Raw genomic sequence first — 72,089 nt, 5'->3', positions numbered from 1 at the left:
ATTGTATTCCATGAAACTGGCCCCTGATTCCAAAAAGGTTGGGGACTATTTATGTAGTCAATTCCCCCATCAAATAAGAGGGGGATCCTAAGCTCTCAAGGGGAAAGTAACTCCCCTTTCCCCTGCGAGATGATAAAGTCTGATGTGGTTTGGCAGTGTCCCCACCCAAATCTCATTCTTGAACTGTAGTTCCCATCATCCCCAAGTGTTATGGGAGGGACCTGGTGGGAGGTAATTGAATCATGGAGGTGGTTACCTCCATGCTGTTCTCATGATAATGAGTGAGTTCTCATGAGATCTGATGGCTTTATAAGGAGTTTTTCCACCACTTCACTCGGCACTTCTTCCTGCTGCCTTGTGAAGAAGGATGTGTTTGCTTCCCCTTCCACCATGATTGAAAGTTTCCCGAGGCCTTCCCAGCTTTGCTAAACTGTGAGTCAATTCAACCTCTTTCTTTTATAAATTATACAGTCTAGGGTATGTCCTTATACCAGTGTGAGAATGGACTAATACAAAGTCAGACAGGACTATAGTCAGAACATAATGCCTTCCCTCTAATTCCTGTAGTTAGTCAATAATTTCATGATATTGAGGAGAAAACCCAGATCTTGCTTTATTGGATATTTAAAACATAATTTTTAAATACCTCAATAGAGTAATTCTAGAGTTTACTTCTCAACACAGCAGAAAAAACAGGACTCCTTTTCAAGGCCTATCTATGTACATGAAGATTTTATGATAACTTAAAAAACAATTACTCAGATTTATTAAAAAATTAAATGTTCCTTTGTTTATTATATTATGAATTTGTGTTTCTATTAGTCACACTTTTTCATCTCTTTTTATCTAGCTTTCTATTTCGTTATCTCTTTCAGTTTCTCATTAATTATTCATTTAGTCGGTTTTATTCCATGTTTAACTGAAAAGAACCTAAGACATCTGACAAGTGTACATACTCACGTGATGACGTACAACACCAAGATGCAATGGTTCACTAATTATAGCTTATGTTGGAATCATATCAACAGCATGATTAATCATTTTTTGCTAAACAACATAATTTCCCTGTTTATGGTAATAGCACTGAATATCGTTTTCTATCATAGTCTTCTTCACATGTTTTTTTCATTGGCTTCTAGTACCATACACTCTTGTTTCTCTTTCCTTACTGGTAGAGTCTTCTCACTCTCCCTTGTTGATGCATGTTTATTTCTAGACTTCTGCAGAGTGGAATACCTTGTAACCCATTCTAGGCCCTTCTCATTGTCCTCAATCTATGATACGTTGCAAGTGATATCTAGTCCCACAGCTTTAAAAATATTATTTTTATACCTGTGACTCCAAATTGTGTATCTATGATTCTAATCTTTCCAGACTTGTATTAGACTGCCAACTACTTTGGTATTTAGTAGCAGCTCATTATCTCTAAACTTATTCCTTACCAATTATTTCCTTCTTAATTATATTCCTTCCATACATTAAAAAAAATTGTTAATTTCTTCAGAGCGATTAAAAATAGTGCCATTGAAAAAATAACAACAGAAAGGGTAAACTTTATGAGCAGTCTATTTTAGCTGTCACTTTTCTACTACTATAATCATTTGCATTATTGCCTGTGTGCATTTGTAGTAGTTTTTACATTTTTATATAGTTATTTGTCATTTGGGATATATATCTGTAATGATTACCAAGGGGAAGGTTTATTTATTTATTTAACAAATGTAAATATTACATTGAATGTTCATACATTTGGATAAATAGTGAATTTTGTCCTTTTTCTCATAAATTACTCTGTAATCACATGGGCAGTAAGCTCAAAAAAACAAACTTTAGATACAATCTTTATGCCTCACTAATACCTGTTTGAATAGAAAAATGGGGATTGACATTTTTTTCTTCCCACATACCTTCTATTTTTACACAGTTAAGTTGGTTGGATATCTAGGTACCATGGTGACGGATACCACACAAATATATAGCCATATACAAGTTTAGTGGTGGAGGACATCTTAAGTAAAAGTAATTATATGAACTTAGAGAGCAAAGCCAATGAATGGTACTTTAACAAGCAATACATTAAATAATTAAATCAAAAGACTTTCAGTTTAAAAATGATTTTAAGTAAACTTTAATTTAAAACTGTGTTTACCTACAAAAAACCTGAAACCTTGGAAGATCATTTGATTTGGCTAAGGTTATGCTGCTAGATAGCAACATAGTTGGAAATGGAATTTGCTCTTCTTAACCCACTAAATAAAAACTGGAAACACATTAGCTTTGGCGTATCTTTACTATATTTCAGAGGCACAAACCTAAGCACCAGAATTTGGTTTCAGAATGTATGACTAATAGAAAAGTCAGATGCAAATTTTGATTCAGTGGGTAATATACATTAAATTGTTTCTAACAAATATATTCAAAATCATGCAAGAGATTATGATGAATGACATTAGTGTTATCGCCATATTCATGTGGATGATCCATTCCAGGAGGAAGAGCCATGGCATCTTAGTCCCCAATCTCTTCACTTTGTTGTCCATTTTCTTGCCTCCATCTCAGCATTCTATTCCCAAGATGCACTGAAGATATCATAATGAGAGATACAAAATTGTTTCTAAGCTTTCTATCTTAAACCATTTATTAATAATACATCATGACCTTCTTGATCATTTTCTGTACAAATCTCTTTGCAAGAATGCTTTCATCCTATTAAAAACTTTAACCCATTGAATCCACTAGTTTATATCCATTTATTGGCCTCAATCTGTTTCTAATTGCTACCTATCTAGAGCACGTTTAATGGTTCAAATACAAACCATTCCCTTACATACAGTCTTAACACCTTCAATCTTTGATTCTATCTCATCCATACTTGCCTTGCAAAAGACTGGAGTAAACCCCAGAATTTGCCTTCTCATTCTTTGCATATAAAAACCAAAATGTTGCTGTAGAAAATCACAATACTCTGCTGACTGACCTTTCTTTGAATTACAATCATTAATGTCAAGTTAACACTTGTCTTTGTTTGGTATCTGTACTGTCATTTCCTAGAATATTCCCTTCACCATTTTCTGAGATAATGTGATTCATGTTTGTTTTGTATCTCCTCAAATCCATCAAATGACCACTCCTCCCAGACTTAAAGTCCCTCAGATTCTTACCACCAAATCTAAAAACATTCTTTTCAGTATAGTCATCATCTTCTTTGCTCCTCTTACATAGGAAACAGCACGATCATTCAATTTATGTTACAGAAGCCCAAAGACAGTGCAACAATATTTTCCAAGTGTCGTGTTTCTAGTAAAACTATTTTTTTGTGTGGAAAAGGGCAAAATAAAGATATTTTCAGAAAAACCAACAAACACATACAAAAAGTTTATCACCTACAGACATTCATCAAAGGAGTTCAAAAGACATCATCTCAGGTAAAGAATAACCCCAGAAAGAGAGTTGTAGATGCAAGAGTAAATTATAAAGAACTTGATGAACATATCAATAAAAATAAATAAGTGGGGCCTATGTAAAATTGTCTAATTTATGAGGTAAACTGAAAGTTATATCTAAAATGCTAGATAAAATTGTATGTATGTCAGAGGAGTTATACAGTGTTCGAGTGATCAAGGTCATTTTATGGTTTGGAGTGAAGTTAACTACTAAGAAGCAGCAAATGTTTTTATGACTCACAAAGCAGTAGTGGTAAAATCAGAGAGAAAAAAATCAAATAAGTAGTCAAAAAAATCAAACAACCCAATAAAGGTATTATATGGTTTGGGTCTGTGTCCTTGCCCAAATCTTATGTCAAATTGTAATCGTGAATTGTATTAGTCCGTTCTCACACTATTATGAAGAAATACCTGATACTAGATAATTTATAAAGAAAAGAGGTTTCATTGACTCACAGATCTGTATAGCTTGGGAGGCCTCAGGAAACTTACAATCATAGCAGAAGACACTTTTTCACAGGACAGCAGGAGAGAGAACGAGTGCTAGCGGCAGAAGCTTATAAAAGCCAGAAGCTTATAAAACCATCAGATCTTGTGAGACTCACTCATTATCATGAGATCAGCATGGGGGAAACCATCTCATGATTCAATTACCTCCACCAGGTCTGGCTCTTGACACATGGGGACTATGGGGTTTAAAATTCAAGGTGAGATTTGGATGGGGACAAAGAGCCAGGCCATATCTTTCTGCTTCTGTTCCATCCCAAATCTCATGTCAAATTGTAATTGCAAATTGTATAAGTCCATTCTCACACTACTGTAAAGAAATACCTGACACTAGATAATTTATAAAGAAAAGAGGTTTAATGGCCAGGTGCAGTGGCTCATGCCTGTAATCCCAGCATTTTGGGAGGTTGAGGTGGGCAGATCACCTGAGGTCAGGAGTTGGAGACTAGCCTGGCCAACATGGTGAAAACCCATCTCTACTAAAAATACAAACAAACAAACAAATTAGCTGGGCATAGTGGCAGGCTTCTGTAATCCCAGCTACCCAGCAGGCTGAGGCAGGAGAATAGCTTGAACCTGGGAGGCGGAGGTTGCAGTGAGCCGAGATTGCGCCATTGCACTGCAGCCTGGGCAACAAGAGTGAAACTTCATCTAAAAAAAAGAGGTTTAATTGACTCAGTTCTGCATAGCTGGGGAGACCTCAGGAAACTTACAGTCATAACAGAAGGCACCTCTTCACAGGACAGCAAGAGAGAGCATGAGTGCTAGCAGTGGAAATGCCAGAAGCTTATAAAACCATTAGATCTTGTGAGACTCACTCATGACCATGAGAACAGCATGGGGGAAACCACCAGCACGATTCAATTACCCTTACCTGTCCCACCCTTGACTTGTGAGGACTATGGGGATTACAATTCAAGGTGAGATTTGGGTGGGGACACAGAGCCAACCATATCACAAATGTTGAAGATGGGGCCTGGTGGGAGATGATTGAATCACGGGGGAGGATTTCCCCTTTGGCGCTGTTCTCATTATGGTGAGCTATCATGAGATCTCTTCTTTAAAAGCATGTAGTACTTCCTGGCTCTCTCCTATCCCTGTGCTCCAGCCATGTGAAGTGCTGCTTCCCCTGTGCCTTCCACCATGACTGCGAGATTCCTGAGGCCTCCCCAGAAGCCGTCATGCTTCTTGCACATCCTGTGCAACCATGAGCTAATAAATTTTCCTTCATAAATTATCTTTCCTTTATAAATTATCCCGTCTCAGGTATTTCTTTATAGTAGTGAAAGAATGGACTAATATTATTGCACTACTATGAGGAGAAGAAAGAAACATAAAAACAGAACAACAAGAAACAAATTAAGAATAAAAAGGAAAACACAAACAAGAAACTCAAAACAAGAGATTTCAAGCTCACATTTTCAACAAGTGGACAATATCAAACATAATAAATGTTAGATATACATCAAAATAATGTTGGCAGAAAATACTTAGATTCCACTTATAATATATATACACATCTTGATATATATACATATATGGGTATGTATAGAAAACAAAGATATAAAAAAGAGTTCTGTATATTTTTATTACGTTTAAATCTCACATTAACAAAGAAAAATGCTTTTGTAAAAGATTGTGGTAACTATATTATGAAACTAAACATATTTTTTCACTTAATGTTCTTCCTTTTTTTTGAAAAAAAAAAAAATCCTAACCTAATATTGTGAAGAAAATGGATTTGGCCATCTTTAATGTTGTGACTCTTAGAAAGTTCAGCAGCTGCTTGCTTATGACTCTATTTATTTTAAAAAATAACATTTTGTTTTATCCCATAATGACTTTCTGGTTAAGTTGACCTGTATAGAAAAAAATTGACAAATAAGAAAAGGAGAAACAGATGTTTTACCCTAAATAAAAATAAGTGTTTTATTTTTTATCTGGATAAAAATCAAGTAATATTCATGTGTGTATTTAATCTTATCAAAAATGTCTCACAGTGAGGAAAGAATGTATACAGAGGGCTATTTATTTATAGAACAGTGGAGGGCTAACTAGTCTCTCTTTTTATTCTACCTTACTGAAAGGATGATTAATAAGGATCAGGGGTACAGCTATTTTCATAGACCAAGTGTTGATTCTGTACCAATACATGTAGCAATATCTAGGACAGAAAACTGAATAAAATAGTTATTTAAAATTGTGGTTTACTTCATTATAAACATTAGCAAAAAGAGAAATACGAGGCTTGCAATAGTAATAACATTTATTAAACATTTTTAATGTTTCAGGTACTCTACTTATAAAATTATGTGATGTAGCAGTACCTTTATTCACTAATTCATGCTTGATTTTGTGAATTGTATTACTTGATTTAATTTTGCAAAAAATGTGTATTCAACATGTACCATGTGTCAAGTATTCTGGTTGATGAATTAAATGGTTAAAGTTCCTATTTTCATGGAGATTACATTCTAACCAGACCAACAGGCAATAAACAGGAAATGATATACACTCATTAACATATATACATATACATACACAAATATATATACTAAGATGCTGGCAATATTGTGCAGGATCTGGAATTTATGAAAAAAATGTTGGAAATAAATACCAAAGAGGAAAAAGTCAAGTCAAACAGAATAAAAGGATCGAAGTGGTGGGGTAGAGAGATGCTATGTTGTTATGTGGTGACCAGAATCAGTCTCTCTCAGGAGCCTCTGCAGGTCCAGATGTGAAGGAAGGGAAAGGAGTGCATTATGAGCATGTCTGGAGGAAGAGCATTTCAGGCTAGGAGGACAGCAAAGTGCAAATACCTTAATTGTTTGGAATGTTTTAGGTAAATTGTTTGAAATGCTTTAGGAAAATACAGCATGAATTAGATAAATTGGTGAAAATGGATCAGAAAGGTGGCAGGGATGAGATCATATTAAGCCTGGTAGGTCAAGAAAATGCCTCTAAGCCTAGGATAACTGAAAGATGTTTCTCAAAGTCCCATGGCTAACAGTACGGATTGGAGCCAGGATTTTAAACCAGACATTCTTTCTCCAAAGCAATTGCACCTAACTTCTACTTTATACCCTTCCCCTCAAACATATGAGTAACTTAATCTTTTATTTATCAAATGTACCAACTCGTTGGACAAATATTGATAGAGCTGTAATTATAACTTATTTTTTGTATTTTTGAAGCCCTATCTGTAGACCTATTGAGCATTTTTAGAGTTGCTTTTACATTGTATCATTTATTTTGTTTATTCTTTTCAACCCTATTTTTTAACACACACAAGGTGTTTTTGTTTTACATGTTTATAAATGTTAATTTTTAATAAGTTTCTGACATACAAAAATGTTGAAAAAAATGAATTCCCATTGATCAAGACCTCTTGGATATTTGCCTCTGCTCTCATTGGTTGAACTCTTTTTCTTTCCTCCATCTCATTGGTTGACCTCTTTTCCTTCCCTTTCAGTTACTCTAGCAAAGAAATTTCTATGTGTAACTTAATTCCTTCTATCTATAGCTCTATAAGGCTTTTCTACAGAGAAATGTAGTGTGGAAAGGTTGAAAATAAAATATAAAACATATTGTGGTTACATAACAATCTTCTCTGACCCTAGTGGCAAGTATCCTATAATGCACAGAAAATCTCCCAAAATGATATGTTACTCTATCTGACTTCTGAATTAAAGTGTTAAAAGTCAGTCTCCCGTGCACTATCATCTTCTCCTCTAGATAACAATACATGAACTCTTTGTATCGGCTCTCTACCTTGCTGCCTATTCTGATAATCTTTATATTTGACAAGCTTCAATATTACCTGAAGCTTCTCAAAGCTAGAGTTAGTAAAACCATAGAAACCTGAGGCTGAAACAAACCACTGCCTTTGTCATGCTTATCTGGAATAAAATCAAGGCTGACTTTCCTACCAAAGGCAGAGTCATGTTTAATCAGGAGTAAGACCCTGGGAGGACTCTACATTTCATTTCCCAACTCTTTCCAAGTGAATATCCACCTTATATTTGTATTCCAGGTATTTTGGGTGGCAGTAAATTTAATAAATGTTTTTAATGTAGAACATTGTATTAAAATAACGAGTTCTTTCGAATCGAGCTATTAAATGTCATGTGACAATTGGAATAAAATTATTTTTAATAAAATATCCCATAGACTTTTTCCAAGTTGATAAACCAAAACTCGGTAAAAATGTCTTTCAGACCAAAATAAAAATCAGATTAGCAAAAAGATACTGTATAGGCTTAAACTCATTCAACAAATTTGATTCAGCAAATTTTCTCTTAAGAGAAAAGTCAAGACATTTTGAAAAAAGAGAAAAGGAAAAATGAATTACCTAAAATTTGAGGAAAGTTGAAGAGAAAGTGATTTCAAAATTAGGGTAAAAATGATGCATAAACACAATACATATACACCACCTATTCAGGTAGGGAAATGCTAGAGGAATTCATGTATCTGTAGGAATGTAGGCTGCCTTGTTATTTCATCTATACATGAAATGAAGTATAAATGGCTATATGTAGGATCAAGTACACTCTCAGCTAGTATGACACAGATTCACACACATAATCACATGTGTACTACTGCCACTGGAATCATCATTTATCATTTCTCAAAGACAGTGAAAAGGAACATCAAATCACCTGGGCTCCAACATGTCATTCTTTCTTCTCAAAATGTCTTGTATTTCACACAGTCTTTTCTCAAGTGGCTTCCTTTCTCTGGGAAGAACTTACTCCTCACACAGCAGCCAAACATTAGAAATTTTTTTTCCATGATTCGCTTAAATATCAACTCCTCCTCAAAGTATTTTCAGATGTCAGTGACAGTTAACATTCTCTCTTAGAAAAAAAAAAAAACTTATAGCATTAGAATATCTCCATTATTTATTTCAACCACTCTTTTATTAATATTATGATCCATATATCTCAACTTTTACCTGATTCTGATTTCAAATTGTGATTATACTCCCTGATTTTATATCATAGTTATTGAATCATGAGCACCTGTTACCTTCTTAATAGCAGTTAATGTCTCAAGTGTCTCATGTTTTTTCTTATATTTACTAGTCAGTTAGGTTACTTTGTCACAATCTTTTCATCATCCCATACCCCTGCTTCTTCTGTGAATGCTGATCTTGGGCTGTCATCACTTGACTGGGCACGGCCATCTTTGTTGCTAAACCTGCTGTTGTCTCTCTGCAGCCTCAAGTGAAAACATTGCTCTTCTCAGTAAGTTCTGCTGGCTGTATACTTATTAGTGGATCTGAGACTCATGCACATTTTTGCTCTAAATGTAAGCCACTCCACAATGTCACCACTGCAGTTATACACATTACTAGTAAAAAACAGAATCTCTATGATATGTGCAGTCTTGCTTTGTCTCTGCTTCATAGGAGCTGCTCATACACACCAAAGCAAAGCCAAGTATTTTTGTCTCTTTAAGTCCTTCCCTTAGACCTGTAGAGAAGATAATTTTGTTTTTTTGCTCAATTTAATACACCATTAAATTCTGTTTCAGGATTAACTATTTCTGAGAGAATCGATATGAGGAAATTATTTTTCTTTAAGAGGAAACCATATTCCAATAGTCATAATAACTCAACATTTAAAATCTGCCAGTGGCACATTTCTCAGTGTTACTCATTGTCAACTTATTATATGGTTACTTAACATTTGTGTCTCTCTTGCCTGTTAAATTGTGATGCATAAGAAGATAGAATTGTGCCTTAAACAAAATTGTATATCCCACAGTAGACTGTAGAAGTCCTCCAACAATGGAAATATACAATAAATAATTTTTTTGGTTACTCTTGGGCTAGAAAAGGAAGTATTCCATCTTCATATCCCTGAAATTTTGCATGTTGTATATTTATTAGTTAATTAATGTATAGGAGTTTTCAAAATAGAATCCAGATGTCTCGACGTCAACTGAAATATCCAAGAGGAGGAAAATCATGTTTTGAAGTTCAGGTTATGACCATGTATAGGTTGTGCTCAAATGGAAAACATGTGTTTTATTTGTGAGAATATACACTCGGTGTGGCTATATATTTTTTTAATGAATACTACTATTTAAAGTTTTATATGAACCATCCCAATGTATATATTATAAATGAAATTAAATACACTGGGCCATCAAGCAAAAGAGCTATTTGGCTTGTCCCTGGTTAATAATTTATGACTTATATTCACTGGTAAGTTTCATTAGTGTTACATTTTCTTGTGTTACATGTTTTGAAATTATAGTGGTGGAATACTGCATTAAAATTTGACAAGACTTTATTCCTTCATCTCTTAAATAGTGATAGAACTCTAGGTCTCAAAGACGTAGCTAAGAATAAATAAGCACAAACATTAAAGTATCTTTTAAATGATAAAAATTATCAACAAAAATTAAGTATTCTTATTCCAACTTAGTAAGACTCTTATCTTTGATTCAGCTATAGTATGTGTGATAAAAATAAATCACAAATCTTGGGTTATGTCCTTAGAAAATTTTTATATAGCTGGATATTTAAAATATATATTAAATTATACATGAATATATAAAGCATGATAAGAAATCTTAATAAAATGTAAAGATTGCATTGGAAACCAGAACACAATTAACTATAACTACTGAAATAAAATGATGGCCCAGCACTTTGGGAGGCTGAGGCGGGCGGATCACGAGGTCAGGAGATCGAGACCATCCTGGCTAACACAGTGAAACCCCGTCTCTACTAAAAATACAAAAAATTAGCCGGGCGTGGTAGCGGGCGCCTGTAGTCCCAGCTACTCGGGAGGCTGAGGCAGGAGAATGGCGTGAACCCGGGAGGCGGAGCTTGCAGTGAGCCGAGATTGCGCCACTGCACTCCAGCCTGGGCGACAGAGCGAGACTCCGTCTCAACAACAACAACAAAAGTAAATAAATAAAAAAATAAATAAAATAAAATAAAATAAAATGATGGATACACAAGAAAACTAAACCTGCCATGACAACACTCACGTGTGATGACAAATTGCAGACATATACGCATATGTCAAAATTTAGAAAGCATAACATCCATGAACTTCCTTTAAGGAAAATACTTAACAAAATTAACTAATGAAATTAAAAGTGAGTTATAGCAGAAATATCAAGTTACAAAAGGTGAAGAGAAGGAATCGTAGTGCATAATAATTTTTCCCATAATATGCAGTAAAATGCAAGATGACACTGTGAGTAGAAATTTATAATATAAAGGGGAAGTAAGGTTTTTGAAAACTAAGAAACATACAGTCACATACTGCTTAATGACAGGGATACATTCTGAGAAATGTGTCATTGGGTGATTTCATCATTGTGTAAACATCATAAAGTGTACTTACACAAACCTAGATGGTGTAGCCTACTACACACCTAGGCTACATGGTATAGCCTATTGCTCCTGGGCTAGAGACCTTTGTAGCATGTCATCGTACTAAATGTTGTAGGCAATTATAACTCAATGGTAAATGTTAATATTTGCATTTCTAAACACACTTTAATATAGAAAAGGTACAGTAAAAATATGGTATCAAAGATTTTAAAAAACTGTATACCTTTATAGGGCACTTACCATGAATGAAACTTTCAGGACTGAAAGTTACTCTGGGTGAGTCAGTGAGTGAGTTGTGAGTGAATGTGAAGGCCTAGGACATTACGGTACATTACTGTAGACTTTATAAATGCTGTACATTTAGGCTATACTAAATTTATTTAAAACATTTTCTTCAATTATAAATTAACCTTAGTTTACTGTAACATTTTTACTGTATAAACTCTTTAAATTTTAAACTTTTGATTGTTTTGTAACAGCAGAGGTTAACACACGTTTTAAAGCACTATAAAATATTTTTCTTTATATTTTTATTCTTTAAGCTCTTTTCTATTTTAATACACTTTTTAAACTTTTTATTATAATTTTAAAAAGTAGCAGCACAGTAGGTTTGCTCACACCAGAATCACCACAAACATGTAAGTAATTCATTGTACTAGGGTGCTGTGATGGCTCTGATGTCACTAACTGATAGGAATTTTCATCTCCATTAAAATCTACGGCAACTGTCTCCAACCTTTTTAGCACCAGGGACTCGTTTTTGTGAAAGACAATTTTTCCACGAATGGGGCTGGTGTGGTGTGGTGGGGAGAATGGTTTCAGAATGAAACTCTTCCACCTCATATCATCAAGCCTTAGATGGAGCAGGCAACCTGGATCCTTTGCATGCACAGTTCACAATAGGGTTTGTGCACCTATGAGACTCTAGGCCAGGCGCGGTGGCTCACGTCTGTAATCTCAGCACTTTGGGAGGCCAAGGCAGGTGGATCACTTGAGGTCAGGAGTTCGAGACCAGCCTGGCCAGCATGGTGAAGCCCCATCTCTACTGAAAATACAAAAAACTTAGCCGGGTGTGGTGGCGCATGCTTATAGTCCCAGCTACCTGAGAGGCTGAGGTAGGAGAATGGCTTGAACCCGGGAGGCGGAGGTTGCAGTGAGCCGACATCATGCCACTGCACTCCAGCCTAGGCGACAGAGCAAGACTCTTGTCAGAAAAAAAAAAAAAAAAAAAGACCGGCAGTGGTGGTTCACGCCTGTAATCCCAGCACTTGGAAAGGCCGAGGTGGGCGGATCCCGAGGTCAGGAGATCAAGATCATCCTGGCTAACACGGTGAAACCCCGTCTCTACTAAAAATACAAAAAATTAGCCAGGTATGGTGGCGGGCCCCTGTAGTCCCAGCTACTCGGGAGGCTGAGGCAGGAGAATGGCGTGAACCCGGGAGGCGGAGCTTGCAGTGAGCCGAGATCATGCCACTGCATTCTAGCCTGGGTGACAGAGCGGGACTCCGTCTCAAAATAAATACATAAATAAATACATAAATAAGCCAGGGTTGGTGGCACGCACCTGTAGTCCCAGCTATTCAGGAAGCTAAGGCAGGAGAATCGCCTGAACCTGGGAGGCGGAGGTTGCAGTGAGCCGAGATCACGCCACTACACTCCAGCCTGGGCGACAGAGGAGACTCCGTCTCAAAAACAAAAAAAAGAATCTAATGCTGCCGCTGATTTGACAGGAGGCAGAGCTCAGGTGGTAATGCTCACTTGGCCTGCCACTCACCACCTACTATGCGGCCCAGTCCTAACAGGCCATAGACCAGCACCCATCAGTGGCCTAGGGGTTGGGAGCCCCTGTCTTATGGGACCACTGGCTGTATATGTGGTTCATCCTTAACCCAAATGTTATGCAGTACATAACGCACGTTAAGAAAACGTCCAAAATAGACTAGAACGGAAAGTTCTAAATTATTACAGTAAAAGCCAATATTTATAAAAGAAGGCCAAGAAAATAATGAGATAATAGTAATCCAAAGGTCTTGATTTATATGAGCAAATTATGCATTTCATTTGTATTAGTAAAAAGTATTGTGATTATTGTTTTATTTATATATAGATGTAACATTAAGGGCCTTGTTTTTGTAAAAAAATAAACACACATATATGTATGTATAATGTATTTATATGTATTTAATGTCTTTATGTGCCTGTGTGTATGTGTATATAAAACATGTCTATATATACACAGGAGAATGTATAGATACATTAGCCTGAGTTCATTGATAATTCTAGAGAGAACAAAGATGAAAAAAGGCAGAGAGGCTGTAGGAAAAACGCTGTATTTCTAAATACATTTCAGAGCTTGACATTCTTTTACTGGTTGTATTGAGCTTGTGTTTGTTTCTCCCAAATTCTAGAGAATTAAGAGTAGAATTTTAAAAACTGGTCCCACTACAAAATCAGTAAAAATTCTGTCTTCTTTTGAGTTAACTGTTGTTTGTAAGATATTTTTTAATTGATTATTACTCTGCTAAAATATTTTATGGTCCCTTGACTTTGGGGGGGAAATAATTTTTCTTTTCTATTACTGTCATGTACCTAATATTTTTGGAGACTTTGAGGAATAAAACTTGGACAATCATTTCTTGTATGTAGCTTGGATAATAATTTTCCATTTAATTTACAAAGGCTCTACTTTGGAGAATTATTTTGACATTTTAATGTGTGCTTCTAAAATGTTAGCACATTTTAATATTTATGTCTTTGTATGGTATGAAATATTTCTTTGTCTTTTTTTTCAGTTTGTCAAGGATGTCTGTTCTGTAAGTCAAGGGAATTTTCTGAATGAATATTCAACTGAAAATATTTAAATAGAAAAGAAGATGAGTATGCTGTGTGTGTATGTACGAGGAGATGCAGGTATGGCTATATTTTTTAAATAAGTTACAATAATTTATTGTCCATATTATTATATAAAAACCTTAACCATAGTCAACACCCCTCACTTTGAAATATGTCTATTTTGAAAGTATACATTTTTTCTTTGTATTTTTTTATATATGAATAGCATTCTATTGTTGTGATCTACCGTAATACCCTTATTTACCTAGCATCATTATTATTATTATTCACTAGTAATTTCTTTAAGGCTAATGAAAGAAACACACATAATAAAACACAAATAATAAAAAATTCAGAATGAGAATACTGTAAAGTAAGATAAGAATCGCCTATTATGATATGTTTTCTACTGGTAAATGTATAACATATTTTCTTTAATCTAATGATGAAATATTTCAAGACACTTAAACAGAAAGCACACATGAAAAGTATGGAAAGAATTAACTTATAATAAGTGTTTTATCATATCAGAAAGAATTAAAACAATATTTTAGGATGCATTTTTCTAGAGTAAATTCCAAGAGTAGGTATTTCTGAATATTTGACACAGTACTTGAGAAATATTGCAGTTAAAATATTGCGAATGCCACGTAAACATTCACTCAGGCATGCACCTGTAGTCCTAGCTACTTGGGAGGCCGAGGCAGGAGGATCACTTGAGCCCAAGAGTAGAAGGTTACAGTGAGCTCTACTCCACCCTGGATGAGGTGTTCATCAGGGTTCTCTAGAGGGACAGAACTAATAGGAGATATATAAATTAAATATATTTATTATTAACTCACACGATCACACGGTCCCACAATTGGCCATTTGCAAGCTGGGGAGCAAGGAAGCCAGTCTGAGTCCCAAAGCTGAAGAACTTGGAGTTCGATGTGTGAGGGCAGGAAGCCTCCAGCATGGGAGAAAGATGTAGGCTGGGAGGCTAGGCCTGTCTAGCTTTTTCATGTTCTGCCTCCTTTTTATTCTGGACATGCTGGCAGCTGATTAGGTTGTGCCCACCCAGAGTAAGGGTGGGTTTGCTTTTCCCAGTCCACTGACTCAAATGTTGATCTCCTTTGGCTAAACCCTCACAGACACACCCAGAATCAGTACTTTGCATCCTTCAATCCAATCAAGTTAAAACTCAATATTAACCATCACAATTAGAGAGTGAAAACCTGTCTCAAAAATAAAATAATTCACTTATGAATGGTCCAATGGTGTATTTCTTTTTTTTTTTTTAATTATACTTTAAGTTTTAGGGTACATGTGCACATTGTGCAGGTTAGTTACATATGTATACATGTGCCATGCTGGTGCGCTGCACCCACTAACTCGTCATCTAGCATTAGGTATATCTCCCAATGCTATCCCCCCCCCTCCCCCCTCCCCACCACAGTCCCCAGAGTGTGATATTCCCCTTCCTGTGTCCATGTGATCTCCCAATGGTGTATTTCTTTTCAATTAATATACATTACAGTTTAAGAAAGCAATGTGCTTCTTTACAAATCATTATTGCATTTTGATTGATGTATTATTCAGCAAAAAGATGGTTGAAATGCCTGATAATAGTATGATAGTTACTTTATGAAACTATTTCGGACTAATTCTTCAAGAAAGAATTTGTGAGGACATAAAATTAGGATAAGCTTGAGCAAGCAGCTTACAGAAATGGTTCTTTAAATGAGTTCAGTGTATAATTAAGTTCAATAGGTTACTTCATGTCTTCTTGAGTTAGTCAGCCAATGTGATAATTAAACACTTAGGGACTTGTTGTGACCACTTTTCCTTTGTTTGGTATCATTTATAGACTAATTAAGTATTTTGTTCATACTAAGGTTAGAACACAGAAGACTGTCTTTGTAGGTGGAGTGAATCAAGAGAATATTAAAAACTTTATTATTATAGAATGTGGAGTAGGTAATGCCTGTAGTCTTTGGCTTTGTTGACCCTTATGAAATTAAATTACTTGGTTGATAGTTAATAAAAATTGAGATGTTTTTATTTTCTGTTAGTTATATTTTAATCTGCATAAAGAAATTTGTGTTTAGCATTTGTTATCACCAATTTTAGATTTTACATTGAAAGATAACTCAGTGGTATCTTCTCTGTAGCCATATATACATGTGATCTCAGCAAAAACGGCAGACATTTCCATTTATCCAACGTTTTCTCATTCTGTTGCACTCTGTTGGATATCCTAAAAATATGTTACCAGGCTGATTTCCATGTCTTATCTTTGCACTATAATTTCCTTGTTCTTTAACTAACATATTAAAATAAAACTTCAGTGAGGCTTTAAAATTTTTCTTCATTTTAGTTTATTGCAGGAGGCAGTAAATAGGAAAGTTCCTTATACAGTCATTTGCAAATTGTAGGTGACATGGTCACAATAAAAATATTACTATATTCATCCTGCTGATACAAACATCAGACTAAATGTTCTTGCTGTTCTGTGTCCTGTCAGATGACACATTATCTCTCGGAATATCAATGGTCATAATGTTGCCAAACACAATGATAAAATAGCCTCAGGAAGTTTCTGTTCAGCTCTTGCATCTTTGGAGTCTAAAAACTGTCATTAGTGAATAAAGGCTGTTTATTCGTATCACATTAAAGATTACAATATTTTCAAGTTTCAAATTTTTCAAGGTTTAGTTTCAAAAGCAATCTTGTCCTTCATAAATTTATATGCAGTTTAACCTATCTTCACATTGTTGAGTATTAAATTATTCAAACCTATGAATAGTACATTTAGTTTGTGAGACTAAGCCTACACAAAAATTAATCATAAATAGTGGCAACTTGACCTAAGAAAGGACAAAATTAATAGGTCGATCAGATAAGAATGTTTTACAGATTCACTAAAGTTCATCTTTAAACTAATTATAACTTAATTACAGACAGTGCCAAGATTAAACTGTCATGCAGACCATAATATGTTAGGTGAGTCTAATCAAGAAATAGAAAAGACTTTGAGGCAAAAAAATAGATAAATAATATTAGCTTTCTTAGTAAAAGCTGAATCTCAAATCAAAATGTTATTTAAATGTAAGCAGTGTGAGAAAATCTTTCAGTTATATAATTTTTATGTAGAAATAGTCTCTGGCAGAGAGATTATCTGATGTACCCCTAGGACTATCTGTAAATAAATTTTATGATATTGCAATTAAAATCACAATTATTTGTTGATATATATCTATGAGCCAAGTTACGAAGATCCACATCTTGGTATTATTACACTTAAAGATTTATCCTTCTGGCCAGGGGTTCCCAACCTTTTTGGCACCAGGGACCAGTTTCATGGAAGAAAATTTTCCCACGAATGGGGAGCAGAGGCGGGTGAGCGTTAGCAGATGGGTGGTTTGGGGATGAAACTGTCCCACTTCACATCATCAGGCATTAGATTCTCATAAGGAGCGGGCAACCTACATGCCTTGCATGCTCAGTTCACAATAGGGTTCCCGCTCCTATGAAAATCTAATGGCTCTGCTAATCTGACAGTAGGCAGAGCTCAGCTCATTTGCCCACTGCTCATGTCCCGTTGTGTGGCCCGGTTCCTAACAGGCCACAGACTGCTACTGTTTCGCAGCCTGGGGGTTGGGGACCCCTGCTTTAGGACATAGTGAATGCACTTTTTAAAACAAATGAAAATGTATTTTGCCATTTATGATTTGTTAAAGTGACATAATATTTTATCAGAAATTAGACTTAAGAGGTGGAAGAACACTTCACATTAATCTGATTAGGCAGTTTCCAAACATGGCTGGTATAAAAACATCATCTGGTCATAATACAGATTTCTGGTGTCCATTCTAGACCTACCTGTCCAGAGGAATGGGCTGACAATTTTTTAAATATAAATAAATAATAGCATCACCTCAAAAGTCTTTTTAAAACCAATGATATATTGCCACCAAATATATCATTAGAACATTGAAAAGACAAGAAAGACTCTTACTCCAAAGGGGTAGAATCTCCACCCTTTTCTGCTAGTACCAGTTAATGTGAAATTTATATTCTTTTAACTTTTGGCCATTTCCACATCAGGCTTTGTTATTCTTTGCCTCCATAGCCTTTCTTTCTTTACCCTCCATTTCCTGCTTCATACTGCTTTAGAATGATGCACCGAAAATATGGCTTCCATCATGCAACCTGCTTGTTCATAAAATTACAACAGCATTCTGATACCTGTAATTGGCATATATAAATCCTTAGTTTGTCATACAAGACATCTACAATTTAAAAGCTCATGTCTGTATCATATTACTTCAAATCATTCCACAAGTCAATTTTTTTGGAGACAAATTCTGCATATGTCCACTCTTACGATTTTGATAATACTTTTCTGATTTTTTCAGAATAAAGCTTTTGTATCTTTTATCTAAATCCTATACATAATGTACTACTGTAATTAGAGTTTCTTCATGAACTGTATCTTGCTCACCTCCTTCCAAAAGATTGTTTTTTCATCTTTGAACTTTAACAATGTTAGCTTATTCTGTTTAACCCTGTAGCTGTATAACCTGCTAGTCTGTGAAGAGGGAACTTACTGATGGATCTACTGATGGCCTCAACACACAGTATTCTGTATCTATCAACCCCTCATGTTCATAGCTCAGCCCAAACATATGTCGTGAATCAAAATTTTAAGGAGATAGAATGCCAAGATCTAGATTGCTGATTCCCTACTAATTCCACTAGGCTGAGATGATTTTCAATATGGTTTGATTTATTTTAAATTATAAAAATAAACTATAATGAATATTCCATGAGAATTAACAAATTATTTTTATACCTTACAATCCCACAACAAAAACTCTGTATCAGTTATCTCTGTTTCCTACAATCCCTTCTCTGTCAAATTATAGCTGGAGCTTTTCTCTTTCTCTCTTTCCCAAAAGCATTAAAATGTGTTTTTAACCAATTTTTCAATAAGGAAAAACGATGTATGAGGAATGACAGAAGTTTTATATATCTAAATCATCTTGTAGCACTCCTAGAATATCAGCCTATTTTAAACTCTTAAAACATGTTTTTTATATGTAATTGTATTTATTTTAGTATTTGTTGTACACTGAATAAAATATGCTACATAATTTTCTAAGTTCTTTCAAATTATTATCATAATAATGGCATTATGAGATAGGTACTGTAAATAGTCCCATTATACAAATAAATAAACTAAGGCTTAGAAAGCTTAAATAATGTGACAAAGGTTATACAGCAAGTTAGGAGAAGAACCAGGGCTTAAACCTGCAAGTTGAATCCTTCTTCATATTATCACTAACTTCCAGAATATTTGGGTCAGTATATGACTATCTAGAATAAAATCTATAGTCTCCAAACACCCTTGCAGTTTGATTTGGCTGGTCATGAAACTACATCCTTATAATGAGATATAAGTGCAAGTGGCCTGTAGTAGCATTTAGCTGACTTTCTTAAAAGATAGCTGGTATGCGTGCTTTGCTGTTTTTTCCTTTATTTCTTCAAGCTGATGCTTGGAACAGGAATATAACAGCTGGAATTCCGCATTGGGTCATAATGATGATGAGTTCTATACCATAAGCTTGGCCTGGTACATCCAGTCTTTAACAATTGTGGGGCTGTTATATAATTCTCTCAATTGTCTACATAACCAATTTTTAATGAAAGAGAAATTAACTTCTAACTTGTTTAAGCCACTACTTTTCTGTTTGATATATATATCTCTCAATATATTTTGCCATATATATCAATATATCTATATATTGCCATCTAATTTAATGATTGAAATACATGAAGACAAAAACAGTCTCACAGAGACATGTGTTCACAAAAGAGGAAGGATTTTAATAATATTTTCAGATAATTATAGATATCTTCTCAGGTACTATTCTCAAACTCAATGCGTGGTAGTCTCTTAAACGTTATTTGCAATCAAGGAAACTCACTGAAATCATACCAATAATTGGTTTATACACCACTACCTTAATATCTATTGGTAAACCTTGAATTTTGGATACTTATTTTACCAATTTGGAAAATATCAGTTCACTGAGTAGTGCAGAACTTCCACATTTCACATATCTCGATATAACAATTTAAAAATCACATTGTTTAATTTCACAACGTTCTCATCAGAAGAGATATTGGTGTTAGAGGACATCACCCTCACAATGGTGGTTCCACATTTTGCAAAATTTTAATTTTCCCTTAAAAACTGAAATTTCATCATTAACAAAAATTGCTGTCAGTTGTTGTCCTTGAGGTTACATGTTAACTTTGTTCATTTTTTAAATAATACATCTGACAAATAATTTAGAGTATGAATAGCTGTATTTGGTTGGTCGTTCTTTCAAGTGAAACTTTTCATTCTGTGAAAAAAGTAGATAATTCAGCTTGTAATTCAATCCATTACAAATTATTTTATGTCAGATGAACATTATATTTTAGTATTCAGCAGAACTGTTTTATGCAATCTGCCCATTTTATCACACAGAATAATAAATGATGTGTATCCAAGAACAAATATTTAATAAAATTAATACATTGTATTAACTTCATCAATAACATTCTTAAATGAGACTGACATAAAAAAAATTCTGAGTGAGTCACCCCATTATGTAAAGATTCCTAACAGAGATGAAGCATAGGACATTAAGGTGAGACTATGAGTGAACTGGAAAATAAATAAGCATTATCCAGAGATACAGATAATGACAAAGGAAATATTTGATCTTTCCTTTTCAGGTAGTTGAAACTTTTGAGGAAAAAAAATGTGTTTTTACTTTTATGAAAATAATTGCATTAAATTAGTAGATGGCTTGTTGCAATTGGTTTTAATGTGGAAGTTTATGTCTGAATAGATAGATTTGTATAATTTTTAAATAGCATGGGTTTTAAGAGGCAGTTTTATTGGTAGCTGCTGTTCAATCTTCCAATTTCAGCAATTTTAACATTATTGAATTTAAGTGTTTTAACAGCACCTTCCTGGTTCCCCACTGTGCTAGTCAATTTTATGTGTCAACTTGGCTGGGCCACAGGTGCCCAGATTATTTGGTCAAACACTTTCTGGGTATGTCTATGAGGGTGTTATGGGATGAGATGAACATTTGACTTGGTAGACTGAGTAAAGCGTATAGTCCTCTCAATTATGGGTAGGCCTCAACCACTCAGTTGAAAACCTAAACAGAACAAAAAGTCTGACCCTCTGTCTATAAGAGGAAACGTCTGCCTGAGTGCCTGAGTTGAAATATTGGTCTTTTCCTGCTTTCACACTCAAACAGAAACATTAGCTCTCCTTGGATGTCAAGTGTGCTGGCTTTTGGATTGAAACTGATACTATCAACTCTCCTGATTCTACAGCTTGCTGAGTACATATGTTGTATTGGGGCTGCTCAACCTCCATAAGATTTTATAATAAATCTATCATCTATCTATCTGTCTGTCTGTCTGTCTGTCTATCTATCTACCTACCTATCCTATTGAGTCTGTTTCTCTGACATCATACTGCCACATTCATGGTTATGAAAGACAAATAACAAATAACCTTTTGGTAATTTCAGAATCAAGCCTAGATTCTGTTTTTTCAGCACTTTCTGTGAATTTTGCAATTAACTGATACCCACTAGTAAATTTTCCCTTTTAAAACAGAAAGAGAATTTATTCTTTCTCTCAACTGAAATTAGAATGATAGAAATATTAGCTATAATTGCATTGTAGATATTTCCTCTGTGATGGTTTTTAGTTAACATATTTTTTATGCTCCTCTAGCCCTAGTCAAATAATTGTTTGATTTGTTAATAGAATAATCACTTCTTTTTAAAAATTTATGAAACAAGCTTACAGAAAAATATAAAGATTTCATGTAAAACATGTATCTCCTACCACATTTCCATTAAATTTTCACATTTTACATTTCTACATGTTTTCATATTTCTAAATAAACGAAGGTTGGAGGTAGCTGAATTTCCAGAGTACCTTTCACTAACCCTTCACCTACTTCATTCCATCACACTGACCTCTGCATTTTCAGAAGTAACTAATATTAATAATTTTGTGTTGTTCTTCTTTGATATATGGGTGTATACCAAGAAGAAAAATATTGCCTTGGTTGCATATTTTCAAATTTTATATAAATGTCAAAATATCGTACAAATTATTGGCAACTTGATTTTTCACACAATGTCATTTCAGACATTTAGCCTCATTGCTACATACACCTCTGATTTATTTACTCAATTTGCTGTTTAGTAGTAAATTATATGACTATAAAAAATTTGTATTTTTCTTCCAAATTTGCCTAACATATGCACAAGGGTTTATCTAGTATATACAGAATTAGAATAGCCAGGTGATAGTAAATCTCAGCTATTAATTTTGATAGCTATTGTTAAAATAACAATACAAAATAGTTGTGCCAAATCAAACTTTTAGCAATAGCATATGTAAATTTCCTTTCTCCACATTTGTTCCCCAAACTTACAGATAATGTTCTAATAGATTGTATATCTTTCTTATTCATAAACAGGAATGCTTTTCATAGTTTCAATAATATTAATTTAATCTCTGCAAATACTTTAAATTTTATGGTGTGTCTACTTGAACACACAGAGCTAATTTAACATAGTCTAAATTTACCTTCATAGGCAATATCTTTTTAAAGAAATGCTTTCATTCTTTAATCAATCAGATATTCACTCTTTTTATTTTGAACAAGATTTTTAATTCTTTCTTTTTTTAATTTGAAATTTAAACCTTTAATTTGCCAGGAATTGATTTTATGTACAGTCTTAGGGACAATTCTATTTTTCTTTCATTTTCTTATCTATTTTTCTTTCATTTTCTTTTCTATTTTTCTTTTAGATGAACGTTTAAGTATCCCACCATCATGTATTAAATATCTTATATTTGAGTTGTTTACTGTTTTTGGCTTTAATGGATAGTACTGACATGAACAGTCATGTGCATGTCTTTTTTTGTGAATCCACATTTTCAATGGGGATGTATCTAGGATTACTAGGTCCAACTTGTGAGATACACTGTCAAATATTTTTATAGGGTGGTTATAACCATTTACCATTCTCCCAGTGTTTCTGTACAAGATTCCAGTTTCTCTCTTCATTGGTTTTTAATGTAAATAACAAGCCAATTTATGATTGTCATTAATACTGATTTATAATAAACCCTTTTTTATTTTTAAAAATATTTTCTATTCTTTAAACTTCCAACTTAGCTTTTAGAATGTGTCTGGTCTTTTAATGTAGAAATTCATATAAGCTGCACTTCATGGCAGTTTTTACATTTGCTCCTCATTTCCAGTTTTTGCTTCTTCTCAATCTATTTCATCTGTTCCTTCAAATAAGAAGTTTAATATAAATGGTGACAGAGATAATTTTTGACTTACTCAGGATTTCAATGTGAATACTTCTAAAAACTCATATTTTAAATAATATTAAATCATAAGCCACCCAAAGATATCCATTATTGAGTTAAGAATGTTTCCTTTTATTGCTGACTGGCTAAGAAATTGTTTTTGTTGTGAATAGAGCTTAAATGTTATAAAATTCTTTCTCTGCATCTACTGAAGTGAACATGTGTTTTACCTTCTTCAATCTGGTAAGATATATTTTATTAATAATTTTTTTGATATTAAGATATCCTTGCTTTTTAAAGATGAACCATTTTATGAAAATGCTGTTTCCCCTATACTGAATTTGATATCTTTATTTGTGATGAATTTGCATCAATCTCTGTAAGTGAAGTCAGTTTAATTTTTTCTTGAATTGTTCTTGGCCAGTTTTTACTAGACCTATAATACTAGTTAAGTACCATTTCCTTTATTTTTGTTCAATAAAATGCTTCCTGCATGTTAATAATAGAGATATGTTTCATAAAGTTCAGCACTCAACAGTTTATCTTTTGGGACTACTATCTATTTTGGCAAAAGGTAGGGCAAACAGTAATTTTGATATTAATTCAACTTTGTCAATTTTATTTTTAACTTTACAGTGTTATTTTTACATATATTTACTCAAAATGACACATTGTATCTAAATTTCTTGGAAATTTTTTCCACAGCCTCTATTTATAGTGTTTAAAATCTCTTCTCTGCTGTATTTATGGCAGTATCACAATTTTTCTTAACAAATCTTTTACTACATCTTTTATCTCTTTTCATTTATGTTTCCGGAGCTTTGCCTATTAATTATGCTTTTGTAAGGAACATATTCTCATAATCTTGGTTCTATTTATTTGACATCCATTCTGTTAATATTTGCTCTTATTTTTATTATTTTCTGCTTAAGTTCCCACAGATTTGCTTTTCTGTTTTTTTGTTTGTTTGTTTTTAGCCCGGCATTTTTAGGCCAATATTTCAGTCCTTTACGTAAAGTAGTAATTGGGCCTAGAGCAGTGGCTCACTCCGGTAATCCCAGCACTTTGGAAGGCTGAGGTAGGCTGATCGCTAGAGCCCAGGAGATCGAGACCATCCTGGCCAACATGGCAAAACCCCATCTCTACTAAAGATACAAAAATTAGCCTGGAGTGGTGGCATGTGATACCAGCTACTCGGGAGGCTGAGGCGCCAAGACTTCTTTCAACCTGGGGGGCAGAGGTTGCAGTGAGCCAAGATAGCACTATTGAACTCCAGCCTGGGTAAAAGTTTAGGCTTTGGAATAAGAACTGGATTTAAATTTCCGTGCTACCTATCTAGTAACTGCATGACTGTAAGGATGAAATTTAACTTCCTTAGACTTGTTTCCTTACTTGCAATAGAAGGGAGATAACTGCTTTCCCATGGGCCATTGTGAAGATTAAATGAGACAGTTTATGTAAACAGATTCACAAAGAGCAGGCATATAGTAAATGCTCTTAAATGGTAGCACTTGTCATTCATCTCACTGCTAAATGAAACAATAATTCTGTTCATGTTCATGTTGAAAATGTTCATAATATTTAGAGACATTCACACAATCCTACGGGTTGTATGTCTTTTTTTGTTATTCAGAAATATAAATCTACTACATTCAGAAGAGATTCACAGTGGTGTGAAAACATATCATTCCAGTTTATCTTATTTAAAAGTTAAAGTATATCGTGTTTAAGTTGACTGAGACTTGAATGCTTGGAACCAAGTCTTAAAATAATTTTTCCATGATAAAAACAAACCAGTTGTTGAGTCTATTTACTTCTTTTGCAAATTTTGAATATTCATTTTTTTGTTTTAAAATAAACTAATATGTTCTTATAGGCATTCTGAGATTCATCCCTCTTTCAATTTCTTAATGTCAAGATTATATAAGTAATAGAGAACTATTTTGAATTTGTTACTTGGTAATGACTAGATTATTAAATGACTAGCTTATTAAATTATTACATTTGAGAGTATAATAATATGGGCATTAGTATGAAAAGAAAGATTTTTTAAAAATTGTTAAGGTTGTTAAGTTTATGAAGAGGTTGTGAAATAAAATAAAATATTGTAAAAAGCTCCAAAAGAAAAGATATTGAGAATGGATCCAACAAGAGATAGAATAATACTGTAAATTATTTTCAGTAATTCTTTATGCTATTTTAAAATTATAACTCCATCTGTTCTAATTTCAGTTGCTTTCCTATAAATACATCAGTTTCAAAAAGTAACAATCTTCAAATAAACTCTGGCACTTTAGTTATATAATTAAACCTGTGAGTAATTGTTGCTACTAAATTATAAATAAGATTTTACGTTTACATTTCTACCAAAGACAGGGTGAACCATAGGCCCTTTAAAAATCACTGCTCAGAAAAGCCTTCAGAAAACGGCAATATTTTGTGAAATTTCAAGATACCATCCCTGATCTCCTCTTTAGGTACATGCTGGATAAATATACATTATATGCATGTATATGTATATGTATGTGTGTGTGTGTATATACATATATATATACACCCACATATACACATGCATCTATAATCTACTTGTTGTAACTAAAATAATTTTTATATTTTTTATCTCAAGTCATATTTCACTGGGGATAATAACCTTATTTTGTGAATCTCACCAATTTATGATTACATCTTCCCAGAAATCATTTCTTTGACCTATTAAATTTTACAACATAAAATGGCAAAAATCAATATATCTAAACCTCAATGTGATCTCCTAATAGACTAATTCAAAGTGAATTAATCTAGGAAATAATGCCCATGAACTATTTATTTAAACAAAGCCTTAAAAGATATTTTATGATAACTTTTCTTACTAAGCCTCATGCAATTATTGCTATTTATCAAAACTCCATTAAAATTGGAAGTGTTGTTTAAAAAGCTGGAATTCATTATATTGAATTGTTGCTCAATGATATTAGAACTGGAGCATTTCAGTGTTCCAGAAGCACAGTTTAAACTTTAAACACAAAAATGTGATTACTTATTAAAGCAGAATTTTTTACAACTCTTTGAATATCTACCCTTAGTATATACTTCAATATTCTATTAGAACATAGGTATCTATTTTTACTTGTCCTAGATTTTCTTATATTAAGTACTGCTCTAGTCTGAGTTATATAACATTGCAGGGTATAGCCTGTATTTTGTTGTTTTTGTAATGCTAAAAATGTTATGTTTTAAATATTTCATAATGTATACTGATTTTCTTTTTGATATTAAGCTTCAGCTATCTAGTACTCTTGGTGGTACATATATTAAGCTAGCTCCCTTCTCTACAGTCAACTACATATATAAAGGTCATTCAGTTTATTTATACAGTATTCAGATATGTCAGTGGAAATTTATCTAGAGTTATCTGTTTAGCTGTCAAAGCAATAATGTTATATCATTAATCTCTCCATTACTTACACGTTAAAAATGTGTAACTTTCTAAGTTGCAGTTCCAGACGATTATATATGCAATGAATCACAGTTTAGTGCATGCCATTCTTTTTTTTCCTGTTTTTAGTTCCCTTGAAAAGCTAGACAACTGCATTCTTACTCTATAAACCCTCACATAATTAAAACTAAGTGAGCGAATTAGGCTTAATATTTGAAAACCCATTTGTAACTCTTTGTGACAGGCTGTAACTACAGGGATTTGGAACATCCATATTCTTTATTTCATAACCCTTAGAATTGTATTTATTTCAAAATAATTTCCATTCTTAGCCCCGGCTCTTTACTGCAACATTCTGGTAGACATGTGCAGAATGCAAGGAGGGAATTAATAAGAAATTATTGCAATAATTCTGGAAGAAAGCAATATATTTATTATTTTTCATTCACTCATTTGACAATAATTGAGTTCCTAATATATTCCAGACAAAATTCTAGGATCTGAGGATTTAGAAGTGGGAAAAATGTACGTGATGTTTTTCCTGAAGCACAGTGGATGCTTAATAAATATTAGTTCTCCTCACCCTCATATCCTTCCTATCCATTATCATATCTCTCTGCACAGCAATTTTTGTGATTTTATTCATCACTGAGGAGAATTTCGATAGACTTGGGAATACTATCTACAGTTTTATAGTATGTAAAACTTAGGTAGGTCTGGTTTCCAGTTGCTTTTTCTAGTTTATATTCTGCATAACTTTTTTCATGGATTTTTCTTAATATAGGGTGTTGGTCTATGTAGATAGTTACCTAGGCATTCAGATTTCCTCCAGAAGTTAGCTTGGGGACCTGATCCTTGTGTCTTAATGAAGAAAAGTAGAAGGAGACAAAAAAGAGAAAAGTCCTTAGTCAAATACAGTTAAATCCCTTTTCCGGTTTTATCAGTTCAGTAATTTCTTTCTTCTCCTTTGCACATGAGTAAGTAAAAGGTTGACAAAATGGATAAAAATGCTCCTTTCATAACTTTCCCTCTTTAGAGTACAGCAAAATGTCCTCTAACCTCTAAAAACCTAAGAAATGAAACTTAAGTTTTTTTTCCCTATTAAATGGTTTACTCAAATGAAATCACGGTAACCTTTCGATGTTGAATATCTCCATGTTCTCTCAAACATTGTTTGTAGCTACATATTTATTTAATGTATGTTCAAGTTTTGAATATAGAATCGTGAATTTTTTCTCATGCTTCAGATAGTTATCAATTTAAATAAAATCTCAGATTATAGTGAGTAATACTCTTGCATACTTGAAATTTGCTAAGAGTAGATCTCATCACATGTCCAAAAAATTGTAACAATGGAAAGTGATGTGGGTATGTTAACTCACTTGATCTTGATAATCATTTTACATTGCATATGCAATCAAATCATCACATGGTACACTTGAAGTATACAAAATTTATGTCAATTATATTTCTATAAAGCTGAAAAATAGTCTCAGCACTGTGCTTTCATTAACTATATCTATTCTCTTACCAAGAGGATGCCAGATATTCTTATGACACTTTTATAAGAAAAATAATAGAAAGTTTAAAAAATGTTCAAATTAATAAATGGTTTTTCAGATTTTATATATGTCCTTTAAAAATAATTTTGCACATATACAAGGGTATAATCTGAATAGATATAACATGTTATATGAACACTGCGAATAGCAATTAGTTATCTAACATATAGTGCTAAGCAGGTTTAGGAAATACAAATGCAAACATTTAAGTTTAAGTATAAATTTAAGCATTATTGGGATCAGTGAACCATCTTGAATATAGATATATATTTTTTTGGTTGTTATTTATGTGTATATTTAGAGATATACACGTATTTAGAGATATATTTGCAAATATTTTTCTATAAACTTTCCTGTGAAGAAAAACTTGGCATTTCCTTCCTGGATAAAATAATATACTTTATTAAATTAAAAAAATAAGTAAGCATCAAAATAAAAACCAGATAAGTACAACATTTGCCTGTATAATCTTCAGTATTTTGACTTTCAAGTAACAAAAAAAGATAAAAACTTATTATACCCTGAACATCCTAAACAGTAGGCTTACCTGATCTACTAGTTCACAGCTGCGTTTCAACATGTCCTTCTAACTATAACTGTGATTCGCTTACATGTCTTCCTGTACTTGGTGGACTTTTGAATAAATCAAAGATCCTTTATCAAAGTAAAGAGGAACCATTTTTATATGTCTTGAGTTTAAGGGAACTCCTCGCAAATACTCATAAAATGTTTTTATGTGTGTAAAATATTTTTATGAGTGTTTTATGTTATGTAAAAGTCCTGGGAAGCTATATTTGCATTTGAAAAGATGAAGAGTATTTGGTTTTAAAATATTTCTCAAAGGAAAGAAGACCATATTTTAAAAATATGTGTGTGATCATCAGCTTTTTTATATACTCAAATGAAACAGTAAAGGCAAATGTGGGACATACGCATTTATACCCTTTTTGAAGTGTCCTTGACAGAGGCCACTGAACAATCTTGACTTAATTCTTGGAAGTGCTCTCAATATGCTGTTCCAGACAATATTCAGATTGACAATAATTAGCTCTCCCCTGGTCTCAGAACCCTGTATTCTTCATGGCTAACCAACAGTGGTGGTCTCTTTTACTTGTGTCACTATAGGGTTTTTGAGGTCTCAGAAGAACTTAATGCTCATGACAGCCAAACATAAATTAGTCCCTCCCTTGGGTTGAAGCAAAATGCTATAGTAGCAGTGATTGGCTATCAAAGCATAATAATAGGGCAGGTGATATAGCAAAAACATAGATTTTTGTAATCAGAAATTAGTTTCTCAATAGTGTTGTCTTCTGCTAGCATCCATGAGACTTTGGCCAACTTGTCATTTCCCAATAGTAATATTAAGAAAACAATGGTGAAACCCTATCTCTACTAAAAATACAAAAAAATTAGCCATGAATGGTGGCTCATGCCTGTAGTCTGAGCTACTTGGGAGGCTGAGGCGGGAGAATCGCTTGAACCTGAGAGGTGGAGGTTGCAGTGAGTCAAGATTGCGCCACTGCACTCCAGCCCAGGTGACAAAGCGAGAATCCATCTTCAAAAAAAAAAAAGGATTTTTTTTTTTTAAAAAAGGAAAGAAAACTATGGGTCAATATGGCTGATAAACATTAATGCAAAAATCTTCAATAATATATTTGCAAACTGAATTCAACAACATATCAAGAAGATTATACATCATGATCTAGTGGGATTGATCCCTGGCATGCAAGTCTGTTTTCACATACGCAAATCAATTAAAGTGATATATCACGTTAATAGAATGAGAGATGAAAACCATATGATTATCTCAGTTGATGCAGAAGAAACATTTGACAAGGTTCAGCATACTTTCTTGATAAAAAATACTTTTAGTGGTTTAAGTATGGAAGGAAAATTTCTCAACATAATTAGAGCCATTTACAAAAATGATACAGCTAACATTATAATTGATGAGAAACAACTAAAACTTTCCTACTAAGGTCTGATACAAGGCAAGGATGCCCACTCTCGCTATTTATATTCAACATAGTACTGAAGGTACTAGCAAGAGCAATCATAAGACAAAAAAATAAATAAAATAAAATAAAAAGCATCCAAATTGGAAAGGAAGAAGTAAAATTTTCTTTATTACAGATAGCATACTCCTATATGTAGAAAACCTCAAAGATTCTATTAAAAATATTTAGCACTAATAAATGGCTTCAGTAAAGTTGCAGAATACAAAATCAACATATGCAAATCTATAGTATTTTTATACAAAAATAACAACAAGTCTGAAAAAGCAATTAAGGGAATGATCCCATTAGTGATAGTATCAAAAAGTAAAGTAGGAATGAATTGAACCAAGGAGGTGAAAGATTTGTACACTGAAAACTATAAAGCAATGATGAAAGGAATTGAAGAAGACACAAAAATGGAATGATATTCCTTGTTCATAGACCGGTAGAATAAATATTGTTAAAATGTCCATACTAAGCAAAGTAATATGTAGATTTAATGCAATCCCTATCAAAATTCCAATGGTATTCTTCACAGAAGTAGGAAAAACAATGCAGAAATTTGTACGGAACCACTAAAAACCCTGAATAGCAATAGCAATACTGAGAAAGAAAAAGAAAGCTGGAGGCATCACAATTCCCGATTTAAAATTATATGCAAGGTTTCAGTAATCAAAATACTATCATACTGGCTTAAAAACAAAAACACAAACCAATGGAACAAAATAGAGATCGCAGAAATAAATCCAAGCATATATTATCAGCTAATCTTCCACCAGGTCATCAAGAAGATACATGGGGAAAGGAGAGACACTTCAATAAATGGTGCTGGGAAAACTGGATTTCCACATGCAAAAAAATTAAACTGACCCTTATCTTATACAATACACAAAAATAAACTCAAAATAGATAAAAGATGTAAGACTTTAAACCATAAAACTCCTGGGAGAGAACACAGGGGGAAAGCTCCTTCACATTGGCCTTGGCAAAGATTTTTCTTTTTTAATTTCACAGCAAAACCCTAGGCTACAAAAGCAAAAATAAATAAATGATTCCACATGAGACTGAAAAACTACTGGACAGCGAAGGAAATGATCAACAAATGATAGGGCAAACTATAGACTGGAAAAATTGTAAACTACATAGCTGATATAGGGTTAATACCTAAAAATTATAAAGAACTCGTACCACTCGATAGCAGAAAACAACCTGATTGAAAAATGAGCAAAGGATCTGAATGGACACTTCTTCAGTGAAAAATATAATAATTGCCAGATAATATATGAAAAGGTTCTCAACATCATTAATCGGCAGGAAAATACAAACTAAAACTACTATAAGACATCATTTCACACTTATGACTTTTATCTAACAGATAAGAGATAAATATTGGTGAGGTTATGGAGAAAAGAGAACCTTAGCACACTGTTGGTGGGAATGCAGATTGGTACATCTATAATATAAAACAGTATGTCAGTTCCTTAACAAATTAAAAATAGAATTACCACACATCCCAGCAATTCCTCTTCTAGGTATATACCCAAAGGAAGTGAAATCACCACCACCTTCTAAAAATATTTTCATTGCAGCATTATTCACAATAGCCAAACATGGAAACAACCTAAGTGTCTATGGACAGACAAATGAATAAAGAAACTGTGAGATATAGATACATAGAGATATATGACGGAATATTATTCAGTGATTAAAAGAATAAAATCCTGTCATTTGCCACAACATAGATGAACCTGTAGGACATTACACTAAGTGAAACAAACCACAGAAATAAAAATATTGCATTTTCTCACTTATTTGTGGAATCCAAAACGAAGTAAATTAAACAAAGATGGAAAATAAAACCATGCTTACTATGGGCTAGAGGTGGAGAAGAAAATGAGAAGATGTAAGACAAAGGATAAAAGTGGAAAATGTAGGAGGAACAAGTCTATATATCTCATGTACAACATGTGGACTATAGTTAATAACATTGATCTGTATTAGGGATTTTTGTTAAATAAGTAGACTAGAGCTACTCTTGTCACAAAAAGGAAATATGTGAGTGAGATGATCTGCTTCACTATAGTAACCATTTTAATATCTATACGTATCCCATAACACCATGTGGTAAAATTTCAAATCTATAAAATGAAATTTATTTTTTTAAAGTAAATTTTCTGGAAAAAATTCAAGAAATTCTTTGCAGGATTTTCCCTCTTTAAAATCCGAATTTTGTTCCCCTCAAAAAGAGCTAGTACTTTTAATATTTATTATATGCTAAGGAGCTAATATAAATTAGCTTAATCAATCTTCAAAATAGTTCCAGTAAGTAGGAACTTTTATTTTGTACAATTGCAAATATGAAATTAATTTTTTAAAGATATCAAATCCATTGTTATTAAAAGTTAAGAAGAGACTTGAATCAATGCTGTTGTCTCTAAAACCCACACACTTAATGATATTTTACCTTTTTCCATTTTCAACTGTGTAACTCTGAAAGTATGTAATTGTTTAATCATCTAATATGATTAATACTAATCATATTAACTGATCATATCATAATATGATCTAATATTATACTGTATTACAAGCATTATGAAAGAAGAGCACATTTGTTTCTTGTTCACAAATATAATCCAATACCCAAAACACTGTCTGCCAAATACTTGAATTTACATGAATATTGAATAACTTGGTCTTTGAAAGATTAAACATGTAAGAGCTTCTCAATGATTCCAGATAATATTACAAAAACCTTGGGTTCACAATTCACCAAATACTTGATGATATGTGTTCACCGAATTATTTATTTTTCAAATTCTGTTTTATTAATTAATCAAAATATATAGTATATTATAATTGTGTGATTTATTTAAAATTGATTATGACTCCATAATTTCAATGCCTGTATTTTTACCTCTATCAATAATTGCAGATTGTATCATGTTTATTATGTGAGCCTATGAAGAAAAGAGCAGAGCAAAATTAAATTATATAAATTTAACATTTTTTCAAAGTGAAAACTAAATGTGTAAGTGCTTATGCTGCAAAAGGAATTTTCACATTAATTGTAGTAGAGAAAAATGATTTAGTACTGAGTTACCATAAGGATCTCAAAAGTTACATACTTTTCATTCAAAACATTTGGTATAACATTCGTTCCTATCAAATTCGTATTTAATGTGCTCATTAGTCAGGTAAGCAACCTCAGTGGTAACATTAAAAAAGTGTAGTTAATTTTAATTGTATTAGTTTCTTAGAATGATTTACAATTTATTATTAAACTACTGTGTTTCTATAATATGTAAAGATATAAACAAAATGAGTTAAAATAACTTTTTTCAGTAAATATTTTCCAAGGAGTCTGTCTATTGTAGGGGTTCAGTCAGGATGGTGGGAAAAACTGTAAAATAAATACAAACTTTCTTGGAAGGCCAGAAGGTTTTTGCAAAAGCCTCAGGATTGAGTTATGGCTGAAGGCAGCCTAATCCTCTTTGAGCTATACCGAGGGTAATTAACATAAGAATGTAGAGGAGTCTATCTAAATAGCTTGTTTACTCATGTGATACTAAGACTAACCTTTGACCATCTTCAGGTGCATGATTACTCTCTACTCGGTGGGGGGGGGTGGTCAGCAATGGTAATTACCTTCTAATGGCGTTTTCTTGAGACTTTTGTCATTTAATGCATGCTGAATAAATGCCAGGAGGGCCAACAAATCTAGGCCATGGCTGCTGACTCTTTACAGCACCTTCCTTGGTGTCTGTGAGAGGTCCGAACACTCAGCTGCACTGACAAGCAGAATATCTGTGTCAGTGTACGTTATTCATCCATCATTGGGTCAGGGTCTGCAGGATGGACCCCCACAATCCATAACTTTTTAAGAAACACTTATCTAAAATGCAATAATTTGGAAGTCAAATGATGTATTTGCCAAAGAAAATTGACTTTTCACTTCAGACTTTCCCACCTTCCTCCTTTCAACCTCTAGAATCACCCAGGGCTCCTGGATTATAATGGCAGTCTGAGCCTTTGGAGCCAGGAAAAGGAGCCCCATGACACATCAGTCCTGCTTGAGCATTTGTGACGCTGGCTGTGGTCCTGGTGACTGTGCCTCCAGGGACAGTCTACATGTCAGTTGTCCGCAACACAGGTTGGACAGGGTCAAGGTAGCTTCCTTTTGCTTCCTGGGAAATCCTTCTTAATGTGCCCTGGTTTGCCATAGTTGTAGCAATTAGCAGGTGCGCCTCAGGAATCCTGGGTTTCATAGGCCTGCAGAGTGGCCACTAGAGCCTCTGCCTTTTTCTTGTGCTTCCTCTCTTTCTCCTGAGCCTCCTCCTGATTGCTATTGTAAAAGGCTGAGGTGGCCACCTTCAGGTTTTCCAAAGTGCTGTCTGGTCCTGTGGCCTGTTTTTGCAACTTCCTCCAGATATCAGGGGCTGCCTGAGTAATAAACTTGTCTTTCAAAATTAGTCATCCTTCAATTGAATCAAGAGACAGGGCAGTGTGTTTTACCAAGGCTTCTTTCAGTCTTTTCAAAAAGGCTGAGTAATTTTTATCTGATTTCTTCACCCATGAATCCAGAGGAGCTAGTTGGCAGGAGTAATCATGCTCACTTGTGCTGTACTCTAGTCCTCTCCTGCTGACTGCCTCTGCATCTCCCAGATCTAATTGTCCTTTTGGGTTTCCAAACTGGAGCTTGGAAGATGCTTTGAAGCAACTGAACTTGGGTGAGAACTTTTAATGGTGGGGGGTTCCTCAGTCAATCTCTTAACTGATGTGGGAGTTCAGTCAGGCTGGTGGGAAAAATTTTAAAGATAGTTATATGAAATAGGCACAAGCCTTCTTGGAAGGCCAGGGGGTTTGCATAAGCTCCAGTAATAGATCTGGCTGAATGCAGCCTGATCTTTACCTTGAGTAAATAAATTAGGTATAAAGGGATGTAAGGGAGTTTATCTAAATAGCTTGTTTACTCATGTGGTCCTAAGACCAACCTTTGATTACCTGCGGGTACATAATTGCTCTCTACTCGGGAGGTCAGCAATGTCAATTACCCTCTGGTGGTGTTTACTCAAGACCTTTGTCATTTAATCTATACTGAATAAATGCGAGCTTCACTGGCTGATTGGGGTCACAGCTGCGACTCTTTACAGCACCCTTCTTGGTGTCTGTGAGTGGCCCAGACCCTCAGCCGAACCAACAGACAAAATGTCTGTGTCAGTGTACATTATTCATCCATCGTTGGGTCAGGGTCTGTGGGACAGATCCCTGCATTAACTCACTCCTTAATAGGCAGATAATGTCTTGAGTCAAACCATAGCACCCAAGAAAATGAGAATGGTTAACTTCCAAATATATTCCCATCTTTCTATCTAAATATTACCCTAACTGGATGCAGAATAAGTGTCTTTCAAAAATGTGAGGGTATGATTGACCCCTTCCCCCCAGTGGTGATCACATGAGAGTTAGCCATCTGGGTAGGGTTTTTTTTTGTGTGTGTGGCTTCCTCATCATACACTCAATTTTCCTATTTACAGGTGGGGCAGGGGATTTGGCTGCCTCAGGAGAATAAGTGGCCAGAGAACTAAAGCCCCTGGGTAGAGGGTTGATAAGGCCCCCTATGGAAAAATTCCAGTTTTATTGAGTGGCTTGACAAAGTTTGGAATGTTAATCTGTAACTCTGCCCAGATACTTTTCAGGCAAAAGATTGCAAGAGAAGTCTGGGGCTTGATAGGCTGCTCTCACAGCAAGCCTCCCAGGAGGAAAAAATTAACTTGCCTCATTGGAGGGTTGTACAAATTCACTGCAAAGTGCTGAGTTCTCACATAGAAAAAGAAACAGTTTAAATGGAGAGGAGGATAGTCACTCAGGGAGAAATAACCTCCAGTGCAATGCCATTGGGTGCTGTCATTAGGGGATAAGGAGACATTCAGGTCTAGATCTTGAAATCCTCTTTTCTCTAGGAAATCAAAACAAAAACCCTTTGAGTTGCATTCCTGATTGCTAAGGCACTTGCTGATTTTACCCAAGAAAATTGTATCTCTGGGTTGCAAAAACACCCACAACATTGTATACCTAGAATAGATAGGAGCCATACAGCTGCAAAAGAAAGAAGAAAAATGCAATAGGAAAAGACCAGAAGTTCTCTTGCTAACACCCTAACAGGCTGTCAGGGACTGAAGTTAGTCCAGGGGTCTTTGGGTAACCAAAGTGTAGCGTCAAGCAGATACCCTCAGTTGCTTCAGGACCACCTTCCAATCCTACACAGCACCTAGACTTCCATGAAAAGAAACCAGATTGGCACAGAGTCAACATTCCCAACACCCAAGGGCAATGGGGGATTGACAAAGTCTTCCCTAGCAAGCCAGTCCTCTGAGTCTTAAGTCTGGAAGCCACACTAGTCACTCTTAGCTGGCCAACAGAAGCCCAGTGTTTTATTTGATCTTGAGAAAATTACTGAGGACAAGTAGCCTCAGAAATGAAAATAATGAGTGAGAGGTCTGCTCCTACTCACCCTTCTGATGATCCTGGATAAGCTCCCAAAATGTTGCAGCCTGCTTAGGCCACAGTTCAGCTAGGTCTGAGTTCTTGTCCCACGACCAAGAAGAATAAGGCATGAGGACACCAGAGAGTGAGTAGAGTAGGATTTATTAAGCAAAAGGAAAGTTCTCAGCAATGAGAGGAGACCTAAAAGCAGGTTGTCAGAAATGGGACTGAGTACTGGGTCTTTTAGGTGGCAAAGACAAGAAAGTCTGTGGGTTCTGCCCAAATGGGAGGAGTAAATTTCCCTCTTATTAGTGCCTCATGTTGCATCTATGCATGCCTGGGTTTGGCCAGAGTGACTCCATCTTGGTAATTATCCATGAGTGCCTAAGTGAAACCTATGGAGGGGCTAAAACCACAGTGCTAATGTCATATTGATGTATTGTGCCTGCACCTAAGTTGGGACAGTCCCTTCTGAGCAACCTTTTAACATAAGGGTGAGTTCTTAACCACATTTCTTTCTGCTAGCTCTAGGGGTGGTGCAGGGTCAGCAGTTGCTATCCCATGGGTATTTTTCCACTCCCGAGACCCTCTCTCTCTATCTGCCTAAATAGCCTCTAACTGCCTCCTCTCTCACTGGGATTACAGGTGTGAGCTATTGTGCTCAGCCTGATCTAAGTATTACTAAGCTTCATCTATCTGCCTACAAACATTCTGGGAAACATGCTGCTTTTACAGATCTGTGTTCCAGATAGGACATTTCTTAATTTAGCTTAATAAAATACTTAGTCAAAAATATTTTACTGTCTTTATATTTGAATCTCAAAGCTATGGTACAAATCTTTAAGATTATGAGATTTCTGCTTTTGATTATAAATCTTGTATTTTCCATGTATTAAATAATTCTGTAAGAAAGTTAGTTGTATTCCCATATCATGTATGAAGAACTGAGCTTCCCAGGAGTCCTTAATCCTAGGCCACTTATAGAGTAAGCAGCATGGCTAGGATAAAACCCCAAGCTTTCTAAATCCAGAGATATTTTTCCTCCAAAAAACACGTCTTTTCATTATCATTGATTAATTATTCACTGACTGTGTGTGTTTTAATAAAAACTTTTACAAATATTATGAAATTGGGTGTATTCACTTTCTATCACTGCCATAGCAAATGACCACAAACTTAGTTTGGTAAAACAACACAAATTTATTACATTATACCCCAGTAGGTCAAAAGTCTGAAATGATTATTTTGGGTCTTACTGGCCTGAAATCAAGGTGTCAGCAGGGCTGCATTTGTTTCTGGAGGCCCTAAAAGAGAAACAGATTCTCTTTTCTTTACTTATCTAAATTCTAGAGGCCTCCTCCATGTCTTAGCTCATGTCCTCTTCCTCTACCTTCATAACTAGTAGCATAGGCTCTTCAAATCCCCTGATAACATCCTGGAAAGGTCTTCTAATTTCAGTAATATGTAAGTAGACTAGAGCCATGGAAAACACAGGATAATTTTAAGGTCCTCAGCCTTAATCACATCTGCAAAGTCCCTTTGCCACATAAACTAACATACTTGCAAGTTTTAAAATTGGGATATGGGCATCAATGGAGATCATTATTCTGCCTATCACAAAAAATAGCACATTACATGTTTTCCTCATTATTATTTCATTAATATTATGAAATATAAGTAAATCATTAAATAAGTTAATAGAGTATACATGTGTTATCTTGAGACCAAAGAAAGTCATACGAAGCAATCTCTGCTTAATAGAAACAAGTCTGTACTCTTAATATTTAAACATATTTTCCTCTAAATAAGCATCCTTATACGCAAAATATCATGATAACCACAAAAAGAATTGAGTCTCATCTGTTAATCAGTTTTATATGTGTTTCTCTGTGTGCATCTAGGTATATGTGTTTCTTTCGACACATATCATATATTTTTACATGAACAAAAGGTTAAACAGTGATAATCATTCTACCTATTTAAACTAAATGCAGGGATTTTTACTTGTCTTTGTTACTTTTATAAAATATGTATTTTAAAAATAGGTTTTACAAAATTTTCTTATCTGCTTGTAGGAAATGAGACACACAGAAAGCTGCTACAGAGTAGGAGAAATTAATTGATTATTAAGACAAAATGCAATTTAAAACTTTGGACATAAGGCAATTTTTAATTTTCTCTTGTCTAAAATCCCACAGTAATTTATTTTTGCCTTTTTTAGCACAGATTAAATCATTACAAACTCATTGAGACATTAGAAATGAGCAGGTTTAGTCAATTTGCTGATAGTCAGAGCTACGTTTACAGTAACATTAAAATGATGATGTGGGAAGTTTGATTTTGGGATCATTACAAATGACCTTAGCATCGCCCACATTCTGCTTTTCATTTGGCTACATTTGCTGCCCATAAGCAACTATTAGTGGTTAATTCCTTTCAAAAAGGATTTGGTGATTTTTGAACAGATGTACTTTGCACAGAGACAGTATTTTTATGTTGTTCTTAATCCTATATGCCTAAAAGAAAATGTAGGATTTGAAAGAAGTAATCTGAGGTAGGTTCTGGACACAATGGTAGACAGAGGAATGTTTTGGACAAGCATAACCTTGACCCATTTTTATTCATTTATTCAATCAATAGTGAGTAAACGTAGAATATTGGGATAGAATTCAAAATTTAGCATAACAACAGTTGCTATGCACCATGTTTACCTGCAAGAGTTATGTATGTTTTAAACTGGGTTTAAAACATTTAACAAGATATACACTGTCTGCCCTCACAGATCTCATGAACTAATAATTAAAAGATGTATAGGCTATTATGTCACCATATTGTATATCTAATAAGTACTTTGTGGGATTTTTCCCTCCTTTTTCTTCTTTTGGGGGTATTGAAACAGTTATTTTCATGTAAGCAAAGCTGTCCATTTAACTTCTACTGTTTTAAGGTCAAAGGAATAAGATTATCATCTTTGTGAATGGCAGTAGAGATAACATTGTTCCAAGCAAGGCTGGACTCTGGAGGTGGGGCTCAGACACCAAACCAAAATGAGGACTGATGGGCAGAAGTACCCTTTTATAAGATGCACCCACCACTGTGCCATGTCACTTTACCATTGCCATGGCAACATTGAGGCATACCTGCCCCTTTCCATGGCAACGATCTGATGATCCAAATGTTACTATCTCTTCCCTAGAAATTTCTGCATTAACAGTCCCTTAATCTACATGTAAATAAAAGTAGGAATAAATATGACTGCAAAACTGCTAAAAATAAAAGCCAAAGAAATCTAATAATTCCTCCTTGCCTTACTGCAGATACTATCCAATAACACAGATTTATGAATTCACCAATTTTTTTGCTTAGCCAGATTTTAGAAATTTATTTCTTTACATATTCTCACATTAATTTCTCTTGTATTGCCAAATGCAATAGAACTTCTGGAAGCAAACAGGAAAGCTGATTGTGAAATCATTTTTTGACACTTTTAGAAAAGAAAGATTATCTCAGAAGGGTAAAGAGAATTTAAAGAGAACAGCGATGCATAAAATTAGAATTGATCATTTCACATAAAGGAGGAGATTTATTACTTTGTTTTCTAACTGTGTCCCGTTGAAGACTTTGCATCCCAAGGTGCCTATTTTAAATCACAATCACATGCTAAGAATGTATATTCACAATTATATTCTAAATAAGTCTATAATAAAAAGATAATTAAAAAGATAACTTCTTGAGATATTCATTATTTCTCTCTTGTTTTATTTATTTTTCTAGTCATTTTCTATATGTAACAATTCTTTGGTTCTCTTAAAATTTTTCAAATACCTGTTTTGTGCTAGATGTTTTGATAGATGCTAAGAGCACAAAACACAAATTAAATGTCATTCTGCTTCATAGAAGCATACAGTTAAGTATGACTGGCAGATATAAAATGGCTATTTCAATAAAACCTACAAAGGACACGAAAGATACATGCTGGTTACATGCATGCAAATTGGAGCACAAGTGAAGAACTCACTACTCCAATAATAGGAAATTTTAAGAAGTCTTCCTAGGTGGTGTTAAAAGAGAAAATTCAGCTGAATTAAATTTAAAAGAGTTTCATTGAACAAAGAAGGACTCACAAATTGGGCAGTCTCCCAAGACAGAGTAGACTCAGACTCCAGCACAGCCACGTGGCTGAGATGATTTATGGACAGAAAAATGAACGGGACCTACAGAAAATGGAAGTGAGGTACATAAACAGCTGGATTGGTTATAGCTCCACGTTGCCTTCCTTATTTGAACACAGTTTGAACAGTTGGCAACATTTGATTGGCCCAAACTCAGTGATTGCCACAAGAGTAGGCTACAGTCTGTTTACAATTCCATTTAGATTAAGCTCATGATGTACAAAGAAACCTTTAGGCTAAACTTAAAATACATAAGGAGGCAGCTTTAGACTAAACTTGATTTAGCAATGGTCATGTTTGAGGCTGTAAACTGTTAAGTGGAAATTTTGCTACAGGCAAAAAGGAGATCATGAGCAAAGGGAGGAGGTGTCCTTGAGCTTCACAGTGTATGAAGCACTGAATTACTGAACCAAATGGCAATAGATCAGATGGAAGATACAGGAGTCTGACCATGGATGTTTATACCGTTTTATGGGAACTTGCCTTTATTCTGGAGGTCATGGAAAGCCAGTGAAGTTTTTGAAATACTTCTTTATTCATTCCATAATTATTTATCACATAGCTACGTATTCTAGGCACTGAGTACACTGATACACAAAATGGAAATTACCCCTGTGCCCACAGAGTTTACAGAACAGTATGGAAAATGTTAATTAAATTAAAAAAGTATGATTATGAAAATGCACAGGAAGACGATAATATTGAATTGCATTTTGAAGAAATCTGTCTTGTGTCAGGATTCAGAATAGATTTGATGATTGTAAATCTAGAGGAAGAAAGGCTCAATAGCACCCAGTTATAATACTCCTGTGAAGGAAACCGAAATATCCCTCTGGAAATACTGAAGATTGCTGAGCTGCAGAAGGTTAAGAAAAGATGCGGGGATCGCTGGGCCTGTACTTGCCTGATGGCAGGGCAGCAATTTACAAAGACCAAAGGTCTTCCTGCCCTCCTGTCTGCCTTTTCCAGCCTAAAGACAGTCTTTTATTATTATTATTTTCTTATTTTTACAAGGCTTGCTTATCAGCTCAGAGACAGGGTTGCCAGAGGATCTAGGAGCAGACTTCACTCTTCCCATAAATTTACCTTCCCATAGTTTCCCACCTTTTGGAAACCTGAAACTACTCTCTTCTCTGCTTTGTTGCTATAAGATTTATGGCTGTTTTTAAAATACTATTTAAGCAAGGCCCCTAAGCCACTGCACTGGGAGATAGAGACTCTGGCCTCTCCCAAGTGATGGGTTACAGCACACGTCAATAAACTTCTGCTGGTTTTCTCTTCTAATCTGACTTTCGTTTTCAGGAGAGTGTCTCAACTACAAACCTATGACAGAAACAAAAGAAATTATATTTCCCATACCTGGAAAAAGATGATAAGAAACTTGTTATATGCTAATAATGGTGCACGTAGACTTGAGATTTATGTAAAGAGATAAGATTATAGTATATGTGGTGATTGCTATTATATGGGATATATAATTATAGAGAGGTTCTTGGAAAACCTACAGGCTTCTGCTTTGATCAACTTGATGAACAGCAAAATCTTTAACTGACACATAGAAATATCTTTTAAAAAATGGTAGTAAGAGTGGATGTGGTGGCTCACGCCTGTAATCCCAGCACTTTGAGAGGCTGAGGCAGGTGGATCACCTAAGGTCAGGAGCTCAAGAACAGCCTGGCCAACATGGTGAAACCCCGTCTCTACTAAAAATACAAAATTATCCAGGCGTGATGGCACACACCTGTAATCACAGCTACTGAGGAGGCTGAGGCAGGAGAATCTCTTAGAATCCGGGAAGCAGAGGTTGCAGTGAGCCAAGATCATGCCACTGTGCCCCAGCCTGGGCAACAGAGTGAGACTCTGTCTCAAAAAAAAAAAAAAATCATAGGAAGACTGTGTGCTCTAATGATTAATACAGTTAATTACTGTTAAAAATATGTGTGCTATTTAGCAGCATGTGTTACTATTTCTTTCTTATTAACAGGAATAATTTTTCTTCTCAAGTTTTTATCACAAAGCATATGTGATTTAAGCCTTCAGTTATCAAAATAGGGTAAATATTTTCTTACCAGAAGTACAGAGAAATAATTAATAATCAAGTATCAAGGCAGGAGAATGGTGTGAACCCAGGAGGTGGAGCTTGTAGTGAGCCAAGATCACACCACTGCACTCCAGCCTGAGCAACAGAGCGAGACTGTCTCAAAAAAAAAAATAATAATAATAATCAAGTATCTGGAAAGTGAGATTGTCCAAGTAAAAAATAATGGAATAAAACATAGAATGAATGATTGAAAGATTTAACTTTATGAATTATACAAAACTTTAGGTACTTAATGGCTTTAAAAGTTTATCTGATTTCCGGCTGAATGTGGTGGCTCATGCCAGTAATTCCAGCAATTTGAGAGGCTGAGGTGGGTGGATTGCTTGAGCTCAGAGTTCAAGATCAGCCTGGTCGACATGGTGAAATCTCGCCTCTACAAAAACATACAAAAATTAGCCAGGCATGGTGGTGGACACCTGTAGTTCTGGCTACTTGGGAGGCTGTGGTGGTAGGGTCACTTTAACCCAGGAGGTGGGGTTGCAATGAGCCGAGATCGTGCCACTGCACTCCAGCCTGGTGACAGAGTGAGATTCTTTCTCAAAAAAAAAAAAGTGTATTTGATTTTTATTATATGCAGCAGCCTGCAAGGTTTTGCATGATTATTTTTCTCCATAAGTCTTGAGCTTCACCTCACACTAGTGTCTTTAAATTTTCTTTGGACAACCTCATTTAAGTGTCCTGCCTACTTTGGTTATTTCTTACTTATTTCAAGTCATTATTTGCTTGGAAAAACTCCATAGAAACTTTAGCAACACATAATTATTACACACTCTATAAAACATGTATTTTTTCCTTCATAGTGCCTTCCCAAGCTGCAATTTTAGATTTATTTGTTGACAGCTTTGTAAGAGCAATGTCTATGCCCACCTGAGCCTATTTTTGTTCAGTCTTCTATCTCCAAAGTATTGTCTTACCATCTCTAGAATATAATGGGTGTGCAGGAATGGATAACAAATGATAAAAACAAATAAAAATTGATTTGAACAATGAAAAAAAATTCAATGGCAAAAACAAATCCAAAAATATGTGTAGCTGAAAAAGTAATAATTACTACTTCATATGAGAAGGACAAAATCGAAAAACTAAACAAAAAATGTGAAGAAATCCAAAGACCAAATAGTCCTTTCAACAAATGAGAAATATATTTTGAAAAAACACAAGAATAAAAATAATCACACTAGTTAAAAAATGTATTAAAAGAATATAATGCCACATTTCTTTTTCAAGGTAGCACATATTTGCTAAAATACAGTGAAGCAAGCAACATAATGGATATGTGGTATGAGTATGAATGAGAATAATAATTTTTATAAATAAATATAGTACTATATCAAGCACTTTATAACTATGCCTTAATCACTGTACATATGATCAATTTATTAAGTTGGCATTGATTCCCAAACTTCAGAGACTAAAAGCATTCTATTTTCTATACTACATTACTGCTAGAGTTTTTATGTAAATTAGATCCTACCAATCAGATGCCCTCCTGTATGATGTGGAATGCAGAAATAAGTCAGAATCCACATTTCTGTTGTTTCGACTGTTGCTTCTGGCAATAATAGCAGTGTTCATAGTAGGGTCGTGATTCATCACGAATGTCACAAAATAGATTTTATGGAGGTAGCTATATCTCATAGAAGTGATGGAATCCCTGCAGTCAACACTAATAGCTATGGCCTCCCAAAGTTCCACCTGAGGTCACCTAGTAACTAAATTTTCTGTTGATTATTCTGGGTTAACCCTGGAGCCTCAGTCTGAAGCTTGTACATCTAGCCCTTCCAAATATTTTGTAAGCGGCAGAGTTTTAAAGTGGATTGTTTGAAAATAAAAATTACTATTTACAATACAAAAACGTGGCAAGGCAAATCAATTGGGAAAGGATAGATTTTTAAACAAATGGTGCTGGGACAAATATCCATACAGAACAAAATGAATTTGTATCCTTACCTCATACCATTAAAAAAAAAAAAAACTAAAAGTGGCTTTTAGGCCAAAACATAAGAACTAAAGCTATAAAATTTCTAGAGGAAACCTAGAAAAGAACATCTTTGTAACCTTGAATTAGACATGAATTATAAACAAGTAGGCTTTGATACTTTTGACTTTATGGAAAAACTTTTGCCTTTCAAAATCCACAGTGGATAAAATATTTGAGATGTTTAAAATATATATAATATCTATCTAACATCTGTCTATTTGATTGAGGAGCTGTATCTAGAACATACAAAGAACATTTTCAACCTATTAATAAAAAGACAATCTCAAAAAGAAACGAAAATTTGAGAAGACACTCCACAAAATACTATAGTCATATCCCTCAGTATCTGTGGGGTATTAGTTCTAGGATCTGCCCTGGATGCCAAAATCTGGGATGTTCAAGTCACTTATATAAAATAATGTCATATTTGTGTATACCATACTGTCAATCTAAATTATTAGAAACAATTAGAGCAATAAATTCTAATACAATGATTTTATTTGGGAGCAAGCAGAAACAATTATAACCTAGGATGTACAACTTTAGCAAGCCACGTATGCATCCAAAGAGGTGAGGATAAAGGGAATCTTTTTTTGGAAAAAGGAGAGGTCCATGTAAGCTGCTTGGAAACAGAGTTCATTGGTTCTGGAGGCTCAAAGCCAGAGTTGGCATCATTTCATTGGTGAAGATATCATCACTGAGTAAGTGTTCTTTTGAAAGCGTCTTATTTGAATTGCTGCAGTCCTAAAGAATGTCTAGTAATGAACCTTGTCATAGAAATATGTGCATGCATGTAAAATGCATAAGCCATGGAAAAAATATTTATGCATGAAGGATGTGAGATTATTTCTTGTGGGGTTATTTTTAAATGTTCTTGAAACAGTTTTCATCTTCAGACTTGCAAGCATGAGCTCCTCTCCTTCATGCTCTCCCATCCCCAGTTTGCCTGGGTCTGACTAGTGTGACTTATCCTAATAGCTGCAACTTTCACACTGTTAACATCTCCAGTATACTATAAATGATCTCTAGATTACTTATAATATCTAGTGCAATGTAAATGCTATGTAAATAGTTATTATACCGTATTGTTTAGGGAATAATGGCAAGGAAAAAAGTGTGTACATGTTTGGTATAGATGCAATATTTTTTCCCAGAGTATTTTCTTTTTTTTTTTTTTTTTTTGAGACAGAATCTCTCTCTGTCCCCAAGGGTGGAGTGCAGTGGCGCGATCTCGGCTCACTGCAAGCTCCGCCTCCTGGGTTTCACGCCATTCTCCTGCCTCAGCCTCCTGAGCAGCTGAGACTACAGGCGCCCGCTACCACGCCCGGCTAATTTTTTTGTATTTTTAGTAGAGACGGGGTTTCACGGTGTTAGCCAGGATGGTCTCGTTCTCCTGACCTCGTGATCCACTCGCCTCGGCCTCCCAGAGTGCTGGGATTACAGGGGTGAGGCACCGCGCCCGGCCCCCAGAGTATTTTCTATCCATGGCTGGTTGAATTCAGGAATGTGAAACCCATGCATAGGGAGGCCCGACTGCATATTTGTTGACTTACCTAGTATTTGCAGTTGTCAATTAGGATAACAAGGCAAACTGAAAGTAATAATGAAGTTTGTATTTACTGTGACTGTGAATACCAGAAGTAAAGAAAAAGTTCCAGGTCTGCGTGTTCTATTTTTTCCCACAGAGTGGTATCAGGCAAGGGTCAAAGGACACACAGCACAGATGGGAGAGAATCATCCCTTTGCCAAGGAGGTCCTAACAAAAGTGTCCTGCTTTTTTTTTTTTTTTTTTTTTTTTTTTTTGAGATGGAGTCTCGCTTTGTCGCCAGGCTGGAGTGCAGTGGCACGATCTCGGCTCACGACAATCTCCGCCTCCCAAGTTCAAGCGATTCTCCTGCCTCAGCCTCCCGAGTAGCTGGGATTACAGATATGCACCACCATGCGCAGCTAATTGCTGTATTTGCAGTCAAGACGGGGTTTCACCAAGTTGGCCAGGCTGTTCTCGAACTCCTGACCTCAGGTGATCCACCCACGTTGGTCTCCCAAAGTACTGGGATTACAGGCGTGAGCCACGCCGCCTAGCCAGTGTCCTGCCTTTTTATGGACCTGAGGGGGCTAGGAAGAAGGAAACTGGAAGGGTGTGGAGTGGAAAACTGCGAGTCAGAGTGGCAAAAAGTGCCCTAGCCAACCTAATTAGGAGGTCTCATGTAGGCAAAAGGAGGCATCTGAGCTAGAGATGTAGATATGCATATATGCAAGGCCAGCTAGAGTGGCCCGAGTTCTTCACTGCAGCTTTTTCTAGAAAACTGCAATGTACTGACTGTGCACCAGCACCAAGTCTGATTTGGGAGGGCAGCTTTCTCCCCATAAGGCTTGATAGGCAAAGCTTTGCAATTACCTTTGGTTGAGCTTATAAAATTGTGTATAGTATTTTAACCTGGAGCCAGGATACTAATATAAATAAGAAATATGCACAGAAAAGCAGTGCTAGAGTCTAATACTCCTTTATAAGTGCAATTTAAAATGAAATTATTCTACTGATATTGCCTCATTAAAATGGTAATGTTAAAAAGTGTGGCAGTACTAGGTGCATTGTAATGTAAGGATGTGGAGCAACTAAAACTCACAAGTTGCTTGATGGGAATTCAAAATGCTATGGTTTCTATGAAAGACAGTGGCAATTTCTTATCATGTTAATAGTTTACTCAATGTATGACTCATTAATGAAACTTCTATGTATTTAACTAAGATAAAGAAAATTTAAATCTACAAAAATATTTGTATGTGAATGATCACAGCAGTTGTAAACATAATAGACTGAAATTTAAAACAATGCAAATATTAATTTAATTTCTTTATCTTGGGAAATAAGCATATCATAAGTCATGCTTCCACAAATAACTTAAGAGTCTCTCTTGACACCAATATGCAGGCGAGTGATTTAGGATGTATTAGAGCTGTAGAAATATAAGAATTTGATCCAGAAAAAAAAACTGACATGTAATCTGTTTTTTCAGGCCTAAGTGGTAGGAATGTCATTTGGTTTTAGGGAGTCAGTGGTGGTTGGGAAGACAACTAAAGCATTTTTGGTGAACCATCATTATCATTAGTACCATCGCAGCTAAGTTAGGTTCTGACACTTAATATTTGGTAATTCTAAGAGCAACCCTTTCTTCATAAGGTCAGTTCTATTCCATTTGTTTAGGACAACATCATGGGAATTAGACATGTGCAGTCCCACAAGACACTGTGCTTAGAAGGACCCCACTCCTGGTTTAACGTCCTGCTCTTACCATTTTGAATTCTTAATGATTTTTATCTTTGAACCTGTATTTCATAACTGAAGTATAATGAGATAATGGAACATGCATGCGAGCAGAGTAGATATGTGCAATATTCACTTCTACCACTGTTTCTTGTTTCCCCATTCACGTAGAGTGTTTGCAATGCCCCCATTAGCACAGAACCCTAATAGAACACAGATGATTTGGTGTTCAGAGAGACTCAAAGGGAGTACAAGGTAAGCGTGTTTAGCTTCACAACTGAATACGCGTTGTTGGTAACAGTCCCAAGAGGCCGCACTTCCCATTTGAACCAGAACTTACTTCAAACATTAAAAGATGGAAATGGGATTTTAAGAAACAAGAGCAACCAGGGAACATCACCTTAACTTGTTTTACTCCCCTGCACCCATCAACTATTTACACCTAAAATAATGACGTAGAAGGAAAGGGAAAGATAGTGAAACCTGTCGTTCCTTATCCTTAAGTCCTTCCCTCACTCAGCAATAAATCAAAAGTAGAGAGTATTGGAAGAATGTGTGTCAACCAAAAATTTTACTAAAAAGCCAACAGTTTGCTCTAGGTCCTGCTGCCTGCTGCACAGAAAGCCAATCAGTGAGACAGCAAGTATTGCCAGGAAAGAAGTGTGACAGCCAAGGAGAACAGGAAATCAGTTTCAAATCCATTTATCTGACCAACTAAAATGAGAGGTTTATATAGCAGGAAAGACATATAACTACATATGGGAAAACCAGAATTAGGGAGGGGTAAGGAAGGGGAATTAGTCAATACAAAACAAGGGGTCAGTCAGGCAATCATGATGGGTAAGGGATCTGGTGTCTCATTATCCATATGTGATAATCTGGTGAGCTTCACTTCTTGATACTACCTGGGAGGCCTGATGGTTGGTTTCCTGAGAAAGAAACTCATATAAGACAAATGTAACATGATCAAGTTTTAAGACTGGAGGGTCAAGTTCTATGTTTACTCAAAAGAAACTGTAAACATCAGTTCTATGAGACAAAATTGGGCTGGTTTCAAAAACAGTTGAGTAAGTTTTGTGCAGTATTTCCATTTCTCTGCTAAGAACAAAATACACGCGTAGAAGCTATAAAATAGAGATTGTGTAACTTTAATGCCTCTGCCTACTAATGAAATATTCTTACATTTGCACCTAAAATTGCTATTGGATGTTATAAAGATAAATGTTAAAATGTATGTTCATATATTACATTTTAATTTTTATTTATTCAGAGTGACATGAAGTAACAAATAAAGAACAATATGAGAAGAGAGACCACTGAAGAATGAAAAAACTTTGTATTTTATCTTTTTAACAGCACATTTTTTTCATGCTATTTGAACAAGGGGCTGCACATGATAATTTTGCCCTGGGCCCTGAAATTTGGACTACTAGCCCTTATTTGGGGGGACATTTTTGTAAACTTAACAGTCTATTTCCATAGGCCTTATAAATTCTGTGAAGTACCTAAAATTCCTTTATTAATCCCTTTCATTTAAAAATAAATAGAGTGACATCACTTGTTTTGGCAGCTAAGAACTCTCATTGCATATATAAAGTAAAATACAAATCTGGTATATAAATATCTATTTTAAACTGTATGAGTATGAGAGAATTTTGGAAAAAATGATATAAAATGTTCAGTGTTGGTGTTATATAAAATGAAAGGATCATATTTTAGTTACTAATTAAATTGGTTTTTATTTTTTCACCCCTCATTATAGCACTTTAACATCAATATAACTTCAGCTAAACATTCAAAAGATCCACAATTATAATTTTAACAACATACAAGAACATTGCAAATATAAATTTCTCTTACTGAAGGCTTCTATAAAAGTGCTAATTTCTAAATCAATTATGTCATCTTTCTCTCTTTTAAACTTCCCACTATGGAATGCAAATATTGAATAATGTTCTATTATTAAAAATGTTAGCACAATAGGTTCATGATGCTTTATCATTTGTTGCTTTTAATAATATGGCATTATCTTTATGTATAAAAATTAAAAGGGAAATTCTAAGAAAATAATTAACATTTCAACTTTGACAAAACTATGCATTATATTTATCTCATTTTTCTGCAAATCTTTAAAAGGCACTATTCTCTGATAATATTTCTCCAGTGATACCTATAGATTTGAGAGAAAAAAACTCACACAAATTCTTTTTACAAAGCTATTCTCAGATAATTAAATATATTATCTGGTACTAATTGGTAGAGATTGAAAGTATTTAATAGCAGAATCTAACAAATGACCAAAACGCAGACAAGTTGACTGGTCTCATATCTATATCTTGCCATTATAGTTACTTTAAAAATGTATTTTCTTGCTTTGTTCATGATTTCAAAATCAGTTTTATGACAAAGTGGTCTCTTTTAAAGTCAGTTTGCTATGAGCAGCATTCACATAAATTATGTGTGCTTGATTTGACAATATTATTGAGGCTCTTGTATTTTGAAAGTCTTTTGAGACTATATTGATTTGAAATACGTTCTCAAGAGTAGACAGTAAAGGTAATAAACAATTACATACCTAAGTGAAAAACAAGGTAGAAACTTATAAATATCATGAAAGGAAATTATTTACCTCTCGGGACTTTTTTGCTTTAAATACCAATTTATATAAAAATTTCATAAATTACACTTTTTTGTGTAAGTTGATTAAAAAGCTTCTACTTAAATTTTTGTCTTTTTAAGTTGATTTGTAATACTCTAAAATTTGATTTAATGAACCATTGGGTCTATGCATAGAAAGTTTTTAACTATATAGTTCATATTAATTACAGTTTCCAACTTACGATTCAATTTATAATTTTTCAACTTTATGATGTTGCAAAAGTTATACGCATTCAGTAGAAACCAAACTTTGAGTACCCATAAAACCATTCTGTTTTTTACTTTCAATATAGTATTCAATAAGTTGCGTGAGCTATTCAACACTTTATTATAAAATAGGATTTTTGTTCATGATTTGGCCCATGTAAGTGTTCTGAGCATGTTTAAGGTAGGCTAGGCTAAGCTATTATGTTCTGTAGGTTAAGTGTATTAAATGCATTTTCAACTTACAATATTTTCAATTGGTGATGTTTATTAGAATGTAACCCTATTACAAGTCAAGGAGCATCTGTATATGTAGAAAATTCTCTCTCAATGTCATTAAAATATATCTGTAACAAAATGCTTTTAAAATCATATGTTAAACCATTTATATTGATATTCCTTTTAATATCATTTATAATTTGGAGTTTTTATATGCTATAGCAAATAATTTGAATATAAAAGATGATCTAAGCTAAAAAATACATACTATACATTTCTATATTTTCCTAGAAACATTTCAATACCTTAAACAGAAACAAGTATAAATTGAAACCACACAATTATATAACATTTAAGTGAAAAATACAATGTTCACCTTGGAAAATAACAATGGAGATGTTTTTCAATCCATTTAAAATTCGTAAAATATTTCCTGAAACACCTGAAAAGCTAATCCAAGTGGACAATGACCTCAGGTCTTTCTTTCAACTAGTAGAAAGGTCATTCATGTGTAGTTCTTGTGTTCTCTTTTTTGTTGAATTGCATAAGTTCAAGGGAGGCAAACAATTTGATTTAGTATTTCCTACTTTTAGAATTAACATTATTTCCCAGTTTGGAAATTTCACTTTGCTGCTGGAAATAAAAAGAAGAAGAGTTTTCAGCAACCTGTTTTCATGGTTATCCAACTCTTCAATTTACTCCCTTCATGCAGCCTTATGTAACTGCCATTTTCTTCCTCAAAAGTCAGACTTTCACTCACATTTGATTGCATAGTTACCAATTTAATAGGTACTAATTGAACATTTACTTGGAGGAATTTTAAAACAATGTAAAAGAGTATTTCTATCCTTAGTAATCTTGTACCATGACTGAAAACAAAAAGAGTAGACTAACATTTTACCTAGCATGGTTCTAATATTCAGGAACATAACTGTCTCTACAAATTATGTTAGGTTTTAAAAGAAAGGATAGATAACAAAGTTACATAGTTATTAAAGATACTACAATTAGATCATTTTATTGTCTTAGATCTACACTCAATAGATTTTGAAGTGTACAATAAAAAATTGTTTTCTACAGGCACAGTGTTTGTACAGCAGATATCTAAAATTTATGCATCTTGCATAATGTAAATTTTATATAAATTAATTGGCAAGTCCCCATTTTCTTCTCCACTGGTCCCCTACAATCACCATTCTACTCCTTGCTTCTATGAGTTTGACTATTTTAGATAGGTCACATAACTGGAATCTTCCAGTATTTGTCCTTTTGTGACTGACATTTCACTTAGCATAAAGTCCTAATTTTTATCCATGTTGTTGCATATTGTAGGATTTTATTCTTCTTTAAGGCTAAATAATATTCCATTTTATATATTTACCATACCTTTATCAATTTATCTGTCAATGAACATTTAGATTGTTTCTACATCTTAGCTGTTGTGAATAGCACCGCAATGAACATGGGATTGTTTCTACATCTTAGCTGTTGTGAATAGCACCACAATGAACATGGGAGTGTTAATATTTATTTGAGATACATATTTCAATTACTTTGAATCAACACCCAGAAGTGAAATTGCTAGGCCATTTGGTAGTTCCATTTTTAAATTATTTTTAGGAACCTCCATACCATTTTCCACAGCAGGTGCACCATTTTGCATTCCCACCAACAGTGTACAAGAGTTCCCTTTTCTCCATATAATCGCTAGCATTTGTTTTTTCACTCTAATATCCATTCTAATAGGTGTGACATGATGTCTCATTGTGATTTTCAGTTTTATTTCTCTGTTGGTTAAAACACCTAAATATATAAAACAAACAAAGACAGAACTGAAGGGAAAAATAATAATATAATGCCAGGGGTTTCAATAAGCTACTATTAATAATAGATAGATTCACCCGACAAATAATCAATAAAGAAACATTGGACTTGAAAATACTATAGACCGAATGGGCATGACAGACAGACAAAACTTTTAACCCAACAACCACAGAATACACATTCTTCTCAAGGGTGCATGAAACATACTCCAGGATAGATAGCATGTTATATCACAAAGCAAGTCTTACCAAATTGAAATCATACCAGGTATCTTTTCTAGCCACAATGCAATGAAATTAGAAATCAATTGCAGAAGGAAAACTAGAGAATTCACAAATGGGTTAAAGTTAAACAACATATTTTTGAACAACCATTGAGTCAAACAAAAAATCGAAAGAGAATTAAGAAATAAATTAAGACAAAAAAAAACCCAAACAGAATATACAAAATGCCTGGGATGCAACAAAAGCAATACTAAATGATTATGTTATAGCAATCAATGCCTACATTAAAAAATAAGAAAAATCTTACATAAACAACCTCACCTTACATTCCAAGGAACTAACAAAAGAACAAACTAAATACGAAGTTAGCAGAAGGAAGAAAATAATAAAGATTAATAAATACGACAATAGAAAAACAATAGAAAAAAGAAGCAAAACTAAGAGGGTTTTGTTGTTGTTGTTTTATCTTTTTAATTTTTTGGGGGGGGACAGGATCTTGCTCTGTCACCCAGACTGGCATGCAGTGGCACCATCATGGCCCACTGCAGCCTTGAACTCCTGGACTCAAATGATCTTCCCACCTGAGTCCCCCAGTAGTTGGGACTACAGGCATGCACTGCCATACCCAGCTAATGGTTTTTAAAGTTTTTTGTGGAGACAGGGTCTGCCTATGTTGCCCAGGCTGGTCTCAAACTCTTAGCCTCAAGTGATTCTCCTGCCTTGGCCTCCCAAAGTGCTGGAACTACAGGACAATCTCCCTGGTAGACATGCAAAATTCCTTAACAAAATAGTAATAAATCAAATTCAATAGCATATTAAAAGGATCAGACTACGGCTAAATGGGATTTATCCTTAGGACACAAGGGTGGTTTAACATACAAAAATCTATTAATTTGATACACCATTTTAACAGCGTGAAAGGTGAAAATTACCTACTCAAACCACTTCTATTCAGCATAGGAATCAGGAAAGGAAAAGAAATAAAAGGCACCCAAATAAATAAGCAAGAAGTAAAATTGTCCCTGTTGGCAGATTATATGATCTTATATATAGAAACCCCTAAGGAATCCACAAAAAAACTGCCAAAACTATATACTTTCAAATAACAGGTAAAAATATATAAAATAATAGATGCTTTATTGGTTTAAACATGTATAATTTTTGATGTATAGTCACACTTTCTATAGAATTTGAATTCATCTTTTCTATTTATCCTCTTGTATTCTTGATATTATAAGTTAATTGACATTTAAATATTAAACTTCAATGATTATTGATGTTGGAATACATTATCAATTTCTGAGAGCTTTGACTGCCAGTATAGTAAAAACAAAAGTGGAATTCGTCATGTCAGCATTGACTTATTTGAAATTAGATGCTGGTCATTTGGGGCTTTTTATGCCAATTACCTAGCACCAGACCCAAATGACTCAAAACATGTTTGTTGAATTAGACTTAACACTCAGAAATGTATAGTATTTAAAATATAAATTTACAAGTTTATACATGTTAAAATATCCATGATGACAATAAATTTTCCACAAGTATTAAATATATTTTGCTAAAAATACAACTACTACTATAAACTTCAAACAACTTTATAAAATATTTACATTATGAAGTATAAAGAAGTATTTTTCAGTTGCTATTCTATTGACTAAAAATAAAAAATGAAAACCTTCAGAAACTGATGCTATTAGAGAACTGATAATATTTCAAAGTACATATTTTTAACTATGAAACCTTCAACTTGAGAAAATAGTGTCAATGTTAAAATATTTGCTAAATAGGATAATATTTTTAGATTATGTATAGTTTACCCAACCTTGGAATATATATCTTTAACTTTATTTTGTCCAATTTCGCTAAGTTTAATTTAGTAATATCAGGTTGTGGAACAATAAAATTTTTCAAAATAATGCCCATTGTTAAAGATTTTTCTGAGTACTTGAATTAATTTTTAAGTAGACTTCTGTCCCACCAGAATAAAATTTGTATTTCTCAGCCCCTCTTTTCCCCATAGGAAAGAATTTAGGTCTCCCCTGCCTTGTTAACAGTTTGCATATTATTTAGAAAAAGGCATATCTTCTTCTGGCTCTATATAGCTGGCTCATCTGTAAATGAGCCTTTATTTTTCTTTTGCCCAATTGTATTATTCAGAGTTTTTCAGAGGGGGAAAATGGTTTTATTTATTTATTTATTTGTATTAATTGTGAGGAATTGGCTCATGCAGTTATGAAGTCTCACAATCTACTGTCTTCAAGCTGGAGGCTCAGGGAAACTGGTGTATTATTCCAGTTGGAGTCCCAAGGTTTGAGGACCGTGGGAGCCCGTAGTATAAATCCCAGACCAAGGGCATAGCCAATATTCCAGGTGATGCAGACAGGCAGGAAGAAAAAGACACAAATTTCTCCTTCCTCAGTAGTTTTGCTATGCTCAAGCCTTCAACAGATTGGATATGCTCAGCCACACTGGGCAGGGCCATCTACTTCACTGAGTCCAGCGATTCAAAGGCTAATCTCATTCAGAAATATCGTCACAGACATGACCAGAAATAATGCTTAATCTGCACACCTCATGGTGTTGTCAGGTTGATGTATAAAATTAATCATCTACCAACCCTGTTTTTGCCATGCATAAGCTACACAACCATACATTTTTGTCCTGGCAATTTTTATGCTAAGTAAGGAATGACTGCATGAAGTTGCACATATTTCTATAGGATAAATTCCTAGACAAGGGTGACTTGAGCCAAATGGACAGTGAATTGTTATTTTTGGGGATTGCCTTTAGAAGATATTACACACATTTTTAATACTATGTGCAGTGTTTTGAGTGAAAATTTTTTCCATCTGCTTGTCAACATATTTCCATAATTTACAGTTATCACAGCAACACAATTCAGCATAATAATTTTTGCCAGTCTGAGGGACAAAGCAGGACATGTTTCTGAAAATTTAATTTGTCTTCTTGTACATAATACTGAGAATTAATTTTTATACCAAAGAGCCATATCTATTTCTGTTCTCTGTAAACCTGTTTTTGTTCTTGCTTTTAGATCATTATTTGAATTAATTTGTAGGATTTTCTTTATAAAAACATATCAGGTCCTTCTATGAAATAAGGACTGAATTTTTCTCACTTTTCATTTGACGTTTGACATTACCATATTTTTGCCATGTGACATTATCATGTCATATTTTAATGTAATCATATATATATATACATTTTTTGATGTTTTCTTAGTTTTATTCTAATGTAGCTTTTTCGGCTTTGAAATTTTAAATACATTGCTTTTGGTAATATTTTTGTTTCAGATTTACATTTAAATATTTGGAAGTTACAGTGATAAAATATTTTAATTTTAGATAGCTACTTAGTTGGTGCATCTATATTTATCTTAGTCCCAATGATTTATTATACAATGTACCACCATTATGCTACCTATATGCTTTCTATCTACTTTTATAAATTTTAGGTACCTTTAATCTCTCTTAACTCACACATAAACCAGTGCTACACTCTTATTTGTAGTTTTAGTTTACCTTTGAATACCTGATAAGGCAATTTTGATTTCATTACTTCCCTTTCTAGAATTTTTTTAATAGACAGGGTGTCTCTCTATCACCTAAGCTGGAGTGCAGTGGCATAATCATAGCTAACTGCAACCTGGAACTTCTGGGCTCAAGGGGTCTTCCTACTTCAGTATCCTGAGTAGTTAGGATTACAGGTGTGTGCCACCATGCTCAGCTGATTTTTAAAAAAATTTTAGTAGAGACTGGGTTATGTTGCCTAGGCTGGTGTCAAACTCCTATTCTCCAGTAATCCTCCTGCCCCTGCCTCCCAAAGTGCTGAGTTTACACGCATGAGCCACTGCATCCAGCCCATTTTTTTTTACACTTCTCGAAACACATAATTAAGGTTTAGCTAATTTATCCCTTGCTTTTTTAAAAAATCACCTAAGTATAATTATCTGATTAATAATTTGATAAACACAATATGAACACATATTTATTATTCTTTTTTAAAATTTATTTTTAGATATTTTATAAATTTTTATTTTTGCATATGTGCAAACCAAATTTCATACTTAAAAAAAGAGACGAAGAGTACTGCATCCAACAGCCACAAAAAATACATTATTCTCATCTGCATACAGAACAAACTCTACAATCAACCACATGCCCAGCCATAAAGCAAGTCTCAATAAATATTAAAAAAATGAAAATCATGCCAGCCATACCTATTATTGGACCATAGGGGAATAAAACTATAAACCAATATCAAGAAGACCTCTCAAAACCACAAAGTTGCATTGAAATAAAACAACTTGCTCCTGAATGACTTTTGGGTATACAATGAAATTAAGGCAGAAATCAAAAAATTCTTAGAAATAAATGAACATAGAGACACAACATACCAAAATCTATCCACGAATAACGATCAAGATGAGAGCCAAATCAGGAAGGCAATAGGCATTTCCAGTAGCCACACACACACGCACACACACAAAATACCTAGGAATACATCTAATCAAGGAGGCAAAACATGTTTACAAAAATGACTACAAAACACTGCCAAAATAAATCATAGATGCCGCAAAATTGGAAAAAATATTCCATGCTCATGGATTAGAATAATCAGTATCATTAAAATAGCCACATTGCCTAAAGCAACCTAAAGATTCAACACTATTCCTATCAAAATAATAATGTCATTTTCCACAGAATTAGAAAAAAAATAACTTCTCTAAAATCCATATGGATACCAAAGAACAGCTTGAATAGCCAAAGCAATCCTAAGGAAAAAGAACAAAGCTAGAGGCATCACATCTCCTGACTTTAAACTATATTATAAGGCTATGGTAACCAAAACAGCATGGTACTGCTACAAAAACCCATGCACCAATGGAACAGAATAGAGAAGCCAGAAATAAAACCACACACCTACAACCATCTCTTCTTTGACAAAGCTAACAAGTAATGGGGAAAGGACTCCCTATTCAATAAATGGTGCTGTGATAACTGGCTAGCTATATGCAGAAGAATGAAACTGGACCCCTGTCTTTCTCCATATACAAAACTTACCTCAAAATGGATAAAAGATTTAAATATAAGACCTCAAACTATAAAAATTCTAGAAGAAAACCTTGGAAATGCCATTCTGGACTCAGCCTTGGGAAAGAATTTATTACTAAGCCTTTAAAAGCAATTGCAACCAAAATGAAAATTGACAAGTGGAATCTAATTAAACTAAGGAGCTTCTGCACAGCAAAATAAACAATCAACAGAGTAAACAGGCACCTACAGAATGGGAGCAAATATTCACAAACTATACATAAGACAAAGGTCTTATTATCAGAATCTGTACGTGACTTAAACAAATCAACAAGCAAAAACCAAATAACCTCATGAAAAACTTGGCAAAGAACATAAACAGACGTGTTTCAAAACAAGAAATACAAGCAAGCAATAAGCATATGAAAACATGCTTAATATCACTAATCATCAGATAAATGGAAATTGAAACCATAATGAGATACCATCTCACAACAGCCAGAATGGTTATTATTAAAAAGTGAAGAAAATAACAGACGTTGACAAGGTTATGGAACCTTATACACTGAAAAAGGAACACTTATACACTGTTGACAGTAATGTAAATTAGTTCAGCGGCTATGGAGAGCAGTTTGGAAATTTCTCAAAGAACTTAGAACTACAATTCGCCCAGCAATCCCATCACTGGATACATACCCAAAGGAAAATGAATCATTCTACCAAAAGGACACATGCCCTTATATGTTCATTTCAGCACTATTCACAATAACAGTTACGTGAAATCAACCTAGGTGCCCATCAGCAATGAACTGGATCAAGAAAATGTGGTACATATACACCATGAAATACTATGCAGTCACAAAAACAAACAAAATATTGTCCTTTGTAGCAACATATATAAAACTGGAGGCCACTGTCTAAAGCAAATTAATTGAGGAACAGAAAATAAATACTGTATGGTCTCACTTATAAGTGGGAGCTGAACATCAGGCATAAAAACAGACATAAAGATGGAAACAATAGACACTGGGTACTACTAGAAGAGAGAGAGAAGGAGGGGAGGCAAGAACTGAAAAACTACCTATTGGGTGCTGTGGTCACTATCTGGGTGAAGGTATAATTTGTACCCCAAACCTCAGTGCCATACAATATACCCTTGTAACAAGCCTGCACATGTGCCCCCTGAATCTAAAATAGAAGTTGAAATTATTTAAAAAATCATTATTTTCCTCTAGATCAATATTAGCATAAACTTTTATTGTTTTCGCAGATGGTTCTTTCTGCAATTAATATTTATTGTCCTGTTTCGTGTAATATTTTAAACAAATACTGGTATTTGTTTAATAAAATGCCTTATGAAGATAATGTTTACTATCACAAAATATGCAAAAGTTAAGAGCATTTGTATGGAAACTAAACATGATTTGGGCTGACTACAAATTTGTAACCACTGGCTCTTGCAGGCTCTTATTGTATGCAATTAGAACAAGTCTTAAGTTTATAAAGATGGAATATGTCAATTACACAAACACAAAATACAAAAAAAGTTCAAGGCATTTGTATGAAAAATATATTTAAAATGTGTTAAGATATTTTTACCCCAGACTTTATTGTGTTAGGTTAGTAAGATGAATTATATTCTAAAATTCACCTACAATATTTGATTTTAAAATGATACAACGGTGTTTGTTTTCCATTGCCTAGCTGTGGAACTTGAACTCTTTCCTCTTGCTTACAGATTGAAGCAGGTTCTTGAAATGTATTTCAAGCTTTCAATTATTTGCTCATGTTATAGATGATCTGTTCTATACAAATGTTTCATGATAGTGTGAGCAAGGAGTGGACTATAATTAGGGAACAGATTTTAGAGTTAAAATATAATAAAGGAATATCAATACATTGTGTTTTTGAAATATGTAATTAGGAATCTGAAGGGAAATCAATGTGTTTAGAAATTATATAACAATCTTATACATTTGTGGTTATCTGTTTTATGTTTATATTACCTATGATGATGATGAATAGACAGGTTACAGAAAAAAGCAAACTGAAATGAAAGGAACAATGATAAATATTTCAAATTATTTTGTTAAATTAGAAACATTCTGAATTATTCTGAGATAATACACTATACTCAAGAAATTATAAACATTTTATATATGTACCATAATTATAAAGACTTCTTTCTGAATTGTTACCCCAGTATCTCCAACACATCAAAAACCTATTTGAGCAATAATTTCTGCACTCAAGAATGATACATTCAACTTTCAAATGAATACATATAAATACATGGTACTGTTGACTATTAACACGTACCTTAACCCTAAGTTCCTGAAGGAAGTACTTCAAAGTTCCTGAAGGAAGTCTTGCAATAGTTCCTGAAGGAGGTACTAAATATGGAAGAAAAACAACCACCACCACCACAAAAAACATTACCAGCCCCTACAAAAAAAAAAAAAAAGAAAAGAAAACACTGAATGACACACACCAATGATACTATGAAACAACTACATTAACAAGTCCACAAAATAACTAGCCAGTATCATGATGACAGCATCAAATTCACATATAACAATATTACCCTTAAATGCAAATGGATTAAATGCCCCAATTAAAAGACACAGAATGGCAAGCTATATAAAAAGAGAAGACCCATCGGTGTGCTGTATTCAAGAGACCCATCTCACATGCATAAACACACATAGGCTCAAAATAAAGGGATGGAGGAAAATTTACCAAGCAAATGGAAAGCAGAAAAAAGCAGGAGTTGCAATCCTAGTTTCTGAGAAAATAGACTAAACAAACAAAGATCAAAAAAGACAAAGAAGGGCATTACATAATGGTAAAGGGTTCAATTCAACAAGAAGAGCCAACTATCCTGAATATATATGCACCCAATACATGGAACACCCAGTTTCACAAAACAAGTTCTTAGAGAACTACCACATCATAATAGTGGGAGAATTTCACACCCCGTTGTCAGTATTTGACAGATCATTGAGACAAAAAGTTAACAAAAATATTTAGGACTTGAACTCAGCTCTGAATTAAGTGGACCTGATAGATATCTACAGAACTCTCCACCAAAGCACAACAGACTATACATTCTTATTGGCACCACATGGCACTTACTCTAAAATTGATAACATAATTGGAAGTAATACACTCCTCAGCAAATGCAAAAGAACTGAAATAATAAGAAACAGTCTCTCAGACCACAGTGTAATCGAATTTGAACTCAAGATTAAGAAACTTACTCAAAACCACATAACTACATGGAAATTGAAAAACCTGCTCCTGAATGACTCCTAGGGAAATAATGAAATAAGGGCAAAAATCAAGAAGTTCTTTGAAACTAGTGAGAACAAAGAGACAAAGTACCAGAATCTCTGGGATGCAGCTAAAGCAGTGTTCAGAGGGAATTTTATAGTACTAAGTACCCACATCAAAAAGATAGAAAGATCTCAAATTGACATCTTAACATCACAACTAAAAGAACTAGCGATCCAAGAGCAAACAAACCCCAAAGCTAGCAGAAGACAAGAAATAAGCAGGATCAGAGTGTAACTGAAGGAGATATAGACACAAAAAAACCCTTCTAAAAATAAATGAATCCAGGGGCTGATTTTTTTGAAAAAAAATAACAGATGGACCACTAGCTAGACTAATAAGAGAGAAGAATAAAATAGAAACAATAAAAAATGATAAATGGGATATCACCACTGATCCCACAGAAATATAAATGACCATCAGAGAATACTATAACCACCTCTGTGCAAATAAACTAGAAAATCTAGAATAAATGGACACATTTTTGGACACATACATCCTCCCAAGACTGAACCGAGAAGAAGTTGAATCACTGAATAGACCAATAATGAGTTCTGAAATTGAGGCAGTAATAGATAGCCAACCAACCAATAAAAGAAGCCCAAGGCCAGATGGATTTAAAGTTGAGTTCTACCAGAGGTACAAAGAGGAGCTGGTACCATTTATTCTGAAACTATTTCAAACAATTGAAAAGGAGGGACTCCTCCCTAAATCATTTTGGTATCATCCTGATACAAAAACCTGGCAGAGATATAACAAAAAATGAAAACTTCAAACCACTGATGAATATTGTAAAAATGAAAACTTCATCGCTGATGAATATTAATGCAAAAATCCTCAGTAAAATACTGGCAGATCAAATCCAGCAGCACATCAAAAAGCTTATCACTCACAATCAAGTTGGCTTCATCCCAGGATGCAAGGTTAGTTCAACAAACCACAGATCAATAAATATAATTCATCACATATTGAGAACTAAGGACAAAAACCACATGATTATCTCAATAGACCCAGAAAAGGCCTTTGATAATATTCAACATCCCTTCATGTTAAAAACTCTCAATAAACTAGGTATTGAAGGAACATACGATAATATTCAACATCCCTTCATGTTAAAAACTCTCAATAAACTAGGTATTGAAGGAAAATACCACAAAATAATAAGAGTCATCTATGACAAACCTACAGCAATATCATACTGAATGGGCAAAAACTGGAAGCATTTCACTTGGAAACTGGCACAAGACAAGAATGCCCTCCTTCACCACTCCTATTCAACACAGTAATGGAAGTTCTGGCCAGGGCAGTGAGGCAAGATAAATAAATAAAGAGTATCCAAATTGGAAGAGAGGAAGTCAAATTGTCTCTGTTTCAGATGACATGATCCTATATCTAGAAAACTCCATTATCTCAGTCCAAAAGCTTCTTAAGCTGATAAAAAACTTCTGCAAAGTCTCAGGATACAAAATCAATGTGCAAAAATTTCTAGCCTTCCTATACACCACCAATAGACTAGCAGAGAGCCAAATCATGAATGAACTCCCATTCACAATTGCTACAAAGAGAATAAAATACCTAGGAATACAGATAACAAGGGAGGTGAAGGACCTCTCTAAGGAAAATTACAAACCACTACTCAAAGAAGTCAGAGAGGACACAAACAAATCAAAAAACATTCCATGCTCATGGATAGGAAGATTCAATATCATGAAAATGGCCATACTGCCCAATGCAATTTATAGATTCAGTTCTATTCCCCTTAAACTACCATTGACATTATTCACAGAATTAGAAAAAACTATTTTAAAATTCACATGGAACTAAAAAGGAGCCCATATAGCCAAGATAATCCTAAGCAAAAAGAACAAAACTGGAGGAATCACTCTACCTGACTTTATACTGCAAGGCTACAGTAACCAAAGCAGCATGGTACTAGTACAAAAACAGACATATGACCAATGGAACAGAACAGAGAACTCAGATATAATACTACACATCTACAACCATCTGATCTTTGACAAATCTGACAAAAACAAGCAATGGGGAAAGGGCTCCCTATTTAATAAATGGTGCTGGGAGGACTGCCTAGTCATATGCAGAAAAGTGAATCTGGATTCCTTCATTACATCTTCTATAAAAATTAACTCAAGATGGATTACAGACTTAAACATAAGACCTAAAACCATAAAAACCCTAGACGAAAACCTAGGCAATACCATTCAGGACATAGGCATGGGCAGACTTCATGACTAAAACACCAAAAACAATTGCAACAAAAGCCAAAATTGACAACTGGGATCTAATTAAACTAAAGAGCTTAAACGTAAAATCCCAAACTATAAAAACTCTAGAAGAAAAATATAGGCAATACCATTCTGGACATAGGCATGGGCAAAGATTTCTTGACAAAAACAGCAAAGCAATTGCAATAAAAGCAAAAATTGACAAACCGGATCTAATTAAACTAAAGAGCTTCTGCACAGCAAAAGAAACCATCATTAGAACAAACAGACAACCTACAGAATAAGAGAAAATTTTTGCAATCTATCCATCTGACAAAGTTCTAATATCCAGAGTTTACAAGGAACTTAAAGTTCCTTGTAACTTAAAGTTACAAGAAAAAACAAACAATCTTATTAAAAAGTGGGCAAAGAACATGAACAAATACTTCTCAAAAGAAGACATTTATGCAGCCAACAAACATGAAAAACGGTATCACTGATCATCAGAGAAATGCAAATCAAAACCACAATGAGATACCATCTCATGCCAGTCAGAATGGCGATTATTTAAAAAGTCAAGAAACAACAGATACTCACAAGGCTGTAGAGAGATAGTAACACTTTTACACTGTTGGGAATGTAAATTAGTTCAACTATTGTGGAAGACAATGTGGCAATTCCTCAAAGACCTAGAACCAGAAATACCATTTGACCCAGCAGTCTCATTACTGGGTATATACACAACAGAGTAGAAATCATTCTATTATAAAGATACGTGCACACGTTTTTATTTCAGCACTATTCACAATAGCAAAGACATGGAATCAACCCAAATGCCCATCAATGATAGACTGGATAAAGACAATGTGGTACATATACACCATGGAATACTACGCAGCCATAAAAAGGAATGAAATAATGTCCTTTCCAGGAACATGGATGGGACTGGATGCCATTATCCTCAGCAAACTAATGCAGGAACAGACAGCCAAACACTGCGTGTTCTCACTTATAAGTGGGAGCTGAACAAATGAGAACACATGGACACGGGGAGGGAAACAACACACACTGGAGCCTGTTGGGTGGTGGGGAGTGGGAGGAAAGCATCAGGAAGAATAGTTAATGCATGCTGGGCTTAATACTTAGGTGATGGGTTGATAGGTGCGGTAAACCATCATGGCACACGTTTTCCTATGTAACAAACCTTCACATCCCGCACATGTACCCTGGAACTTAAAATAAAATTAAATTTTAAAAAACCCCACACCTCTGGGTGGAGAATTAAAATGCTAATGAGGCATGCAATGTACGTACTAGCATGTACAGCAGTAGCGCATGTGCATCCAGGAGACCACCCACAACATACTTAACAGCAATGCTCATTCCCATCCCTTCATGAATAATTATGTAAGACTCCCATAAAGAGAGTTTCCCCATGTCAGTGCTCTTTCACTTTTGAGAAGCCCGCTTAGATAAGCTGTCAGAGTGTACTTTCACTTTGTGATAAACTTCTTTACCTACTTTCACTTTGGACCCGCTCTCAAATACTTTTATGCAGCCGTCAAGAACCTGAACTGCCCCACTGACAACAAACTAAATTTGTTGTGAGGAATAATGAAAAAAAATATATTCAAAGCATATAGCACAAGGCTTCATTCAAGGTAAGAACTCAACTGTTATTGGCCAGTCAGCCAAGAGAATTATAAATATTCTTAAAAATGGTAATTTGTCTAAGGTCTTAATATGTTTTTCAGATATACTTAAAATATTTAATTATTAATTTATAGATATTTTATTCTAAATTGATGCAGTTGATAAATAAGCATTTGTATAGAAGTCCTTAATAGAAAAACACGAGTGAAGCACCAGGGTCTGAAGTAAGATATGTCAGAGAAACTAAATGTTTCAGATTTTAGGATATCAGAAACTTTATTATAAGTTTCAGTTGAAGTGCTATTAATTGGTCCAGCACAGTGGCTCACTTCTGTAATCACAGCACTTTGCAAGACTGAGGCAGGCAGATCACTTGAGAACAGGAGTTCAAGGCAAGCCTGGCAAACATGGCAAAACCCCATCTCTACTAAAAATATAAAAATTAGCCAGGTGTGGTGGCATGCACCTGCAGTCCCAGCTACTCAGGAAGCAGAGGCATGAGAATCGCTTGATCCTTGGAGGCAGAGGTTGCAGTGAGCTGAGATCACGTCACTGCCCTCCAGCCTGAGAGAGAGAGAGCTAGACCCTGTCTCAGAAAAAAAAAAAAAAGAAAAAAAAAAGAAAAGAAATGCTACTAATTAACATACTTAGAATACATTATAAGATAGTAAAAATTAAAAATAAATACAAGTAAAAGGGTATAACTTTCTTCTGTCACACAGATTCTTAAATATTTAACATAAATATACACTAAATTAACTACATTTCACATTATTTCAAATTCTAAGATGCATAAATACTACTCATAGAAGAAATCTCATGCACATGGAATATTATTTTTCTCAATTTTAGTTTTGAAAGATTTCTGTTAGTAAAGAGAGACCACTGAAGAATTGCCATGAACTCAATATAGATGCTTAGAAGACTGTTCTGACTCAAAATGTGTGTATCTTTCTTATTTTCAAAGATATAGCCTTTCCAGTACCAGTTTCACTGACTAAGGTCCAATGGAATATTTTTCTCAGAAAGAATTAGATATTTTAATGTCCTACAGATTGAGGTATCTTATGTACCAAATACTTTGGCCCCTATACTTTGTTTAGTCAATTTCTACTTCTGTGCGTTCACAATCCTGAGTAATAATTCTCTAAAATTATTTAGCTATGTTTAATGTTGATAGCAGTACATTATTCTGTTAAACTAAATTTGGCCTGAGGATGCCTTCATATTGTGAGTTCTTATGTAAAAACTGCAACCTAACTTAGTACATAAACTAACTGAAAGCCTACTTTAGGACTACACTTTTGTAACAAATAGCTGAGCCTCAGCCAATCACAGTAGTTAAGCTTAGGTCAAGCACAGGTGGCCAACTGATCAGACCATGTTCAAATTAGGCAAACGTGGAGCTGTAACTAACCAAATTGTTTCTCTACCTCATGTTTTGTTTTCTGTTCGTGAATGCTGCCAGCCCATGTTGTGGAGCAGAATTCTCTGAACCTCTTCCGGTTCTGAGGACTGCCTGATTGACAAATTGTTCTTTGCTCAATTAAACTCTTAAATTTAATTCATCTAAAGTTTTTCTTTTAATTATTTCCTATGTATTAACACAATAAAGATCAACTGGTTTGGGATTCAATATTTGTTATTTGGTTAAATAGGGTTTTAAATGGTAAAGTAAAATAAGCATATGTAAGAACAATAAGGTATGAAAAGGAAAGTAAATCATTCTTTTCTTCCAGATTTCTAACTGCTTTCTCACGGAGGTAGCCATTAATATCTACGTATCTTTTCAAAATAATTATAATTACTTAAAGTCTATAAATATTCTCTTCTCCACATAATTCAAATAGTGTTATTTATGTCGTGATGCAGTCTTATGCATATATTAGACATTTAATTAAAAATGAAGATTGATTTTTGTCTCATAATCTTGCCTGATTTTTTCCAAAAACACATGGAATATATATTTTTTAACTTACTCTCCTTAGATAACATACACAGTCTGTCTTTGAGATTTTAGAGCAAAAGTAAATACACTTTTTTAAACCTAAGAAAATAATGACAAATTACTTCACTACTTTGACTGATTTCCAGAGTTTTTATGTAACGTCTTGCTTGGACCATTTTTCTTAAAGCAATCACAGCTTTGTGTGCTGCTGTGCTTGCGACAATCCACTGCTGGCACATCTTTAATGAAAACACTATCCGTTACAGAGCCGAGATTAAATGTAAGAATGTGTAATTGGTTTTCTAGCAGAGCAAGATCATTAATGTGAAACACACTTGAATAAGCATTACTGGAAAGGTTTCGGACTACTGGACATTGATCAAAAGCAAAATGATCACTGGAAATGGTAGAATGAGTGTGAAGGAAAGTGGAAAATGGCTGAAGTTGTTTGAGTATGCTAAGCGATTAACTTAAGAAACTATTGTTATAAAGATGTCTTCACTATCAGCTATAGAATTGACTAACTTATCTTTGTGCCCTTTGGTTAAACAAACAAACAAAAATATTTTCATTACCCAGATATTTTACACCTCAGCACAAAAGTAACTATATAGCTAAAATCTACATGAACACATTTATTAACATTTTTATTTGCTAGAGATTATTGGCCAGGAGATGAAGGTAATGACCATGTAATTTCCAAGAAATTCAAATATTAGAGTGAAAAATAATTTCAGTGAGATTATATTTGGAGTTCATAATGTGACAGTCATGTACAAATTTAGTTATTTTTAAATAAATTTACATGATTAAATACATTAATTGGCATTAAGAAAAGCTGGAACTATACAAAGAAGTGAAAGATTTCATAATGTTATTATATTGTGATTTTACCAAAAGCTATAATTAATAAAATGGTCACAATTTAAATGCAGATAGTGCTAGATGACATTCATGTCTTGCACTTCAGGTTAAGAAAAATTAGGACACAGAAAGAATAAAATAAAATTCATAGGAAAGCAAAACTTCTCATTACAATAGCCTTAAAATATATTTTTAAAAATGATTATTCCTGTCTTTCAAGGAAAAGCAGTTTATTATAGCATAGTCAATTTAGTATGGGATTACAACCAATTAAGGAAGATTCTTCCTGATGCTGATGGTAGTTCTATACTATAATTTTATAAAATGTTCCTAGTTATATAACTCTTCCGGATATAGTTTCTCATTTCATCTCCAATCCATTGGCGTCCTAACATCCCAAGATGAAAGATTGATAAGAAACTGGGACACACTTCACTCAATTTTCTAAATTTTCAAAATAAATAATGTGATATTTTACTTACTTTTTAATCAAGCTAACTTAGATATTCTAACTTATCTACAATCTGAATTAAGTCTGCAAAAAAATGAAAACAAAATTAAATTTTCATGGCATGGACATTCTAAATATATTTGCAAATTCTTTGGCCCTTCACTTGCACATAATTGAAGTTTTAGTCCTCTTTCCTAGAATAAGAACTGATCTTATTGACTCACTACTGATGAATAGAATGTTATTAAACAATAGAGCTTCTAGGAATCATAAGGTGGTTGTCTCCCAGCAGTCTCACCATGAAACCAAGAGAATAGTCAGTATGGCTTTTGTTTAATGAAACAGATTAAAAATAGGTACATCAGAAGCCAATACTTTTGTTTTAAGCATTGATATCATTTTGTACTGAAAGAGTGAGCAAATACACAATGAAAATAGACAATTAGACCAGCAAACGTCCATGGGTAGAGACAGGCTAGAAAGTCTACAGTATGGAAAACATGGCGTATGTTTTATAGAACAGGAAGAATGACTCAGAAGGGGAAATCAATGCTCAACCAATATTTATTGAGCATCTATCATAGAAGTAGCCTCAAATTTGAGCATGAAAAGATTTATAGTTCATGCATTTTAAATCCTAACTATAGCAATCCTTTATATGTTTTACACTGTCTCATTTTATGTGTCCTAAGACCACTGTAATACAATTTCTGCATGATAAATTTCAAATTATTTTCTCTTTATGAGAAAGTCTAAGAAACAGAAGCCATTGCAATAAAATGTAGTTTATAAGATTATTTAGAAAACTATTTCTGGAAATTCAGCTCCGAAATGCATTCATGTACATTGACCATAGAGTTCATTGATAATATATGTGTATTAATCCTCCAGAAAAAACCCTTAGAATACAGTTGAAAAGCACTTTTAATTCAATGAGAATGAAGATGTTTTAGAAAATCTTCAAGAGGAGAGAAGCTGAGTAACTCTGGGTCCCTCAAAAGTGTTTTCCATTGCCCACAAGCTGTTAGAAAAACTTAATATGCAAAATAAATTCAAAGACCAAGAATGCAGTTTAGGGAGAAACTCTGTATAGTAAGACTTCCTATTATTACATCCCAATGCTTAGTTCCACATTAAGAGTACTGAGACAAAAGAAGTAAATACATAAAAATCAAACCTCAATGGAAATGAGCCTAAATACTGATCCTTATGACTGTCAAATGACAGGAACCTTCTATACATACCAACTCACCCATACTCACCCTCCTACACTTCCTCCAAGATTAAATGCATAATAATAGGACAGCAAAGTAAGAGTTTCAGAAATATAAAGAGGACTTGACTGGACAAGGTCTCCTATTGCCCACAGTGTCTATTCTGGCACTACAAAAATAGTTGGGATCCATGACCAAAGGAACTTGCTCTCACACGTACAAAATAGACCATATATTTTTTTTTTCACTAGCACACATTTTAAAAATAAATGTATATATTTATGGAATACAATGTGATGTTTTGATATATTTGTATACAGGGTGGTATGATTAATCAAACAAATTAACATACCCATCACTTTGTATGCTTTTCATTTTTTTGTGGTGAGAACATTTAAAAGATATTCTTCTAGCAAAATACACAATACATTTTTATTAAGTATAATCACCATGCTGTGCAATAGACCCAATAATTTATTTTTCCTGTCTATCTGAAATTTTGTACCATTTGGTCAATATTTCCCCAACCTTTGATAACTACTATTCTACTCTCCAGTTCTATAAGTTTGACTTTTTTCGATTACACACATAAGTGGGATAAACCATACATTTGGTAAAGGGTTAATATCCAAACTAAGGAACTCATACAACTCAATAGCAAGGAAAATAATCCAATTAAGAAATTAGCAAAGGTTTAAATAGACATTCCTCAAAAGAAAACATACAGCTGGGTGCGGTGGCTCACACCTGTAATCCCAGCACTTTGGGAGGCCAAGGCGGGTGGTCAGGAGTTCGAGACCAGCCTCACCAACGTGGAGAAACTCTGTCTCTACTAAAAATAGAAAATTAGCCAGGCATGGTGGCACATGCCTGTAATCCCAGCTACTCAGGAGGCTGAGGCAGGAGAATCACCTGAACCAAGGAGGTGGAGGTTGCAGTGAGCCAAGATTGCACCATTGCACTCCAGCCTGGGCAATAAGAGCAAAACTCCATCTCCAAAAAAAAAGAAAAAAAAAAAAAGGCAACATACAAGTGACCAAAGTTTATTAAAAAATGCTTACCATCACTAATCACCAGGGACAAGCAAATTAAAGTTGCAAAGCAAGGTATCACTTCACACCTGTTAGAATGGCTCCTAGCAAAAAGATGAAAGTTAACAAGTGTTGGTGAGGATGTGAAGAAAAGGGAACCCTGATACACTGTTGGTGAGAATGCAAATCTGTAAAATTGTTATGGTGAACATTGTGCAGGTTTCTCAAAAAACTAAAAATATAATTAGCCAGTAATCTAGCAGTACCATTTTTGGATATTTATCCAAAAGAATTAAAATCAGTATGTCAAAGAGATACCTGCACTCCCATGTTCATTGCGGCATTATTCACATTAGCCAAGATATGGAAACAAACTAAGGGCTTATCAGTCAATGAATGCATAAAGAGAATGTGGTATGTGTATACAATGTACTATTCAGTCTTGATAAAGAAGGAAATTCTGTCACTTGCAACCACATGAATGAACTTGGAGAACACTATGCTAAGTGAAATAAGTCAGGCACAGATATACATGTACATTTTCTTGTCCTTTCTTATCATACTTATTATTCTTTTTTCTCTGGCAGGACCCATTCTCTTGTCAGTTACCCACTTCTATTCCAAAGTTCCACACTTGCATACAATTGAGCACATT

The sequence above is a fragment of the Pan troglodytes genome, chromosome 3, assembly GCF_028858775.2.
Source record: "Pan troglodytes isolate AG18354 chromosome 3, NHGRI_mPanTro3-v2.0_pri, whole genome shotgun sequence".
NCBI classification, from domain to species: Eukaryota; Metazoa; Chordata; class Mammalia; order Primates; family Hominidae; genus Pan; species Pan troglodytes.
Note: the sequence above shows the minus strand (reverse complement) of the source record.